The sequence below is a fragment of the Meles meles genome, chromosome 2 (genome assembly GCF_922984935.1).
Source record: "Meles meles chromosome 2, mMelMel3.1 paternal haplotype, whole genome shotgun sequence".
Classification (NCBI taxonomy): domain Eukaryota; kingdom Metazoa; phylum Chordata; class Mammalia; order Carnivora; family Mustelidae; genus Meles; species Meles meles.
In genome coordinates this window covers 75,480,586-75,552,674 of record NC_060067.1, presented here as the reverse complement: position 1 = coordinate 75,552,674, position 72,089 = coordinate 75,480,586, and positions in this window count along the sequence as shown.

Here is a 72,089-nt window from a genome sequence, read left to right as displayed (position 1 = left end):
ATTGTCTGAACTCTGAGACAAGAAAGCATTACACATGCGCACATCTGCACAAGACCAAATGCTTCGCAGATTTCCGCTATAGAAGAAACTAATTCTTTATGATTCAGGGGAACACAACAGATTCCTTAGTACAGTTGCAGAATGTGAACCACAGAGAAGAAGCTACAGGGACTACAGTCACAATGAATTGCTAAGAGCAATTGCACATTTCAAAACAGAAAACTCTTTGGAATATATTTATATTGTTTGAGACCAATCTTTCTTTCTGCCCCCCTCCCCCCACCCCCGTGTTTTTATTTCAGGTAGTATAATCCTTTCTTGGGTTTCACAATTCTGAAGCACGGTGCCAAATGCCATATGGTCTTAATAAAAATTAATCTGTCATTCAGCAGAAAAACCAAAGAAGAGTTTTTTTTTTCTTTTAGATCCCTTTCTTAATAAATTTCTCTACTAAATATTTATAGTTGTATCTGATACTTAAAATATATGTCACATAATATTACTAACATAATGTTAATATTGTGTGTGTGTGTGTGTGTGTGTGTGTGCATGTGTGTTGTGTATAATAGGACTCTTGGCCAAATTTTAAGATCCTTAAATACTGTCTTCTCTGAATAGTTCAAATCTAGCCAAAAGCATGGGTGCTCAACATTTGCCTGCCTGGTAGGAATCCTCAAAATGTCTTGCCCACAGATCCATGTGGGAACCTGAGTCTCTTCTTTCAAACCTGCCAACACCCATGTTGAATTTACACCCTCAATTTATATTCTCATAATTCAATTTTAAACTGGTAGATATTTTTGCAAATCAAAAAACTAGTTTCTCAAAAAAAGTTGCCCAGGGGATGACCCAAAAGATGGAGGGGGAAGCACAGAATCTCTTGAAGCAATTTCCTCTAGGCAACTAAAGATTTCCAGAGCAGCACTCATTTTATCTAATGCTACAGGGATCTGTTTCTTAATGAATTTTTGCAAAATTCTGAGACACACACACATACACCCCCAAAATTCCCAAATCCAAAGTTAGACAACAATAAATGAGTTGTCAAAGTCAAACAATGTGTTAGTGATGGAACCAAACTTACAACTCTGCCCCAAGGTCATGTACTCCACTCAAATGTAGGCATCGTACTGATTTTGTTTTTTCTTGAATAAACTAAGAACCCTCCTAGATATGTACAGCCTACTTTCTCCCGTACATTCAGTTAATTCTGATACATTTCGACGTAGGTTTAAAATAAAAGTTCAAAAGCCAACAAGAGGTAACCTAGTGCTTAGAGCTAGCAAATAAATACAGGAAACTCATAGAAAACAATGTATGTGTTTTAGCAATGTACACTTGAGCACCAAACTAAGAAAATAAGGTCATAAATGCCAATAAAATAATTTTTATTACTTTATATTTGTGTCAATTGCTCTCCCTTTATTTACCATTCTAAATGTCCTAAGGAAAAAGGTACAGACTTACAGAATAATATTGTAGAAATGTTCTTGTTCTTAAAATTTAAATATTTCAATATGGCAAATTTGTTCAGAGACATAATTGTCGTTTCAAATATATTTCCTTTATTTGTTTTTTTCAGCACTCTTGTCACATCTGTACATCAAGACGAAATGTCATTTCCAAACCCACCCTTTAGACGTATTTAACTAAGCCTTTAAAGCAATTGAGAAGAATGTTGTAACTGCCTAAATTGAGAAGCTTGAAGCAGGAGAACTAAAATAAAGTGACTTACAGTCTGGAATTATTTGCAGAAAGTTTTTGTGTAAGATAAACTTCTAGAAGGCTGATGTTCAATACATATTTTAAAGTTCTGAACTATGTTGTCCAACTAAAACTAAAGTACACTGGCAAACTGGGCAGTCAGTTTACTTAAGCTTGAAAATTCCATTTCATTCAAATTGGATACAGTAGTTAAGTAAAAGAATGGGGTTTCTATTTTCTGCCACATGTTATTAAAAAAAAGAAAAAAGTATACAAACGCTGTCATATGAGCAGCCTGTTTGCCTGCTCAGTGCAAGGTTTTAGGTTTCTGAAAGGCCTCCACCCCCATCTCTTAATGCTGAGAATAAATCAATTTCATCTGTTGGTTGTTTTATTTCTAGGGTTTTTTTTTCTCCCCCTGCTTCCTTTTAGGCCAGTTTCCACAAAGCCATATGGCATCTGAGAGAAGGAAAGCAATGGGCTATATTTTCAGATCTGAACAAAAGCGGCTGTGGTGTAAAAGCGGCCCATGAATGCATGGGACACAGTCATGTATAGAAGGGCCCCAACCCTGTCAGGAAGGACCAAAGGGAAGGCTGATGTGGTTGCCACTGCTTAAACAGAGAACTGGTGAGGGCTTACCTTGCTCATGTCATCCACTTTCATCTACCCCCACTTTTACCACATCCCTTTCCAGTTGGTTTGGTGCCAGAATTCCATTAGCTATATCAATGACATGTGGTTGGAGGAAGTGTGTGGCAGGACAATAAAGGCACAAATTGAGCATTCTTCCTTTTCATTTCTGATATTTGTATCACAAGATGCCAGGATCCCAACAAAGATTATGCCCATCACATTTTTTTAGAGCTCAAAATGCACTCCAGAACAGAATCCATAAAATATAATGACTTGTCCCTCACCTTCTCCAGTCGAACTCTTCTGCTCTATAGTAATACAAAATACTAGGGAGATGGCTACATATTTAAAGAATAGACCATGTTCTTAGGCCTTAATTTTTCAAATCTTAAAAATTTTTGATCTAGGGACTTGAAGTTCTGAGTCAGGACAATCAGACTTTCCTGATCGCACTGACGACACAGGTACACACATGCAAACACTAGGCATACGGGAACTTCTGCAAAGGGAACTTCTGAAACAGTTAAGCTTCAAATCTTTTTAGACATGTGAAACAATTGCATTAGCAAAAACAAAACAAAAAAACAAACAAAAAAAACATTTTAGTGATCACCATTTAAAAGGGCAAGTCAGGGGCGCCTGGGTGGCTCAGTGGGTTAAAGCCTCTGCCTTCGGCTCAGGTCATGATCCCATGATCATGATTTGAGCCCCGCTTCGGGGTCTCTGCTTGGCGGGGAGCCTGCTTCCTCCTCTCTCTGCCTGCTTCTCTGCCTACTTGTACTCTCTGTCTGTCAAAAAAATAGATAAAATCTTAAAAAAAAAAAAATAAAAAGGCAAGTCGTGACGCACACAATGCCAGTGACACAAAATTTTCAAAAGGAGTCAATAAATATACATATGCTGTTGCTGTCCACCCCAGTGCCTTACACAGAACTTGATGTTCACACTGGCATGTAGTTAATACGATGAAAAAAAGTTAGGTACGCATAATACTTATTCTTTCCAAAGAGAGAACATCGAAAGAGAGGAAAATGAGATGTGAAGAGTAGCTCCTACCCACACACGTGTGTATCCCTTGAACGCCTGTCGCTTTAAAATCACCGCCAGATGAATTGGAACGTACAACTGCAACTGCTTCTAATCCAGCCCAGTAGGATTCTTTACTGAATTCTTTACTCAGTAATTGGATATTATACTTATTATTTAAAGAAGTAATATCCATTTAAATATTTAGGTGGTAAAAGAATTAAAAGTATGGGGGGCAATATTAATGGATGATTACCTACCATTAGAAAAAATATTGACAGCCGAAGACAGGGAAAACTAACAGTCTTGGGACTTGAGCAATGATAATGGTGATCTAAATAAAATGGCTCATTTTATAAGTGCTCCAAAGTGATACATCTATATCTGTAGATCTACATCTTTAGCATCTGTTTGAATTTTGCTAACACCACACGTCTAGGTACCAAAGTACTGAAGTCTGCTCAAACAAGCCCAAAAGTGAGCGGCTTAAACAACATTAATTCTAATCTCACTCATGAATCTGCTTTTTTATCAGGGACAACTCATCCCTACTCCATTCAGGGTCCGCTGGGCAGGTTTGAAGACAGAGTGCTGGAATCATCTGAAGACTCACTCGGACAGTAGATATTGATGCTAACCGTTGGCTGAGACTTCAGCTGGACCGGAGGCTACGTCTGGAACACGTACACCTGGGCAATCCATGTGGCTCTTTGGCTTCTGCACAGCACGGTAGCTCTTTTCGAAACTCAAGAACTGTAGAGGATGATGCAGAACCTGTATTTCTTTTTAATATCTAGTCACGGAAGTCACACAGTGTCAGACTTGCCATAGCTGAGCCTCACCAAATTCAAGAGAAGAAACCATAAGATCCACCTCTCAATGGGAGAAAGATCATTTAAAATGGGATATATTGATGTGGACATCTTTGGAAGTTACTGCCACAACAGCACTTTTTTACTGTGAGGAAATAAATCAATATTTACCTAAGCGATCCTAGCCGAATTCCTTTAACATGCATACATTCTGTTGTGGGTACATATTGCATATGTTTTTGTTTGTTCCACATTTAATATGTGTCCTCTACTAGACTGTAAAGTCCAGAAGGACAGAGATTATTTCCTATTGTGCTCCCTGTCTTGTTCACATTAGCTGTTAATTTTAATAAGAATTTGTTGAATTGTACCCTGAAGCAGTGGAGAGAGGGCTGAGAGCTTTGGGAGTTAAACATCTTTTACTGTGATCTGGTACGGAGCTCCATGTAGCGGTACAGTGACTCAAAACTATCAGGATGGAGGCCTGTTCTACTCCTGAACCTTGAAGGTGGGCCTTGTTCTTAGAATTCTCAGGAAGTACAAGTAGTTGTTGGATGTGTAAGCACGGACTTTGGAAACAAACAACCGAAAAAGGAAGACAGTTTCTTGGCAATAACCTTCTAAGGACATTTTATTGGCAGGTTCAGTCTGTTTTACAATTTCCTAATTAAAGCAATTTTCGAGTAACCCTGAACTTGTACAGTAGAGTAAATTGGAAGAGGTAAGAATGATTTAAATTCAGGTAGTATGGCGTGACAGTGTTTGAGTTTTATATAAAAGACCATGAAAAACAATGTCAATGTGGGAAAACTCTCAAATAATATGCCCACAAAGAATTTTTAAAAAGCAGTAATGTCGGGGCGCCTGGGTGGCTCAGTGGGTTAAGCCGCTGCCTTCAGCTCGGGTCATGATCTCGGGGTCCTGGGATCGAGTCCCGCATCTGGCTCTCTGCTTCCCTTCCTCTCTCTCTGCCTGCCTCTCTTGTGATTTCTCTCCGTCAAATAAATAAATAAAATCTTAAAAAATAAATAAATAAAATAAAAAGCAGTAATGTCATTAGTAGTTTTACATTTGCTAGTAGGAAAACAAACTGTTACTATGATTATCAGGTGTATTGTTTGAAGTGGTTTTGTTATGATTTCATGCATTGGACTACATAATATTTCCTCTCATGTTTCTTCTAAAGTATAAATTCAATGATCAAAAAAAAAAGTATCTCATAGAAAAAAAGGAAACTTTTTCTTCTCTTATGACACGTGCAATTACCTCACCCTCTAAAGAATTTATGTTGTAAATACTGGATTTATAGCAACACCTCAGATAATTACAGTTTCAGGGGTACTGAGCAGAGAAAGAATTGCTGACTGTCCGCACAATGCCCTCTTTTATTCGGTATTGGTCTCAGAAGAATGTGACGATATAGGTTAACTATGTTTATGTTGTCCTTAAGGAGAAAAAAGTTTATATTTTTTTTAGAGGGCAGTATTCTTTTAACAAGCTAAACCAACTTGTAAGAAAGAAATAAAGCCTTATAAAAATTAGAATAAATGTTGTCAAACCAATATGTTATTTGAAACACTGTTTTACATGGTACATTCATTTTTGTCTTACCATTGCATAACTCTGCAAATAGCTATTGAATTCAAGCTGTCTCAAGGGTAAAAGCATAAAGCTGAATGTTTCTGTTGGATTTAGCTGAGCTCAAAGAACGTCTGGATTTGTTGGTCATGGCATTCCCTCTTAAACCCTCAAGTGTCTGTTTGAACCCAGTTATACCAGAACAATTCAACAATTCAGGGTTCTCTCTTACGTGTAAAAACATCTGTTTACATGGCTTATGTTTGGATGAATAAAAGCATATTACCATTTACTGGGGAAAAAAAATGACAAGATGGTATGTAGCTTTTGTACCTAGTAATCTTTATTCTGTTCTTATGCTCCAATACTTCAATAAATTATAGGATATAGTCTAATTCTTTTTGCTTTGAACTATTTCTGGCACAGACTTTAAAACGAATCTTTACACAAAATATTTTTTTAAAAAAACGCTACTTGTTATTTATGTAAACATAGAGCAAATATATTACCAGGAACTTAGCATCCTTACATCCACTTGTCTATATATCTTTATAAAACTCAAATGAAGGGAGAAACTATTGTAAGATAACAACTTATTAGATGGGCATATTTCTCTTTACTCACAGGTTGTGCTACAACCACCATACCTATATAAAGAGAAGAATGCAATACCAACCAAGACAGTAGGTTACAAACGAGGGAGATGGGATTTACTTCTTTGGTCTCCTCATCTGATATCTACGGCTCCTTCTCCTTTTTTGTAATTCCCATGGCTTGACCTTTCCAAAGTGTATAAAAGAAGGTGAGCAGGAAAGGACTGAAGAGTACTTACTTCACTTATATTGCTACAGTGTCACACCATTAGCAGTTTCCCCCACTTCAAATGTATCTTAAAAAAGTTAACCAGTCAACATTATTACAATCTTGAGGTAGAGATGTTTTGTGCAATCTGAATGCAAAAATAAGACAGAACTAATAATGCACACTGGAGATAAATTCCTCTTCACTTGAGGGTTCTGCAAACATCGTATCTGCATAAAAGTGAAGAATGTAATTCATGAGATAAGGCAGTTTTGCTCCTGGATTGTTTCATTGTATATATCTGTGTGTGTGTGTGTGTGTGTGTGTGTGTGTGTGTGTGTTTGATTTTTTTTGTTTTGTTTTGTTTTGTTTTTTAAACCCTGGGGATATCTGACCTACAATTCCCATGGCCTGCATCAAGACATTCTCTTGCTGGTCACTTGCCATTCCTTGCTTATCTCCTGAGCATCTGATGCTGTGACCCGTTTTTTTAGCACAAGGTATTTTCACCCTTTTAATTGGGTCCCTTTGATGGAGTCAAAATTGACCCTTTTCTGGTTATTTTTCATGACTGAACCCCTTGGGAGCATATATACTGAAAATTCTTTGTTGTTTTGTTTTTGCAATAAAATCTTGGAGGGTACACTGACTTCCTATGCAACCATCACTTCTTTGCTCCTATTTGTGAGGGCTCAGCTCTGATTCTTTTATATATATATGTATGAATATATATATATATATATATATGTATGAATATATATATATATATGTATGAATATATATGAATATATATATATTCATACATATATATATATATATTTAAAGATTTTCTTTATTTATTTGACAGAGAAAGACACAGCAAGAGAGGGAACACAAGCAAGGGGAATGAGAGAGGGAGAAGCAGGCTTCCTGCTGAGTGGGGAGCCCCAAGCGAAGCTTGATCCCAGGACTCTGGGATCATGACCCCAGCTGAAGGCAGATGCTTAACGACTGTCGGCTCTGATTCTTAAGTGAGTCCTAAGGATCACACATCAAGATCTCCTCTTGGTCACTTAAAAGACTTCTTCTTTCTACTTGAAGTGAGGGGCAAGAACCTGCCTGTCCCAGCCCTTTATATCAAGGATGGGAGGGGGCGGGTACTCTGCAAAAAGTTTCCCATTTAAAATACTCTTCTTGGGCGCCTGGGTGGCTCAGTGGTTTAAGCCGCTGCCTTCGGCTCAGGTCATGATCTCGGGCTCCTGGGATCGAGTCCCGCATCGGGCTCTCTGCTCGGCAGGGAGCCTGCTTCTCTCTCACTCTCTCTGCCTGCCTCTCTGCCTACTTGTGATCTCTGTCAAATAAATAAATAAAAATCTTTAAAATGAAATAAAATAAAATAAAATAAAATAAAATACTCTTCTTACATTTAACCAGCCTACTCGCTGCCTCATAATCTCTTCCACAGGCTGTTAAAGATAAAAGCTACTTTATTCTGCTCAGCATTGTCTAGACTCTCGAGCTGAGACTGAGAGTAAAATAAGCGTATTTGGAATCCTGTTCCATCCTTATATTCACCATATGTATACTCTGATGTAAGTCAGCACTTCTAGAGAATCCACTGAAGGAAAAAAACGTGTCCAGAATAATATACATGATATTCTTCTGCTGCCCTGACAACAAACAGAAGGATTTGACAAGTCTTAAATAAACAACTGTTTTTGTTGTTGTTGTTGTTGTTTTTTGTTTTTTGGTACATGGAAGGCAGATTAACATTCACTGGACAGGCAAACGAGTATCTTTTGAGCATATGGCTCTTGAGAATACGTGACAGGCAGGTCAACACAGACAATTTAATTATATTTAATTATGTTACAACAATAATAAAGGAGATAGTTAATATTTTTCACATTTTACAAAGAAGTAAATTGACACATAGCTAATTTCTCTTTCCAGAATAAGTTATTAAGTAATAGGACAAAACTGGTTTATCCAAAGTTCGCTGTTTCAGAGATACCTTGCTGCCTCTTCACATACTAGAAAGTTCTAGAAATTTATTTTCTAAATAAATTTACTATGGTTTCAGAAATTTATTTTTTTAAGATTTTATGTATTTATTTGAGAGAGAGCATGAGAGAGCAAGAGAGCTTAAGAAAGGGAGGGTCAGAGGGAGAAGCAGACTCCCCACTGAACAGGGAGCCTGATGCGGGACTCAATTCCTGGACTACAGGATCATGACCTGAGCCAAAGGCAGTCACTTAACCAACTGAGCCACCCAGGCGACCCTATGGCTTCAGAAATTTCGAATGGGTTATTTGGTCCAAAAATATGTGCCCCATTAAACATTGTATATTGTTTCTAAAGCCTGTATTACATGTCTACTTTGGCTATCATCTTGCTAACATATATATGCTTAGAATTTTCAGCAATAAGTAGTAAAGTAATTTTGGAGATCATGTAAGCCAGTAACTTAGAGAAAGTAAAGAAGACAAAGAAGGAAAAAAATAGAGTACAATATGGCTAAATTATGTATTTTGGGTTAATCCAGAATAATTGTACCAAAAATGTTCCAGTTAGGGGCTAGGGAAACAATCAGTTGCTGATATAATCACAGGGGACATGTGACCACAATGAAAGGGATAGGAGTGAGGAGACAAGTTTCCTCCATCACAGGCCTGTGATCAACTGTAAATCCTTAGCAATGTTTGGCTAGTTTGAAAAACCTTCAATTTAAGAAATTACTAATTACTTCTTGTTTATTTTGCTTAATTGACATCTTTAGTCAAATCAGCAAAGGCAGAATTGAGTGAAATGATTAGATTGAGTGCACATTTCACATACACAAAAAAAAATTATATGATTTTGTGACTCATTTGGTCCCACTGTTATTGCTGTGGTCTGAACGTGTCCCTTCAAATTCTTGTATTGAATTTCTAATGCCCAATGCAATGGTATTAGAAAATGGGACCTTTGGGAGGTGATTAGGTCATGAGGGTGGAACCTTCATAAATTGGATTAATGACCTGTATTATAATACAGAGCCCATAGAGCTTCCTTGCCCCTCCTATCATGAAGATACAATGAGAAGTCTGCAACCCAGAAGAGGGCCCTCTGTGACAATGCTGGCACCCCGATCTCAGACTCCCAGCCTCCGGGCTGTGAGAAATAAATTTCTGTTATTTATAAGCTACCCAGGCTGTAATATTTTGTTACAGCAACCTGAATGGACTAAGACAGTCATAAATATGGAAACAAACAAACAAACAAACAACAACAACAACAAAAAAAAAACCCAGAATTTTCAAATATGAAACTGTGAGCATAAACTTCCATTTCTCATTTTTCATAATGTTTTTGTTGGCTTTTATATGTAAATGACACACTTGCTCATTTATGGTCAAATGCAGCCTTTGGTTCTCAAGTCTGTTTCTTGCCTATAGCAATGTCCCCTAAATACGCTTCCTTACAATATAATTGTAGTTAGTTAAAAAATAAATTATAAGTGCACTGTAGTGACTTTTAAGTTGATGATGGATCCCAAAAGGTTAGTCTAGATTGACACCTGATCAATTTAGTGTTTTCAAAGAAACATCATTTTAAAAATTCCGTTCCTCGGGATAAGCTTTCACTAAAGAAAATAGCCTAAACGTCCATGCTCCTTTCATCATTTAGATTAGCCAGAGAAGAGGGAAGTATTACTGTGAAGTGACAGGCAAGTGAAGTTCATTGCCAGGGTGAATAATAACTATTGTCTAAGAGCTATCTGGAGAAACAATGAGATGGTGCAATTCACAGGGGGTTTAAGTTTCTGCTAAAAAAATAATAAAACTTTCTTCCAATGTATTTCCCTTCCTCTCTGTCCTAATTTCATAAACCATGATCAAAATTGCAAGTTTGGCGTCTTAAGTCTCTGTGGCCGTAACAATTTTTCCCAGCTAGTAACAGATTCATTTCTGCTAAAATTCTATTACTCTAAGCAATTTCTCTAAAGGATTGTAACAATTCTTCTGAAAACAGATCAGCAGCTTTCAGTATAATCTTACTTCATCTAACTGGAGCAAGGTCCACTTCTGGTAAATCCTGCAACTGGATGTGACAGGAATAGAAAACTCTATTTCAGTACCTTGCAGAGTATGATGAAAGGCATTTGGAAGGTGGTTTGGATTGTTTTTGTTTTGTTTTCAGTCTTTCTCTTAGAATAAAGTTTTGTTCCATTTTATTTTTAGTCATGCTTTAAAATGACTGCTCTTGTATTTTAAGCCGAAATAAAATAAAGTAATAAAGGAAAGTTCTCTTTCAAATGTTTACCAAACATATAAAACAATATAAACAAAGAACTTTTAGAAATATTATCAAATTATTTTATTAAAAGAGGTTCAAAAATAAACTTCTGAATTCCACCTTAGCTATACTCATTTGCAAGTTATAAACAAACATGTGCATACTCAAAGGCTGATACTGCAGGTAGTAACATTGAAAAGAAAAAAAAGATACTTTGAATATAAATCTGGGGAAGAAAAGAGAGGATAATAGGAAAAAAGCAATGCAAAAAGGGAGGGAAAGGGCAGCAGAGAAAAAAAGAAAGAGGTGGGTAGATGAGCTAAAATCATTTCAATTGTATTTACTTTAGCAGTCTACAATAGTTTGATGAAATTATCTAGAGCTTAATTTAGCCAAGAAAGTTAATTTAAAGAAGGTTCAATTGAAAGTTTAATTTAAATGAAAATAATCTTGTAAAGAACATCTATCCCTCAAGAGAGTTAAATTGCTGGGAGGTATTAATTATCACTTTATAAGGAATCTAAATGATCTGCCCCAGGCTACAGAGCCAAGAAGTAATACAACCAGGTCTGTGGTAAATTAAAAAAGAAAGAAAGAGAGAGAGAGAAGGAGACAAAGATGAAAAGAAGAAAAAAGTATCTAACATCTAGAGTTTGTTGATTGAAATTGATAAACAATTTTCTAAAATTCTTTAAAATCTTCAAAAATTCTTTAAAAAAATTTCAGGATGTATTCAAGATAATTCATGACAGTGCTCATAATTATCTTTGTAAGGATTACAAAGCAGTGTGTATCAAGATGCGTGGAGAGGCTTTTCATACCTTTCTCCTCTTTCTTCTCTTCCTTTCCCCTTTTGCTTCCTTTTTCCTGGGTCTCTTCCTTCGTCTTCCTCATGTTCATAACAGCTTCCATTTATTTAGTACCTTGGTAGTTTTACTAATGCTCCTATCCAGTGTTGAATGTTTACATATGGTATTTGGTCCCATCTCCAAAGCTATTCTACACTGTAATTTTTAATACCCACTTACAAATAAGGACATGGAGACTCAGTTTGGAGAACAGCTAACCCTAGTGCTGTACTCTTTATGCCATACATTGTACTACAATATGCCACAACCCCAATGAACAGATGCAAAGAAGTCAATACATATACCATGCCAATATGAATACTGATTTCTTCTTCTTCTTCTTCTTTTTTTTTTTTTTTTTTTCAGTTTTAACTCTAATTAGAGCGTGGGTTACTTAGTAGATATGGCTAGGACTTTACAAGGTAAGAAGTACAAAGTATAAGATATTCCCTATACTTGTCAACAGTCTAGGGTTTGGGGGGTTGCCTGAGTGGCTCAGTCAGTTAAGTGATAGATTGTTGATTTTGGCTCAGGTGCTGGTCTCCAGGGTCATGGGATCTAGCCCCACCCTAGGCTGGGTGCTCAGTAGTATCTGCTTGAGATTTTTCTCTCTCTCCCTCTGCTCTTCATCCTGCTTGTAATCTCTCTCTAAATAATAAAATCTTTTGGGGCACCTGGGTGGCTCAGGTAAGCGTGTGTCTTGGGCTCAGGTCATGATCCCAGAGTCTTGGGATGGAGTCCACATCTGGCTCCTTGCTCATCAGGGAACTTTCTTCTCCCTCTGCCTCCTGCTCCCCCTGCTTATGTGTGTGTAAGAGCTCTCTCTCTCGCCCTCGCTAACGCTATCCCTCTGTGTAAAATAAATAAATAAAACAGAATTGTCATTTTTTTTTAAAGATTTTATTTATTTATTTGACAGAGAGAGATCACATGCAGGCAGAGAGGCAGGCAGAGAAAGAGGGGGAAGCAGGCTCCCCACTGAGCAGAGAGCCCGATGTGGGGCTCGATCCCAGGACCCCGAGACCATGACCCAAGCCAAAGGCAGAGGCCCAACCCACTGAGCCACCCAGGCGCCCCAATTGTCATTTAACCATTTCCACTAACTTTAAAGAGGTGAGTAAAAATAAACAGTGGTTTGAAAGACGAAGAAACAGTGCCCCTCTTGATTAGAATAGTTGTGCTACATTAATAAGCCATATTTTTATACTAATTAGCTCCACACCGCATGTAGTTAAAACAAAAGTGAACAATCTAGGGATACTTAGATAATCAGTCTGAATAATTCTTGCCTGCATATTGGGAGTTTTTAAAAATGCACATTAGAACACTAAATATTTTCACATTATGTATAAAGGAGATTGTATCTATATGTCTAGTTTCTGTCCTCAAATCTTTTATACCAATTGCAAAAATGTTAACTTCCAAAAACTTTACTTTTATAAAATTAACCAATTAGCAACTTGTAGTAAAAATATTTGAAGAAGCTATATAAGGCCAATTAAACAAAATAGTCATAAAATAATAACTCAGGAATTAAAGATATCACTGGGAACTTTGGGAAATTGCTTCCTACTATTCTTCAAAGGACAGATAGCCTGGGAGTGGGAAAAATTTATCAGAGGGGACTTCAGAGAGAAAAATAACTCTGTGAGAGTGAAGTCCTATGTAATGACAGACTTAAAAAAAGCTGGAAATCTGAACTGGAACAGAAAATATAGGAACCCTCTTTAAACCATGGACCAAGTATATGGAAGATAGCCCAAAACCAAGAGGTCATAAAATAAGAGAGCAGAGAGAAACAGAAGATTCAAAATTTCCAGATACAAAACTGACACAGTATTTCAGAGAAGACAGGAAGTAAGGAATAAAAGGAGAACATTAATCCCTAATTTAGGCAAGAAAAAAAGTATAGTAGCCAGCACGCAAAACTCAGGGAATATATAGACAGTTTTCAATTAATCAGAAGAGTGAAAATGCTTCAAGAACCAGGCAAATATAGGGACACCTGGGGAGCTCAGTCAGTTAAATGTCTGCCTTTGGCTTGGGTCATGATCCTGGGCTTGAGTCCTGCATGGGTCTCCCTGCATGGGTCTCCTTGCTTGACAGCGAGCCTGCTTTTCTGCCTGCCACTCTCCCTACTGATGGGTGCTCTTCTCTCTCTCTCTCTCTCTCTCTCTCTCTTTGACAAATAAGTAAACAAAATCTTAAAAAACAAAAAAAGAACCAGGCAAATACATTGGATTCAGAAATACATAAATACCAGATGTTGAAGTAGAGTAGTAGGAAAAAAAAAAAAAACCCAAAAAACTAATAAACAATCAGGATAGAAGACCAAAGCATGGGAGAAAATTAGAAAACTTCTTTTTGAAGATATATTTATTTATTTGAGAGAGACAGAAAAAGCAAATGTGGGGAGGGGCAGAGGGAGAGAGGAGATTCAGTGCTTGGTGTGGAGTCCAACATGGGGCTTGACCCCAGAACCCTGGGATCGTGACCTGAGCCAAAAATCAAGAGTCCACGGCTTAATAGACTCAGCCACCTAGTCACACTTAGAATTTTAAATAATTTCCATCACAAAGATATGATTCTTCATGTGGCAAAAGACAATCTCTGGGTGAAGAGAAGTCAGTGCTTATAACATCAGAAACAAACAAACACACACACATACACACAAAACATAGGGATTAGTAAGTGGGCAACATTGGGAGCAGTGAAAATATGGGTCAGAGCTTGTCAGATGTCAGCAAAAGCACATAGACAAAAGAGAAATGCAGGTACCTTCTATTATGAATAGACTACAAAATGTTTACTACTTATATACTCTAGAAGTTTCTTTTTCACATAATAATAATGGGTAGCATTATCCTCCATGTACTCATTCAGGAAGGTAAGCTGACAGTGTTCCCGCCATTTTCAACATGTGGCTTCCCAGAGTTTCCCCTTCATTCCAAAGAGGAGAAAAGCATTCTGAACTCTAGCAGGCAAGAAAATGCTTCTCCTGAACTTTCGAATACAGGGAGCAAAACTAACTGCTGGTCCCAGCTGCTGCATTCTGAAATCTTGTGCCCAAGTCAATGACTAGCAATGGCAGAAATACTGAGGCAGGCCTGAGCTAGGAGACGCGCACCTCTCTGATGTGCAAATTTGGCTGCCTGCCTTACTGAAACTCTCTCTTGCTGAAACTTATCACAGGCTTACACGTCTAAGACGTTCCCTACACAAATGTATTACCTTCCTCCCTCTCTTCCATGAGGATCAGACCTGTTACAAGATCTAAGCGCACTCCCAACATTTTCTGACTCCCCATTTTCTCTCAGATGATTTTCTTCAGTAAATGACTTGCATGTCTATACCTACCTGATCTCTGCTTCTCAGAGGACCCAACCTAATGCAGGTAGTGCCAGAAAGCAGCCAGTAAAATGGGGTCTGGGATGAAGTCACTCACAGATGAAGAGGTGCTGTTCAGAAGAATACAGGTCACAGAGAGCTGCTCACACATGGTACGCTTCAAGCACTGATGATTTCACAGAGGTGAAATCTTTACTCCCTGTAAAGAGAAATTCTTTATAGATTTAATAAATCAGGGGTATTCGAAAAATATTGGAGCAACAATGTTTAGAAGGCTTTGGAGCTTATTACTGCGAAGTTGAATTATTTCCTCGTAGAAAGGAAATTAGGACTTGAAGCGTGAGAGCCATAGGGCTCTATGGTAGCTCTCTGAGAGCCTCTTACTCTTCAATGAAAGAAAAGACAGAGCTAAGTGTCCAACAGAAGATGTCATATTTGACGTTTCAGAGTTCCAGACGTGCTTCACGGTCCAGCAAGGGTAGGGGGAGGGCACCATGCTAAAATCAGGGCTCTGACTGGAGCTCTGGAACATGGGATGAGGATTTCTGAATGGACTCCTCCCAAACCATTACCTCTGCACATATTCCTGCTCCAAATCCTTCGATCGTGCTTTGCCTTCTTTTCCTTGGTAAGAGCAAGCTCCTTGCTGGAAGGCGCTGAAGAGGTTCATCTCCTATGAGGAATCAGGGACTCCTCTCAGGACCCCTCCATGAAATCCTCTCTCAGTTACCAAGACAATTACAGGGATTCAATCACAGGATTGCTGAGCTGGAGAAATGCCAGGCCAAGAAGGGAGGAAAAGAATTATTCATTGAAGGAAACATAACAATCACTTGCATACCAGTAACATGAGCCAAGGACTATCATTAGGATTGGATTTTAAGGGAACTTGACCAAGGGGACTAGTATATACCACTGGATAGGCAATATTTTACTGACTTGAACTATTTGTAATATTTCAATATTGGCATGCATTCTAAAAGATACGGGGATTTGTCACCCTAGCAAGGACCCCAGGGAATGGGACATACTACTGATCACTACAGTGACTCAGATAGGCCTAAAAGGAAGCTATGATCAATGCAGAGGAAAGTGGAAATGCTCAAGGTGTCTAGACTGATAGTAGATGAAGTAAAAATGGCAAGCTGGAATGGATATATTATGTGACGCCAAAGAATCATCAAGTTATGCTCAGGAATATGCTGGTGAGAGGTTCAGAGAAAGTTCAGGAGGAGCCCTTGTCTGCAGTCACAGAGCTGGCGCTTTAACATCCCTGACGACAACACACCACTAAGTAATAGAGGTCAGATGGTAGAACTTAACTATTATCAAGAGGCCAAATTATTATATAATTTCAAGGTTGGAGGAGCAGCCAAAAAGGATTAGCCAGCAGGGTGTTTAGAGATAGCTCATCAACAATAATATCCCAAGAGGCAATTAGGCCAGCGGTCAGTAAGATTGTTTAACTTTCACAACCAGAAAAAGGTAAGAATGAAGAAATAGGAGAATGAAGGCAGTTGTCCCAACAGGAAGTCATCATTGCTTGCTCAGTTCTCAAACTTGAACCAATTTTCAGATCCAGAACTTACTAATTGAAGAAGTGGCCAGGTGTTAAGAGGGAAGGGTTCTCTCTACCCTTGGCAGGTACACACTGTAATGATTATCCTGGTCCTTCCCCAGGAGGACCTGTGGCCATTTATTCTGATGAGTACACTGGGAAAAGCAGAATACCCAAACATTTCCAGCATCATTGAGCACAGGGTCTGAGTTGACACTGATACACACAGAGACCTAAATTGCTATCAAGGCTCCCTGTTACAGTAGGCAATTACAGGTGTCAGGTAATAAATGGAGCCCAGGATAAAGTTTGCTTTAAAATGGGACTGCTGGCCCCATAGACCCCTATCTAGTGGTAATTTCATTGGATCCCAAGTGTATAATTGGAACTGATATAGTTAGCAGTTGAAATAATCCCCATATAGGTTTAGTCTGTGGAGTGAAGGCTTTCATAGCAGGCAAAGCCAGGTGGAAACCTCTGTCACCTCTTCCTCAATAGCCAAAATTTTAAATCACAAGAGTTTTTTTTATTAAGGGATGGGGGATAACAGAGATGATGATGATTAAAGAACCAAAGGATGCAGGGGTGGTAGCACTATCATACCTGTTTAGTTCACCAATCTGACCCCTGCAGTAACTGGGTAGACTCTGAAAAATATTTGTAGACTATCACAGGCTTACACAGTTCCCAATCACAACCACTATATTGTAGGTATCATTGTTAGAGTAGATTAATAAGACCTCATACATGCTCTTGAGCCAATAATCAAATAAGTATATTTTTTCAAATCCAATCAGTTTGGAAGATCATAACAGTTTGCATTCACTGGAAAGGACAAGAACACTCAATTTAAAATTTCTTCTCAGGACTGTTAATTTTCTTGCCCTGTGTCATAATATACTCCAAGGAAATTGGACTGAGATATCCAGTTCAATTTGACAATCAATGAACTAAGATATCCCTAAGAACACTACCTTGATTCATAACATTTAGGACTTCATGCTTGTTGGGCAGAATAAGCAAAAGGTGGCTAGTATTCTGGAGGCATTCATAAGGCTTCCTAAAGGTAGGAGATAAATCCTACAAATATCAAGGGAACTTTTTTCCATGAAGATTTTATACTCAAAAGCTAATGATGTGTTGGCTAATTGAACTTAATAATAATAATAAAAAAAAGATTTTACAATCAGGGATATGCCAAGATCTTTCCTTAAAATAAAAGAAAAAAAAAAGATTGCTTCTTTTCTCTTCTACTACAAATAAGGAAGCATGTCTGGTAGGTCATTTGGGGTCCTGGAGGCAACACATTCAACACCTAAGACCATGGCTCTGTTTCGTAATCCTGGTGTCACAGAAGTTAGCTAGCTTCGGATCAAGCCAGACTGCAAGTTACCCTGTCACTTGGCCTCTATAATAAGGTAGACTATATGATAGCAGGTGGGAAAAGCTGGAAGATGGCTCTTAGGGCAGACTCCAGTGGAAGGATTACAGGGTGAGACCTCAGGATTCAGGAGCAAGACTGCCATCTAAAGCAGAGACATATGTGGCTTTTATTAAAGAGCTTCTGAGGAGCACCTGGGTGGCTCAGTGGGTTAAGCCTCTGCCTTTGGCTCAGGTCATGACCCTAGAGTCCTGGGATTGAGCCCTGAATTGAGCTGTCTGCTCAGCAGGGAGCCTGTTTCCCTTCTTCTCTCTCTGCCTGCCTCTCTGCCTACTCATCATCTCTCTCTGTCAAATAAATAAATAAAATCTTAAAAAAAAATGCTTCTGACATGTCACTAAGCACTAAAGAGAGAAAATACTAAAGAGAGAGAGACCATGGGGCACCACATGCCCATGTATCTGGAAGTGCCCAGTGCAAGTTAGGGTCTGTTGGACAGGTAAAGTCATAATGCCAGATGAAGCCCAGTGCATGGTATGCTTGAGATCAAGCTTGAGCAGGGAAAGATAACACAAATAGGTTGCATAAATAGGTAGCCCAGACTCCATGTAATTCAGAGCAGTTGCAACAACCCTCCCATATCTCATGTTTATGATTACATGGGATTGAGGAATTCTACACAATTCACTGAAAGAGAACGAACTAAGAGAAGGACAGAGCTTAATTTACTGATGGGTTAGCTCAGTGTGTGGACTCAAGCTGAAAATGGAGAATGGCTACATTCTCACCACATTAGGGACTACCTTGAAAAAGAGTGGGTAGGAGAAATATAATGGGTCAATTCTATGATTGGTACACTCGGTCATCTATTTAATGTGCAGAAAAATGACCCAAGGTGAGATTATTGGTCAGTCAGCGACAAATGGCCTGGGTATCTGGTTGAGACCTAAAAGGAAAACCAAAGAAGGAGCTAAGACAAGTAGGACTGGGGTAGAGACATGTGAATTCATTTGTGGAATGGACATGAAAAAGTGAAAATTTTACATCACATGATAATGCCCTCCAGAATAAATCCACCATGGAATAGGCACTGACCAAATAACTAGGCCAGCAGACTTTTGCCAGCCTTCATCGTTGGCCACTCTAGAACTAGCATGATGAACACATGAAGGGCATGACCCTAGAGACTAAAGGGTCTATATGGGTCCAACAGCTTGATCTCCCACTTTCCAGTCTCTGTCCACTATGGTCTTTGATAGCCTAATGTGTCAGCAACAAAGACCAAAGCTAATTATTCAATATGGCATTAATTCTCATGGAAACCATCCACACAATAAAAGGCTGATTATACTGAGCTACATCTACCCTGGAAATGTTAGTGATATTCCTGATGAGGACCAATATCTACTCTGGGTATAAATTTGTCTCTTCTTCCTACAGATGCTCAGCCAGTGACACAATCTGAAGATTTATGGAATGCATGAAATTCCATACACCGTAACTTCCAACCAGAACCTTCACTTCACAGCATGGAAGCGTGGTAATGGGTATGATCCACTGGTTATATCACATACTGCATTATCTCTGCATGTGATATATGATATGTATGTATGTATGTATATGTGTGTGTGTGTATATATATAAAATGTATGTATGTTTATAATTTATGTATTATATCTCCAATAGGAAGAATACCTGGGTCCAAGAACTCAGAAAGAAGAGAAGTCTAATTGTTGTTCTTGGTCATTAATTTTATGTGTCACCTTGGCTGGATTGTGGTACCAGATTTTTTGTCAAACACTATTGTGGATGTGTCTCTAGAGGTGCTTTTTTAGATGATATTAAATTTAAATCCACAGACTTTGAGTAAAGTGGATTACCATCCATAATGTGGGTGAGTCTCATCTAATCAGTTGAAGGCCTTAAGAGCAAGAATGACCTCCAACCCCCCCCAACCCAAAAAAAAAGGGAATTCTGCAGCAGACTGCCTTTGGACTCAAACAGCAACTGTTCTCTGGGTCTCCAGCCTGTCAGCCTACCTCATCACATTTTGTACTCACCTACTCTCCACAGTGGCATGAGGTAATTCCTTAAAATAAGTCTCTTTCTGTATGGTTTTGTTTTTCTGAGAGTTCTGACTAATGCATCATGATTCCCAAAGACCCATGGTGGGGTAAGAGGGTGATTCTGTGCTTCTAGTTTCCCATCTTCAGATTCTGCAGGGTTATAGAATTTGGTCTTTAAAGGGAGTGCACTTGAATCAAGGAAAACAATAGGATTCTGTTTAAATACATAGTCCAGAGCATTTTAGGCTCCTTACATCAAGAGACCAGCAGATGAGAAAGGTATCACCATACTGGCAGCAGTAATTGACTCCAATTAGAAATAGGTACACTTTAGTACTTTATAGGAGCAAGCAGGAATTTGGAACCTAGGTGATCCATTTTGGTGTCTATGTCATACACCACTATAACTGTGAATGAACAGCTGCCACAACTCCAGCCTGAGGAAGGTTTGACTATCAAGAATGCAGACTCTGCAGGAATAAAGGTTTGAGTCACGTTACCAGCTAAGCCACAAAGAACTGCCAAGGTGAAAGTTGAGCGTAGTGGGTAACTTAGTATGGATACCTGGAATAGGGAGGGAATGAATTCCAATTATGACCCTGAGACACCTGCAGCTTGGGGGCTATAGTTTGTCCCTCTAGTTTATATATATATATATATATATATATATATATATATATATATATATAGTTTGACCTCCTTTAGAGTTTCTCTATAGGAAGAGTGACCCATAGAAACAGAGAAGAGCTGCTTCCTAACCCTACGTGGAGAAGTTGATCTGTGCAGTGAAAGGAATAGAATATGGCAGCCAAGTTAAGTCACCTCTCCAATCTCTTACTGTGAGGAATATACGTGACAGCAGTCCCAGCTGCTGTCCCTCTGGGTCTACTACCACTTGCTAAGAGCACACTTCCTCCAGGCTGTCCCCAGCAAATGACTGAAGGCATCAGGGAGAGGAAAGCAGACACATTCCCGGGAGATGCAGAACTCCTCTGGCAGGCATTTTCAGCTTAAGGATTTGCCCTCGCCTTGTAGAAACTTTGCTAGGATTAAACTGCAGCTAAAGATGTTTTCTGACCCAAATTTCATCCCTTTTTCTCTCTGCAACATGGCTCAGACCTGGGAAGGTTTTCCACACACATACATCTCCTTCCCCATTTTCCCTTGCAAGCATTTTCCCCAATAAGTTTCTTGAATATTCAATCCCCTGTTGGCACCTACTTTTTGGAGGAGCACGTGGAGGGCTTAGATAGGGGATATCTGAAAAGGAACCATCCTCTCCACTCACAGAGCAATGCCTATAGCTTGGTCATATACATGCACCAACCCACAATGGAGTTAAGGAACATGGCCTAACTTGCTCAGACAGAAGGGGAAAGCATGGATTTAGCAGGCAGAAAGAAAATACTGCAGAGCTGTCTGTAGAAGACTAACACTATAGAGAAACTGAGGGAAAAAAATTAAAATAGTGTCTTCATAAATACTTAATTCCCCCAAGATAAAAGGTGTTTTTTGTTGTTATTATTGTTGGTTGGTTTTTAGCGTGCTTGTTTGTTTCACATAGACACAAGTATGTATTTACATAAAGTTATATTTATATGTATAATTTGAATAATTTTTGACTCAAAAGATTATTTTAATAACTTCAGAATATTTCATTGACTCTTTGTATCATAACTTACTTAATCATTCAACCATTATTGGGCCATTAGAGTTTTTTGTTTGTTTGTTTGTTTCCTTCTCTATAATTGTGGACAAGACTGGATGATATATATACATAGAGAGAGATACAGTTATATAGATATATAGATATATACCTATCTATCTTTTGTTTTGTTAGTAATTTGCTATGGGCCCCTATTTGCCTAAATTACTCCTCATAGTTCAGGTTTGAATTTAAATATCATGTCATTAGGATGCTTCCCCAGGCCATCTAGACTGTAGTTTATTCCCTGCTTTATGCTATCCCAGCATGTTATATCCCACAGCTTGTATTTTATAGTTTGTTGTTATAAAATTCTGGAAGTATTTAATTTTAAAAAATTCACTCTTTTGTACTAAATATATTATGCATAAAGACAAGCATATTATATTGTTGGCTTGCTTAATATTTTATCCATGGTATAGTAATCATCATATAACATATATTATATTCAATAATATCAGTTTAATCAATGACTGAATTTACTTTTCACAAATTTAATGAAAATGAGATTTTCTTTATGAATGCCTTCTTTAATTTTTAATCTGTTTAATAAATGTTATTTCATACATGGAAACAACATGAGTATTTTAATTAATTTGTGTGAACTCTTTTTTTTTAAATTTTATTTATTTGACAGAGAGAAATCACAACTAGGCAGAGAGGCAGGCAGAGAGAGAGGAGGAAGCAGGCTCCCCGAGAAGCAGAGAGCCTGATGTGGGGCTCGATCCCAGGACCCTGGGATCATGACCTGAGCCGAAGGCAGAGGCTTTAACTCACTAAGCCACCCAGGTGCCCCGTGAACTCTTTAGGGTAGTAGGAAAACTGACTTGTTGAGATGCTCAGTATAAAATATTTCCTTACAACATTTATTTCATGTAAAAGTTTGAGTAAGGAGATTAATCAGCTAAATATGTGTAGAAATCTATGTGAAGAAATTAATAGTTAAGGGGCACCTGGGTGGTTTAGTCGGTTAAGGGTCTGTCTTCCAAACAAGTCATGATCCCAGAGTCCCAGGTTCAAGCCCTGAATCAGTCTCCCTGCTCAGCGGGGAGTTTGCTTCTCCCTCTGCCCTTCACCCTGTTCTTGTGCTCTCTCTCTCTCTTACAAATAAATAAATAAAACCTTTTGTAAATAAATAAACAAATTAAATTAGTAGCTAATACAGTTGACATCACCATGTAGGGATGTGGTAGTCTATGTGAATGTAAATTTCTGTCTTCTTCCAACCCTGTAAATGGTCAAACTGAGAGGCACAGTAGTAGTAATTGCCAGTAGGAATGGAGGTTTTCTCCTAAACAAACAGATTGGCCTCAGTGAATAATCATGAAAAGGGGGTAACCTAAGGGCAAAGCCAAACAGATACATTGTAAATAAAACTATAGAAAAGAATAAACAAGGCTAGTGAAGTGTTAAATGATAGCAGAAAAATTTAGCTGCCTGCCTTACTGCCTCTCAAGAAACAAATAAATCAGTCAACCCTAGGTTGGCAACATCTTATCCTCATCTCCTTTATCTGTTCAAGGCTTTTGCTATTTGAGGGATGGGGAATCCCTTAGGCTGTAAAATCTCATTGTGCTTCTGCTAAAAGGAGCTTTGGGTCTCTACACAGTTTTGTGTGGAAGCAATGTTTTAAAATCTACAACAAAACAAGGAATATTACCTTCTCATTTTACCCACAGATTAAAATTTTTCAGTTGCCACAAGTAGAATAGGTATTTCCTGGGTTAGTTTTATCTATTTATTTTTTGAAAGCTTGGAAAAATATGATTGGTTGAAGGAAAAGAAAAATCAAATCAAATTAACTTGATAGGAATTGGCTATTTACATATCTATTTTCATCAGTCAACTGGACATCACATGGAGTATTCTTGGCATTGTGTGTATGTGTTTGCGTGGCATGTGACATCTAACAGGATGTATAAGTCAGTCCTTGCTCTCAAGAGCTGTGATTTCATGATGCGGGAGAAAACACATTGTTTTTTTTAACTTTGCTAAAAATGTACACTAAACCTTATATGTAGTTAGTGTCATTAGCAAGACAGGAGCAAGTGCTGGAGGATCTAGCAAAGCAAGGCTCACCTCTAGAATTTAGGAGTATCACAGACAGCCTCAGGTGGTGTGGTATTTGCAGCCTTTAGAGATGAATGGAATGTCAAGGTCTATAGAGAAGAAAATAGATACTTTCCAAAAGGAGGACTAACACAATCAAATGTTCAGATGTGAAAAACAGAAGACACATACACTGAACAGAGAAAGTCATTTTTGCCGGAGTTTCATGGAGATGGAGGAGATATGTGGGAGGGCAGAGCTTGCCCCTATTCCTTTAAAAGGCATTTGAGAACTCTTGTTCATTTGTGTGTTGGGGATTATTTTGATAGGAACTATCCTATATCTAATCTCACATAATGTAAGATGTGTCTGAGTGGAGAAAAGAATGAGGGAAGAAGAGGATTTATTAAAATAGGCTTGATTTAGTCTGAAATATGGAGGAGGAGATACAGAAATACATAGCTACGAGTGCTTCCAAGTTCAATTTATAAAATTAATAAAATATTGCTCAAGTGGACTTTATATAGAAAGAGAAGCACAAAAAGACAAAGATAACCCCAAAGTTTCTAAGTGAGAGACTCAGTGATATTTAAAGATGTGGAGGAGTTAAGGAACTGTTTGACCCTTAATTTTGTCCGTTTTTAAAATAAATAGTAGCTGAATCTACTTAATGGTCAGTTACTGATCATGGATCCTAGAATGATGTAAGGTAAAAATGCAAATGAAAAAAACCCCACAATATTTGGTTTACATTGCATTGAGTTTTAATTGTCCATCAAGTCCCGGTAGAGATGTCTGGATGGCAGGTAGAAATGAAACCTTCAAACTGGCTGTTCTGGGCTGAGTGTTTTTGTCCCCAACCTCATCCCTGCCAAATTCCTATGTTGAAGACATAGCCCCGATATGATGGTATCAGGAAAGGGGTCTTTGGGAATTAATTAGGTTTAGATGAGAGTGGAGACCCCATAAGGGGATTACTACCACTATAATACTGAGCCTAGGGCCTCCTCTCTTTGCCATGTGAGGATATAGCAAGAAGGCAGCCATCTGCAAACCAGGAAGAAGACCCTCACCAAGAATAAAATCTTGTGGCACTGAGGACATGGAATTTCCCAACCTCTTGAACTGTGAGAGATAAATGATTGTTGTTTAAGTCACCCAATCTGTGGTATTTTGTCACAGTTACCCACAGAGTCTAAGACACTGGGTCTGAGAAGACTGGGCATCATCAGTAGCTAAAATCCATGGATTCATCAAAAAAATAAAATTTCCGGACATATCCACATTTACGGGATCACAAAATTAAAAATTGAGGGAATAACAATCTTAAAGTTACTGGATAAGTAGCAGAACTAAGAAGTATGAACTCAAAGAAGAAAAGAGGATAATTCTAAGAAGTTTTCAAAAGTGACATAACATATTACATTGACAAAGTACAAAGAAGCCTAAGCCAAGTAAATAAGCTTAGAAAATGGTTGTCTTAGAAGAGAGTGGGAGAAGCAGAGGGATTCCAGCAGACATCAAAAGTTTTTACTTAATTCAACACATGTTAACACTACTATCTTCAAGATGTTCTAAAGATTGTTTAATGGCATATTCAGAAACAATGCAAAAAGATAGATAAATCTTTCCTTGTACAAAAGAAAGTAAAAATAAATAGTCAAATACTTTTAAAATATGAATTGTGAAAGAAACATACAAGCTTTGTGGTTGAGGACAACAGAGCACCTACATTTTGTTTAAGAAAGAATACTTCCACTGAAATTTGAAGGATAAGGAGGAACTAGCCATGAGAAGAAAAACACCATACGCAACAACCTTCTATGGGATTTATTGTATTCCAGGAGCTGAAAGAAAGTCATTAAAGTCAGAACATAAAATGTAAGGAAGAGAGTAGATGGATGTGAGACTGGAGTTGTAGGAAGGAGAAAGATCATGCAGTGCTTCTTTAGCAACCAAAAGGATTTGGAATTTCTTTTTCTTTGTGCAATGGACCACTTAGGGCATTTAGTAGGAGAGTGAAAGGATATGATTTCTATAAACATGGTAAACATCTGACAGTATTATAGACTATAATGTAGACTAGATTAGATGGAAAAAGAGTGATAAACAATACAAGTCAGGAAGCTATTAAGATATTCTGGAAGGATAGAATGATTGTCTGGATTAGGAGTCTGGAAGGAAAAACAAATGTTTAAAAAACCAGGAGTCTCATAGTTAAAAATGCATGGGTCTAAAAATGTCTCTGCAATGTGCTATATTGTGACATTAATCTCTACTTATTTTCCGAAAAACTCAAATTTACCATATAAAAAATAAAAGTGTTGTAAGGTAAGGTGCCTGGGAAAGAGATTCTGAGTCTTTGAGCTTATGTGAGAGCAGTCAGGATCAACCCTTGTGGCAGAGGAAGGAAGCGGGATTGAACATTTGTATAAGAAGGAAAGTAACTTAGAAAAACAAAAGTAATTTTAAAAATAAGAACAAATTTGGAGAACTTACACCACCCAATTTCAAGGTTTATAAAGTGACAGTAATCAATAGAATGGTATTTTTAAAAATTTTTATTTATTTTTTAAATTTCTTTTCAGTGTTCCAGAATTCATTGTTTATGCACCACACCCAGTGCTCCATGCAATATGTGCCCTCCATAATACCCACCACCAGGCTCACCCAACCTCCCCCTCACCCATCCAAAATCCTCAGATTGTTTTTGAGTCCACAGTCTCTCATGATTCGTCTCCCCCTCCAATTTCCCCCAACTCCCTTCTCCTCTCCATCTCCCCATATCCTCCATGTTATTTCTTATGCTCCACAAATAAGTGAAACCATATGATAATTCACTCTCTGCTTGACTTATTTCACTCAGTGTAATCTCTTCCAGTCCCATCCATGCTGATACAAAGTTGGGTATTCACCCTTTCTGATGGAGGCATAATACTCCATAGTGTATATGGACCACATCTTCCTTATCCATTCATCTGTTGAAGAGCATCTTGGTTCTTTCTACAGTTTGACAACTGTGGCCATTGCTGCTATAAACATTGGGGTACAGATGGCCCTTCTTTTCACTACATCTGTATCTTTGGTGTAAATATCCAGTAGTGCAATTGCAGGGTCATAGGGTAGCTCTATTTTTAATTTCTTAAGGAATCTCTACACTGTTTTCCAAAGTTGCTGCACCAACTTGCATTCCCACCAATAATGTAAGAGGGTTCTCCTTTCTCCACATCCTCTCCAACACACGTTGTTTACTGTCTTGTTAATTTTGGCCATTCTAACTGGTGTAAGGTAGTATCTCAATGTGGTTTTGATTTGAATCTCCCTGATGGCTAGTGATGATGAACATTTTTTTCATGTGCCTGTTAGCCATTTGCATGTCTTCATTGGAGAAGGCTCTGTTCATGTCTTCTGCCCATTTTTTGACATGATTATCTGTTTTGTGTGTGTTGAGTTTGAGGAGTTCTTTATAGATCCTGGATATCAGCCCTTCGTCTATATTGTCATTTGTGAATATCTTCTCCAATTCTGTGGGTTGCCTCTTTGTTGATGGTATTAATAGAAGTAAGCATATAGAGCATGGATGAGAATAGAGAGTAAGCCAATAGACCTACACATATATTATCAGTTGCTTTTAAATAAAACTTCAGAGCTGTTCAATGGGCAAAATAAGTCTTCCAATATGTATGGTGATGAAACAACTACTACCTATATTTGTATGAGAGAAAAGTAAACATCAACAACACGTCTCACAGAAATGCATAAATCAAAATAAAATAGATCATAGATCTAAAAGTAAAAGTTAATAATATAAACTTCTAAGAGAATACATAATAGAAAATGTTTAATATTTTGGAGTAGGGAAAGATTTCTAAAATAGGACACCAAAAGCATGAGCCTTTAGCAGATGAACAGAATTTTCTCAAAATTCAGAGCATTACCTCATTAAAAGTCACCATTAAGAAAACTAAAAAAAATCAAGGCAAAAAATGAGGCATAAAATTTGCAAAATATATATCTGATAAAAGTGGTGTATGCAAATAATATAAAAAGCATTCATACCTCAAAAATAAAAATCACACCTCAATGAGAAGTCAAGGATGCAACAGACAAAGATGTTAAAAGTCAATTCACTAAAGAGGTACACTAATGGTCATTAAGCGCATAAGAAGATGTACTATATCACTACTTACCAGGGAAATCCAAAGCTAAAACACAATAACATACCACTTCACATAAACTATAATGGGAGAAATAAAAAAGATTTACATTACCAAGTATTAGCAAGGATATAAAATAATTAAAATGCAAAATGATGTTTCTATGTTTTTGGATAACATAGGGAAAAGCTCAATAAACAGAAGCACCTCTAGGTTCTTCTCCAGCTATACCAAAGAAATATGTTTACCACCAGCCCGTCCTCTGAAATCTGAGAACCCCAAAGACTATGCCCTGGCATTAAGGGTTTACAAGAAATAAAATTCTTCGCAGTACTGAATCACAGCTTTGAATGATCTCAATCACTGATTAGACTTACTTTTTCTTCCCTTAATTAAACTGTCAGAAATTAAACCAAAAGCTCAAAGGGAGTACAAATTGTAGGGCTCTTCAAATGAAGTCTAAAATTTTTCTTTTATAATATCTGGCATTTGAGCAAAATTAATCTAGCATAAAATGTGCGATAGCTGACAAAAATCAAGATAAAATACAGAAAATAGAAAGAAAAACACAAGAAAGCCATATATTGGAGTTGTCTAAAGGAGGCTTTAATATGATTGTGATTTAATGTTCAAGCTGTTAAAAGGAAAAAAAAGAACAGAAAACTTTATCAGAGAACTAGAATCTATAAACATTTCACACCAAAATTCTGGAGCTGAAGAATAACGGAACTGAAGTCAATAACTGAACAGATTGCACAGAGATTAAAGAACAAGATGAAAGAAAAAGGTTGCATATCCAAAATACAAAAATAAAAGAGTGTAGTAGGGGGCCTATGGCATTTGGCACAAAGTTTAACTTTAATTTGGAGTCCTAGAAGGGTATGATGTGAAACCCATAATATTTGAAGTGTTAAGACAATTCTTTTTTTTTTTTTTTAAGATTTTATTTATTTATTTGACAGATAGAGATCACAAGTAGGGAGAGAGGCAGGCAGAGAGAGAGAGAGAAGAGGAAGCAGGCTCCCTGCCAAGCAGACAGCCCGATGCGGGGCTGGATCCCAGGACCCTGGGATCATGACCTGAGCTGAAGGCAGAGGCTTTAACCCATTGAGCCACCCAGGCGCTCTAAGACAATTCTTTAAAATCAATGCTGTCTAAGTTACAGATGGATGAAGCACTGTGAACCCCAAGTTTTAAGAGTGACATTTCATAATGACAGAGACAACTTGCCAAAAATTATAATGATTCTAAATTTATGTGTACCTAGTAAACAACCTCAAAATACCTAAAGCAAAAATTTACAAAACCAAAAAGAGAAATAGACATATCTAAAAATCAGAGTGGGAAATTTCAACATACCTTATCATTTATTGATGGGATATGTAGACAAAAAAATCAATTAGAATATATAACATTATTATTATACAGAACATGTTTGATCTAATTTAGATCTATAACCTTGCACCCAACAATTGTAGAATGTGGGGAATGGCCAGCAATCCCTGTACCAATGGATGAAAATTACTCCAAACTTTGCTGTGAGAGAGAGGGGAAGGCAAGAGGGGTCAATGCTCAGAGTCAAGACCCTCTGCTCTTTTTTGTGTCCTCCTTTATTGGTCCTTCAGCATAATCTTAAATCTTTATCACTGTTTCTTAAGCACAGGGTGTGTGATAAGATGTCTTATTGGAACTAGGAGATCTGTTTACAGGAAAGATATGATATGCTAATCTGCATGCTCTTTGTTTGGCAGAACATAGCCTAGGGGACAATGCATACATCTCTTAGATCACAGGGCAGCTATTTGGGCTAAGAAAGCTTGGAGAAGGCAACTCCTGTGGCATTCCAAAGGCCTAAAGCCCTCTCCAAAACCTTCCATAGCCCCCAGTGGCCTCCGTGTTACATTACAGCAAGCCAGGTATTATGGATGATTTCATGCTCTACATTAACTCCAACAGTAGAAATGAATATTTAGCAGAGTAGTCTCCTCTCCCAATTTGTACAAAGCCAGAAATATTTGAGATTCGAATATTCTGAACTTGTGGTTATTTTCTTGATCCTTTATTTTTACTTTCTAAGGCCATATCAAACAAGTATATAGTAAATAAAATATATTATTTCAATTAATCATAGACTTAAAATTGGAAGATTTTTATCAATTCTTTACTTGAGGGTACATGGACACAAACTTTCATTGTTTAAATATTGCCTTTTTATTATTTTTAGTTGAGATCAGAATCATGTCTCAACTTACCTCCCACTCTTTCATACATCTATTAAAACTTTTTTTTACCCTTCAGGAAGAATGCTAAGGTCAATAATCATATTAATTTCTATGTACTCAATAATACTGAACAATTACCTACATCAAGGGTCTGCAAACTACTGTGGACAACTTGTTTTTATAAATAAAGTTTTATTGGGCCACAGCTGATTAAGTTTTAGTATATAGGTGAGGTTCAGCGGGGTGGAGTCCAGAACCGATGACCAAGAAAGAATTCTTGAGGTATCTTTGGTGCAAAATGGTGGTTTGTTAAAGCATGGGGTCAGGACCCATGGGCAGGAAGAGCTGTTACACTGGAGTTGTGAGGGGTGGCAGATTATATATGATGGGGTTGGGGGAGGTAAGGAAAAAGGGAGGTTTCTTTTTTTTTTTTTTTTTAAGATTTTATTTATTTGACAGAAAGAGACAATGAGAGAGGGAACACAAGGAGGGGGAGTAGGAGAGGGAGAAGCAGGCTTCCTGCTGAGCAGGGAACCCCATGCACCTTGATCCCAGGACCCTTGGGTCATGACCTGAGTTGAAGGCAGATGCTTAATGCTTACTGACTGAGCCACCCAGGCATCCTGAAAGGGAGGTTTCAATAGAACTTTCATATGCTAAAGAGGACGTCAGGTTAAGGTTGTTTTTCACCTCTAGCAAGATATTTAACATAGGATGGGAGACTCCTGTAAGAATGTCAGACAAGTCCCATTTGCAGCTGAGGGGTCCGGGGAGGTTGCTGGGTGTCAGCTTCTGCTTTGTCCTCAGCTTGCCTTCTGATCCCTCACCACAGCCACACCTCTTTATTTACATATTGTCAGTAATGGCTTTCACATTACAATGTAATATGTGAGTAGCTGTGACCAAGACCATAAGGCCAACAATCCTGAAACATTTACTCTCCAGCCCTTTAAGAAAAAAAGTTCGCCAATCCTTATTTCCTGATCTACATGTTTGAACAGAGACTAATCTAAAGAAATTTAAACCATATGGCTATCTTAAGTTTATTACTCATTTATGTTTAAAGATTTGCAAAAAGCTCAATTTTTGCATTGCTCATTTCATTTGAGTAGGAACCATTCATATTAGAAATTGCTAAATGTAAAGTCCTACTGTACTAGGAACTCAATAAATAAAAACAAATACTACAAATATTTTAATATGCATGAACAAAAATTATTAAATGTATGGAGCTATCACGTTCCTCTATGCAAATTGGAGGTAATATTGCCATAAAGGCATTTTTTGGAATCTGATCCAAATATCCAAATCACTCTTGAGAACATTACACAATGAAACTAAATAACATTTTTAAAGAAGATAGAAAATGACACCTCATCATCTATAACTCTCTTCTGTATTTCTTAGTATGTCCTTTCATTGTTGTTTTTTTTTTCAGTTTCATTATAGAGAATACCAAATGCATCCCAAACACACTCACCATAAAGTTGTTATAATGAAAGAAAGAAAAAAAAAAGAAAGAAAGAAAAGAAAGACAGGGGAAATGAAGTCACATCTCTCTACTTCTGGAAACAATCAAGCTCTATGAGTCAGACAGCAGGTCAGTGCTGTTTTGCCGGAATACCATAGTATGACTCTATTGAAAAACTAAACCAACACAAAAAGTAGTTAAAAAAAAAAAAAAGGAGGGGAGATAAACATTCAGAATATTACAGACTGTATGTACAGTTTGACACTGTGCGGATGGTCTTCGTTTATGGAAAAGTACTGGAAGAAGAGTTGCGAAGAGTGGCAATTAACCTTGAAAATAAAAGACTAGCGGCAATTTCAGGATAGACGTTATTACAATTGCGTGATTTAAAAGGAATCTTTCAATATTTAAGGCCATCTAGGGCCTGTCCTTGGAGATGTGAAACTAAACATTGTTTTCCAGTTATCACACCTATCTATTCATTTTGTATCCCATGTATCTTGTAATAATTAGAAATAATACGGTCTTAGAGATGCAGATTGCTAAATTTTAATTCCAATATACCTATTTCAATACTGCTACACATTTCGTTACTTTGTTTGCTTAACAGTTAGAGAGACATTTAAACCAGGGAAGACTAGATCTGGAAAATATGATTTTGAATTCACACTTGAAGGTATGGGTACATTTCTGGATCTAAGCAATTCCTTTTATTTTACTTCTTCTTATTTTTGTCTAATGGTAATACTATATCCTTATTGTATAGGTACATGTGTTTATACATATTTATTTATAAATATAATATATATCAAAAATTAACCAAAATTTCAAGTATTGTTGGAATAATATGATTTTTTTCATAAATTGTATGAAAAAAAAACAGGAACAAGTTAAGAAAAATATTGATAATTTGATATCCCATGTGGGGTATTAAGTTTCATGGTGTTTAAGTTTCTATGAAGACCAGTATATATTTATGGCTGCCAGTAGTATTAAAAGGTGAATAGATAGATGACAGGATAGCTCAACAGATAAATAGATACTAAGACACACACACACACACAAACATACTATTACACAACTCAAGACTGATTGGAATTTATGATCATGGTCCACAGTAAATGTTTGTACAAGGCCTCTGAAGATTCTATTTGGAAATACGGAAATGACTAAAGTCTTAGTAAAGACATTAACATTTTTCCTTCTAATAATGAAACAATTTCTATTCTCTCTCAAGTATTCACTTAAATATTGTGCACAAAATAAGACTAAAATAGAACTAAAATAAGTTTTAGCAACATGTCATTTTATCTTTGTAAAGTTGGCAATAAGGTTGTTAATTATATGGTCCCATATTTCTTCTTTACCCAAAAGACTATTAATTATATCATAGTATTCGCACATAGATTCATGACACCACTAAAAATTATTGCAAAGTTCAGGGTCCTGGGATCAAGTCCCACATCGGGCTCTCTGCTCAGTGGAGAGCCTGCTTCCCTTCCTCTCTCTCTGCCTGCGTCTTTTGTGATTTCTCTCTGTCAAATAAATAAATAAAATCTTAAAAAAAAAATATTAACATGTGTATAAATAACAATATCAAAGATTTGTGGGAGAAACCGATTTCCTTGTAGTTTTGCTTATAAATGAGACTAAAATATTTACTAATAATTCTTTAGCATTTTCAGACTAGATTAGGTAAAACAAACAGCAACTACATATATATTTGACAAATAATTATTTATTTCTATTATTTAAAATTTATTCCTTTATTTTCAATAATAAGACATGAGTAATATGGACAGGTGTTTATTGACAGAAATGATTAAAGGAATTCATTTATCCATTTATTTATCAAATTCGCATTGTTTCCACACTGAGTTTCAAGCCTTCTTCTAACTTCTCAGGGTACAGAAATGAATGAAGCATTATTTCTGCATTGGTAGACTTTAGACTAATGGAAATGTGACTTAAAAACATGAGGCATTCAGTACTAAAATAAAAACCTAGTCCAGAAAAGCCCCAGAACCCATAAATAAATATTTTTTTCAAACATTTTCTCCACTTGCAACTCCACTTGCAAATCTAAGGAATTTTTAAATAAGTTCCTTCTTTTCTTTACAATTACAAAGTTTTTGTTTGTTTTCTATTGTTGTTTATTTTACAATGTTTTCAGTAAATGTGTTCCTGTATCAGCTGTCCATTTTCTTTGACATGCCTAAAACAAGACAAACAAAATGAAATACTAAATGTGTTAGACAAATTATTTGTACTAAAAGTTATTTTACCAAATGAACTGACCTGATATTGTGAATTTTGCCTTTTTTGTACTATAAAATTTACATGATTTTAGATATCCTAGGGAACAACTTTCAAAGCTTTGCATCTGTTAAATGAATTGATCAATATTTAATATTTGAGTTAATATTTACTTTATCGTTATGTCATTTGCCTGCTAGAGTTATAATAAAACAGAAGTAACACGGGGCGCCTGGGTGGCTCAGTGGGTTAAAGTCTCTGCCTTCAGCTCAGATCATGATCCCGGGATCCTGGGGTGGAGCCCCACATCAGGCTCTCTGCTCAGCAGGGAGCTTGCTATCCCTTCTCTCTCTCTGCCTGCCTCTGCCTACTTATGATCTCTGTCTGTCAAACAAATAAATAAAATTGTAAGGACCTATTTAGGAACTGTCCCTGCCCCCAGGGGATTTACTTGGAAACAAGTCCCGGAACCAGCTCCAGGTAGTAAAGCCCAGATACAAGGGTGGGTCAGGCCAGGTGGAGACATCCGATCAGTGGGGGGTTGCATACTGTCTCCTTAGCTACCAAGGAGTAGGGACCCCTGCCCTCTGGGAGCCATTTTGGCGCCAATCCTAATCAAGGTGTAATAGGCTGGTTCAAATGTCTACTAGGGTAAATTGTAATTCAATTGGTCACCTAGCATCACTGTGGAGTTTCCTGTGCATGTTACATTTTCATTGGCCACCTGTGCGTGGCCAGGCCCAACCACATGGCCTTTGCCCTTAAAAGCTAGTCTGTGAAACAGAGAAGGGTCGCCCTCTCTTGTAACAGGTGTGGCCCTGAACGTTCGGTTAGATTCTTGATGCTTAGCGCGAAATAAAGCTTTGCTTGACTTTCGCCTTATATCAATCTCGCTCCTTTAATCACGGACCCATTATTGGGGTACCCAGATTTTGGGGGGACCCGACAAAAATCTTTAAAAAAAACCCCCAAAACAGAAGTAACAAAGCTAGGTTTGTAGTAGAAGCCCCAGTAGTTTATTATCACATTAGTATGGAAGTTTTCTAACATTCTATGGGTATGATTTTTAAAAGAAAATATAAATTCTTCCAAGAACAAGACAAAATCAGTTGAACAAGCTGTTAATGTGGAAATCATTTTGTTCTAGGAACAAATGTGGAAAATGGTATAATCTGAAGATTATAAAACTGTGGTTGTTTTGAGGTCAAAATGATCAGTATTATTTTCTCTTGAGCAACACAGGAAGTAAGAGGGACTTTTTTGTTAATTCCATCTGGCTCACAGATGTCATTTATTGTGAAAATTGGAAATATATGAAAACCTTATGGGTAATCTGTTTGGAAACACATTCATTTTTATGGCAAGATAAAAGTAGATACTATAGACATGTTTAAAGAGGACATACATATTTATCAAATCGAAAAAATTTGTAAGTTATTAAATGATAATTTTTTTCAACTAATGATCCTCAAAAAATAATATTAATGAAATTTTCACCAGTCCAAAGAATGATTTTTGAATAAGTTTTTTTAAAGATTTTATTTATTTATTTGACAGAGAGAGATCACAAGTAGATAGAGAGGCAGGCAGAGAGAGAGAGAGGGAAGCATGCTCGCTGCTGAGCAGAGAGCACGATGCAGGATTCCATCCCAGGACCCTGAGATCATGACCTGAGCCAAAGGCAGTGGCTTAACCCACTGAGCCACCCAGGCACCCTCCTTGAATAAGATTTTTTTTAAAAGAAACTTACTTTTCAGGGCACTTGGGTGCCCCGCATCGGGCTCTCTGCTCAGCAGGAGCCTGCTTCCCCCTCTCTCTCTGCCTGACTCTCTGCCTACTTTGATCTCTCTCTCTGTCAAATAAATAAATAAAATCTTAAAAAAAAGTAAAAAACTTATTTTTGTCACTAGAAGATATATAAAAACATGTAGTGATTATGTCAGGGGAAAACTCTTAATCATTTAATAGTGTTCTTGGTAAGTTCTGGTTTATGGATCATTTCTTTGGAAATTGTGCTACATTTTTTGTTTCCATTTAAATTTGGCTTCTAAAAAACATTAAGTAGACATTTATATTTACCTTTAGAATTTATATACTGCATAACATTTTGAAGGTTTGGTTTAAATATACAGAAATAGACCTTTAGAATAAAATCCATATAGCCAGCATAAGAATAAATCTGTGAAATGTAAAACAAAAAATAACAACAACAAAAAGCCCAAACATGCATTTAGTTTTCATTCTGTACCTGGCTTTCTCACCACAACTGTTTTATGCATTAAAAACAATCTGGCTGATAATATGGTGTGTAAGTAAACCTTAATGTGGTGCCTGACTTTCTTCTGATAGAGTCAGTTATTGTCCAGAGCCTGAATTACTGAACCTCACTTTCCTACTGTTCTTCCTATTGGGCATAAATTCTCAAATGTATCTAGAGTCTCTGCAAATACAACATCATACTCCCTCCTGCAGGTCAGCTAAGAGGGAAAGGTTGTAAGTTCAGAAAATACTGCTGAACTAAGCAGCTTATGATTTCACCTATAAACTAATAGGTATACAAATATATTTGCTCAGTATCATACAGAAAGACATGAGCTGTTGCTTGTAGTTTTGGGTCAGGCATCTGTACTGAGATGATAACGCTAAGGTCCAGTGAACACAGCAAACACAACATTACTGTGATATACAAGTTTCTCTTTAAACCAACAACAAGATTACACTTAATTATGGCCTCATTGAAGCTGAGTTACATGTGCAATAGGCAAAAATAGAAGTGAGAAGGGAGAGTTAGAGGTGAACGCATGATTTAAAAAAAAAAAAAAAAAGCTTATCTGTTCCTTTCCTATGCCTTTGCAACATGTGAAAGCGATTTGAAATTTTGATCCACAGATACATCCTGCATTTTTAAAATTTCTTTGACCAATATATACTATAGTTTCTAGACAAAGTGCATATTGCTAAAATGGCATCAGGCATTTCATTATTAGGTTTAAACTGGAAGAATTTAAATATGATATCATAAAACTAAATGTTAATTCAATTTAACCAGGACAATGTAACAACTTCTCTGAGAATTTTGGTGCACACTTTAGGCAATGGTGTCTCTTTTCACAAATATGGACATGTCTTTTGGGGAAAATGAATGGAAAGTAAGTAAACAGAGTAATAGCCCAGATATATCCAAATTGTCTACCAAACCCACTCAGCTGAGACTGAGAAAATCTTAGAAGGCTCATACTTTAAAGCTATTTACAATACTGCTTGCCTTATGAAGCATTTCAACAGCTAACAGTGCAAAATAACCACACTATTCAGTGCGATTCGCTGACACGATTGCTGGGGACTACAGGCCTATGACGATTTTTGAGCTTCTGAGACTAACAGCTTTACAATCACCTTAAAATCAATAGCAGCATTTAATATTAATCATATCTGTTTCCTTCTAGAATTTTGATAGGTATCATAATTTTGTAGTACTGATCAATATGCTATGCGCTGTGTCAATATAAAAAACACCAACATCAACTTCAGTTACTTGGAAAAGTTGATGAGAACTCCAGAAAGCAGGTCATTCATCTTAACATTCTTGACTACGGGACTTGGCGAAGTTATCCTTTCATTATGAGCATGTATCTTTGCCTAGGAAAATCAAGTGTTTATGTACTATTCAAGTGAAATCACCCATGTTAGAAAAATGTCTGTTTCAGGGTTTTGTTTTTTTTTTTTAATTTATTTATTTATTTATTTGAGAGAGAGAGAGATCACAAGTAGACTGAGAGGCAGGCAGAGAGAGAGGGGGAAGCAGGCTCCCTGCTGAGCAGAGATCCCGATGCGGGGCTCGATCCCAGGACCCCGAGATCATGACCTGGGCCGAAGGCAGAGGCTTAACCCACTGAGCCACCCAGGTGCCCCTGTTTCAGGGTTTTTTGTTTGTTTGTTTTCCAGTTTCTTGTCTGATCAGGGTGTATTTATAATAAAACATCTTTTGAATAAGACATGATTTTATTATTCAAATGTGGATCTGGAGCAGATTTATCAGCTGTTTTTCAGAGTGTACACCTGCATAGTGTTATGGAATGATAGGTTTTAAAAAGAAGTGCTTTAAAACACATTAATTTCCTTTTTTGCAGCTCCAAGCCTCACTCTTCCTGGTGTGTGTGTTCAGCTGGTTCTCCAAACCTTGGTCACAGTCTCTCTGACCTTGGTTGCCTAGTTACAAAATCCTCTTTGTGATTTGTGAGATGCTTGTCTTGATGGAGAGCAATGGAGTTTTTTTTCCTAAAGTAAACTTAAGAGAGTTTCTATTTCAGACTAGAACATATTAAAACCAGTGTATTTTGCCAAATTTAGAACTTGTACTTCTTTGGGATTAAAATTATGAACTGGAATTTTATTCTGTCCAAATTCTATTTAATATTGCCAACATTTACTTTCTGGTTCTAGAGAATAGCATCTCAGTTAGGATTGCAATCTAAGCTCCTTAAAGAATGAGGCAACTTCATAAAACATAAGGTATACAATTAAGAATAGGTATGAAATGTCGTATGCTTTCTGAAGACAGATTTTTTTAAATGAATCAATAATGTTTAATACTTATTAATTTTCCATCCTTTCTATAAAGGAACTTAGAGGAATTGTATTTTTAATAATTTTTGATGCTAGAAAAATAATCCTTGATGCTAGAAAAATAATTGTGATGCACATTTCACTGTATTCATTATCATAGTCTTTTTATCATTCTAAAGGTCCATATCTGTATGTTAGTGTCGAAATAGAGTATTACTTTTCAGATTAAGTGTTTGTTCAAACTTTTAAATCCAGCTTTCTCGGATTTTTTGTCCCTAGAAAATAAGATTCTCTGGTATACACAATTAAGCAGTAATTCAGTGAACTTAAAAAAACACACAAAAATATTAACACTTGCTTGTGGGTATATAATTCTGGAGATTACTTTAAATAGGAGCCCATGAACAAACTGAGCATAAGCACCATGGTCAAGTTAGGACTAACAAGTCCATTATACCATAGATTCAGCTTGCAACATGGACACTTGAGCATGTAGTCCCACTGAAGTTAGTATAATTGGTACCAGCTGTTTAACTGTTGCTTTTTTTCATTTTGGACAAGAGCCAACTTGAGTTGAAAGCGATGCCTCTGAAAAAAGAAGAGATTGAAGAACGATGCCAATGTATATGTATGTATTTCATTCAAGCCATCTTCCTCAAGCAGTTCATCTCAAGGCCATGATGATTCAAATACAACAATAGTGATAATGGGCTGTTTGGCTGCTAAAAGGCAGCTGGACTGATTGAAGCCAAGATGAGTGGGAAAAAACATTTCCCTTTTAAACTTTTTCTTTATGAAAGAATAATTTACTCTCAACAATGTGGTAAATGATTTATTTTCATCTTCCTAATATTTTCTGTAACACAACCTCTGTAAGACTGATTTGTAGCTAAAGTAACAAATGGGTCCCGAGTCTCCAAATTTTAGCTTCTTTATATTTTTTTCTTTAGTGAAGGTCTTGACCAAAGACTTTTTTTTTTTTTTTTGCTGATATCCAAACATCAGACATTGTTCCTCTAGAGACATAAAGCTTTGTAAAACTGAGATATAGCTCAAATATCATCAAAGAGGATTACTGAAATTCATACAACTATTTTTAATGTTAAATCCTGGATCAACAATTAAAGTCTCTTAATTCTTTGTTAGTGACAGTTCTCTGAAGACATACTAAATCACTGTTTTCCAAATAGTGATTTAAAAAAAAAAATATAGTAGGTTAAATAAACTGTAAAATTCCAAGTTAATAAGTGAAATTAAAGTAATAAACCAAAATTTGTAAAACTAAAACAATAAAAGTTTCATTTTAGCCAACAGGGAACTTTTAACTGTGCTATAAGTAGTGGAGAGTATGCACAAAGATCTTTTAAAAGGAGTAATTTGGCAGCAAGTTAGTTAAAAGGCTGTTAATATTGAAGTCATGAGAAACAATCAAGAAACCATGGCCAGAATGAAAGTGCTGCCCAGGGTGTCACATTCAGAACAGAAAAGAAGAAAAGTATGTTAGAAAAGGCATGAAAATAGAAAAATATGGGCTTGAAAAAAAAGACAAAAGAAAGGAGGGGTATTGGGGCGCCTGGGTGGCTCAGTGGATTAAGCCACTGCCTTCGGCTCAGGTCATGATCTCAGGGTCCTGGGATCGAGCCCCGCATCGGGCTCTCTGCTCCGCGGGGAGCCTGCTTCCTCCTCTCTCTCTCTGCCTGCCTCTCTGCCTGCTTGTGATCTCTCTCTGTCAAATAAATAAATAAAATCTTTAAAAAAAAAAAAAAAAAAGAAAGGAGGGGTATTAATGCATTAAGGGAGAGTTGATATTTTGGATAACAAACCACTTATTCAACAAAGCTCTATTAAGCACTTACTACCTGCTAAGCACTCTTCTATTTAGTGTGATTGTGAAAAGAGTAGTATGTCACAGAAAGAAACGGACAAGATTGCAGTTAGCATCATTATCAATGCCCAATATCTTTTTAAACACATTTGTTTGAAAGATTTTTTTCATACTTCCTATGTCTCTGAAAGACCACAGAAAAGTGTAAGGCTCTAGTTTGTAGAATAAATAGAAGGGACCCATATTCTAACACAGGATACTTTGTGAAGGAGTAATTTGACCCCCCTAGAGATAAAAATGAATGACCCTACACGGTTTGTTTCATGACTTACTTTCTCCTATAAGTACCTTCTACTTTCTGCACTATCGAGGATCCTTCCTCTTCTGTACTGATTCCAAAGGAAACCCGAGTCAACATGTGATTTATGGGCAGGGGAAAACAGATTTACTCGGTCTTCCCTAACCTGCTCAGAGAGTAGGTTAGCTAATCAATTAAATACTCTGACCAAAAAGTTCTTAAACTTGAGAATGAAATAGATACATAGAGAAAGCAATACTGACATTCACCCATGCATCCCGCTTCAAATTTCTCTCCCATGATACTAAAGCAGGATATTTTTATGGCCAGGTAGGATTGGCCGGTACTCTATACACTGGGGTCTTTCTTGGACTGTAGTTTACCAGTAGGTGGAACTCCAATTCAGCCATTTTTCAACAGGGAGAAAACAATGCCTCTGCTCAGAATTCTGCAATCTCAGTACTACTGACATTTTGGGCCAGATCATTTTTGTTGTGAGGGAATGTCTTGTGCATAGCAGTATCTCTGACCTCTACCTATTAGATGCCAATAGCACGCTGCTCGCTGCCATTTCCCAAAACTGTGACAATCAGTTGTCTCCAAACATTTCCAGCATTCCCTGGAGGAAGTAAAATCACCTCCAGTTGAGAGATGCTGGTTTGGCCGGACCTCAGTCTGTTATACAATAAATGCAGGTCCTCTCATGGGAGCCCATTACCAGTGGATCTGTGCTCTCAAAACTCATATGGGTGCCTTCCTGCATCTGTGGATCAAAAGCATACCTTAAGTTTTTATATCAGAATTAAGTTCTTCCTTCTATGGCTAAAATACTTTTTAAGTCTATACATTGGAAGCAGGGGCTGGATTCTTATTAGTTCAGGGGCTGTATCTACTTAGTAAGATGAAACTTACTAACACTAGAAACTAAAATACTTTCACAGTGTTTTTCTGCCAGTAAAGAAATTTTACTCTTTCTTCGAGATCCCATTGTATAAATTTTATAAAACAAACATAGGCTTGTTCTTTCTTCCCATCCTCCAAATCCAAATAATCACAAATAGAACTTCATATCAATCAATCAAATTTACTTTGAATTCTCAGTCATCAGTATGCTGACCCACACTTTCCACATATATCTATAACAATTTGAGCGCTGAACACTGATGTTAATAATTCGACAACTGCTATATGTGTGTTTTGTTTAATTGCTCATACATTTCACACACTAGGTAAATATATTAAATGTTAATTCTTTGGCCAGACAATAAAAAATTTATGTCTTTCAATAAAAAAATAAAATACAAGTTTAATGAAAAAAAAAATCCCATAGATCATTTTGGCTTCATCCTCAACTAACATTTAACAGAAACATGCATTCCTATCAGATCTTTATATTTGTAGACTTAATCGGGAAGAGAACAAATGAAACCGAGTACTTAGGATAATTGGGACTACAAATAAAAGCCAAACAATTTGTCTGTTTTTTCCTTTAAGCACCAAATAAAAAGATATAAATCTTTTCTATTCTTTAATATGTTTTAAAGCTATAATGCTTGTCAAAGTCATTTTAATGCCGTAACAGTTGTGAAATTATCCTTTTGTAATAACGATTGGGTTTTAGCTATAAAATAACATGTGCCTACTTTATCAAGGGCCAAATTTGAGTCATTTGGTACCACCCATTTTTTTCTTCTGCTTTAACCTTTCTTCACTCAATTAGTCAATAATACCCGCTGAATTTGCAAAATGAAGCCTACAACTTACCAGTTTCTGATTAGAATTCATCCTTAGGAAATTATGTCATAATAGCTAATGTTTAGAATAGAAAAGTAAAATTTCTAGAAGCTTTTCAGTATTTTACTCTTCTTTCATTTATTTGATATCCTTATAAATGCTCTACCAATCCTGTTTTGAAACAGATTTTTATATATCATTTCAGAGGACTGTACTACAATAAAAAAAAAAAACTAATACATCTCTTGTATAGGTCTTTTTTCATCAACTACACATATTATAATCCTCAAGGTCATGAACTATTTCTCTGTATCTTATCCTGTATGAGGGCTTGTGCATAGTAGGTGCTCAATTAATATTTGTTGATAGATTACATGATTCGTGTATGTGATGATTTTAAGAGTCTAGCATTTGATTTTATGCTTTTCTAAGACAGAGTGGCAGAGAAGTAGAGAATTTACAGTAACAAGATTGAGGTCTTCTACTGTGGGGAAATTAATTCCACTCATTGATTCCAGGTTCAAGGTATCTGTGTATATTAATGCTAACTTTTAAGCATAATATATGACATCCTGCAGGTAAACTGAAATCTCAGATGTGTTTAAGATCCAGCTTGCATATATTGAGCTTCTTTATCTGGTTTTATTTAGAGTTTACTTTCAGGAAATATAATCATTCCAAAATCTGGAGAATGCACAAGTAGGAAATAGTTTTGCCTATATTTTTGGCAATTGAAAATGAAATACAAATCAATAACTTCCTCTAATTAATAGATTTTAAAGTGTGAAGAAAATCGTCTGGAATATTTCATGCTTCCTCAAGATAGTTTGACTTCCAATTTAAAGCTATATTTGAAGAAGAAAAAGTTATTTTATTTTCTCTGAAGACAGACTTCAATTTTTCATTGCAAAAAATCCTTCTTTGTATCACTCCGTGCCCATTTTACATACAAACCATTTCTCTTTTGTTTCCTTGGTGGGATTTCGGTCTTTTGTCTAAAATATTAGTAGCAGATTTATTCTACTACTTTGTAATCATTCCACTGCTCTGCTTCTGATTAATCATGTGGGCACAATGAAGAGCCAGACATTTGTTTATTGAATCCTATTCAAAACTATAAGCATTTTATAAAAGATGCATAGAAATTAACAAATTAAAATTATTTCTTAGGGTGACACATTATTATTTATGTATTATATATTTTAAAACTCAAGAAAAATGTAAGGGATTCTTACATTGACTGTGTACCCATCATTTATGCAGTATGATTTAAGAATATATGTTGGCTGACTTTTTAAGCTTGTACCCAAGTAGTCACTTGGGAGTGTATGGTCCCAATTCAGTGACAGGCCCATCCCTTTAGGCATTTTGGAAAAGCTCTTTTGGAAGTAGCTCTGCAGTCTGTGGTATATTTTATTGACTCACCCAGTAGCGCTGGACTTTTATACTTTAAATTTGGATTTCATTTGACAAAAAAGATGGAGCTTATTTGGAACCAAGACTCATGAAAAATGTAAGTGATGGAATTGGGCAGTGCCATTTTTAGCCCCCCAAAGAGTCTGTGTTTTTAATAGTTTTAAGATTGATTTTTGCTTCTGCATGACTCACATATTTGCAAGAATACACAAGAAGTTTTCCAAATTCTTAGTGTAATGGAATAAATAGAACCTCTCCTAAGATGTCCACTTTGAAGGACACACTCCTTTGATGAAGTAAATTTAGGCATGTTTATAAAAAGCAATTATTTATAGTCACACACTGCACTTTCACTTAGGAAGAATACAGGGCTATCAGATTGTTCAGAGCAGGACCTGGCTTGCAGGATATTTTATGGCTTGTCAGAGATCTCAAGACATCCAACCTGAGGTGGTACCACAAAACTGTTGCTATCAATAACTTTCAAAAAAATTTTGGAAGACAAAATACCTTTCCCTGTGATCTTCTAACTTGGTTCTTGCCCTGATTTAAATTAACTTTTCCAGTGTTACTTGAATTTTTTAGCCTGGGAATTACTTAGGCTTAAACAATCAACATAAGCTAATAATTCTGTTTCCCTTGCTATTCTAGAAGGCAAGAACTGGGCATTTGTCCAAGAGAGAATATGTTGATTATAAATCCAAAACCTGAAGAAATACATCTTGGTTTTTCAGTTGCTGACTTAACTGAGGAGGTGGGGAGAGCAAGTGACATTTTAAAATGGAGTCTAAACATTTGTAGAAAACTCAACAAAAAGTGAGTTCCTTGTAGAGTGCCTGTGAAACCAGATATAACTGGACAGCTGTCATTTTGTGGAATTTATTTTCATGGAAAATTAGAGCTTCCCTCTAAACCCTTTTTAATTATATGTCTTCAGAAAGGGCTCCTTTGTCTTTCAAGGCTAGGTCCATATTGACAAAGTTTTGAGTCACAGTTCCTTTAGAGTCTTTTTTAAGGTAGTTATTGATCTTAGTGTTTTTAAATTTATGCCTTAGCAATAATAATTGGGACTTCATATAATGCATATGGTGTTAATATCCTTTATCAATAAAATCAGAGTAAATGAAGCATCAGTTCCAAATTCAACCATACATTCATTTAATGTATATTTATCACGTGTCTGTTTTGGTTTGGACACAATGCTAAAAGTTAAACTACAACTGTAAAACAAAAATGAACAGACTTCATGCCCTTATGGATCTCATACTTTATCAAAATCAAGAAACTGCTTCAGAAAATTATTATCCTATTATAAACCATATATCTCAGGTTTATCTAAATTGTCACATACAGATAAAGCCAATGGTATATTATTGACATTAACACCTTTGAAGTAGACATTTATAATAATAAAGCATATATGTAAATATTAAATTTAAGGACTTATTTTTCATTATAAAATATTATGATTGGATAACACTGTAAATAGTTTTTATAAATCCAGGTCTCTGACTTAATTACAATTTCAGACATTTAATTTATACCTATGATTTTTGCTCCTTTACACAAAACAAATAACACCTGGTATATTAGCCATTTGTTTTTCATTTTTCCGAACAGAAGCAGAGGAAACTATTTTTACAAAATGGAAGCCAGTATTTTTGTACTTATTAATTGACTTCTTTGATAAATAAGACGAATTATTTTTAATATTGCTTAGCATAGATACTGTATTCTCTACTGGTATGTCTATACTTCCAACATATATATTTTTCTTAATCATATCTATTACAAAATAAGTATCCAAAAATCTCTGAAGCAGATCCAATTTTTAAGCATAGTAAGCATTAAGGATTAGGAAACGTATCTGGTGAAACAGACTTGACCATTTCAAACAATAAATTATTGTGAGATTATTGTATTTAATAAAAGTAGCTAAAAGCTCATATTCATTTGTGTTTGATTTAACCAATGAAAAAAGTTTAACTGAGTAAGAATATTTTTCTCATTACACTTCCAATTTCATGCAGTCCATGAAGAAAATTATAGGTTTGAGTTTTAATCTAAAAATGGTAGGACTTATTTCTAGAAAAGAATCAAGGGCTCTTTTAAGATTAAAATTTTCATTGTTTTTGCCTTCTACATTAATTAGAATTAATGTCAGAATATGATGCGTGATACCTTAAAGATTAGAAAATTAGCAGCACATGTATTTATTAAATGAGAATTTTTAAGCTTATTAAAGTAGTTCAGTAAACTAAAAAAACTATAGTTCCTAAAACCCCACTTAATCACATTTTATTTTTTATTATTTATTTTTTAATTAATTTTTATTATTTATTTTTAATCACATTTTAAATAAGATTTTTCAATTTAGAATAACTCCACACTCAATAATGTCATCTATGTCCATAGTTCCTTTCTTCAGTGTATTTGAAATAACTTTATTAATAATATCTTCATGCCAGAAAATTATCTAAAATGAAATAGAGATTAGAAAATATTAGAATGACTCTTCAGTGGAATATAAACTTAAGGATCATCAAGTCACATCCAAATTTGTTTGGCTTTCTATGTGTAGTTGGAAGTAGCATGACACTAATTATCAATATAAGAAGTTTTGTGAGTTATTAGACTCTTTAAGAAAAAAAATGCAATTTCTTTAGTCATTATAAATGACAATGTAAGGGGCTTATAAATATGGAATGTACTGATAATGATTCAAACTTATGAAGAAGGATTATATATTATAAACAGAGAATAAATATGCTGTTCTAGGAAATAATTGGTATTGTTATGGCATTGTAGAAATAACATAAAGAAGAGATTATTTCCCTGAAAAATTTTAGTGATAAAAAAATAGATAATCTCAATCTCAAAATTATGTGGTTATATGAAAGTGGCGACTGTTTTACATTAAAAGAAACAAACAAAACAAACCTATGTAAATAATGTACCACAGTTAAAAATGTACATCATTTTCCCCTTGAACTGGACTATTCAAAGGTATTTTCAAATCTGATGTTCAAATCTACATTTTAGTTTTCACTGGTACTTATAATTAATAAATATATTTGCTGGGTTTTATGTAACTTTTTTCTGTTAAGATATATCTTATTTGCCAATCTGGTATGTATGATAGGGCATTGGACTGATTACTATGCCTGATTAAAAATGATTTGGGTATGAATTCTTACTTACAAAGTCTATAACTATAAAGAGAAATTAGGGTAAAAATGAAAAATCTCAATGAGAAAAATAAGATTTTATGTATTTATTTGAGAGAGAGAGAGGGCACAAGCAGCGGTGGGGGGAGGAGCAGAGAGAGAGAGGGAAAAGCAGACTCCCCACTGAGCGGGAACCCAGACACAGGGCTGGATCCCAGGACTCCAAGATCATGACCTGAGCTGAAGACAGATGCTTAACTGACTGAACCACCCAGGTCCTCCCCAAATTCTAAACTTTATTAAGTGTAGGTCAAAATTAAATCTTGTTGGGACTGACCCTAAAGTCCATACTCTTAGAAATAAGAAGACACATATATGTAGAAGATATAATATTCAAGCAGGGCACAAGCAGGGCCAGAAATAATGTGGAATGTACTACATACTTGCTATATTCTGGTCTTGACACTTTAATTGATATTTCCTTTTCATGAGAAAATCTCAATTGCCACCAACCGTGTACTTATTAGAGGTACTGTCATTAAATATGACAGCCTACAATTGAATCATTTTCTTTGAGAGTCAAATAGTTGCCCTATGTGTATGTGGCATGAATTATTCCTGTGGTATTGCTGAGTAAGAGTGCAGCATCTCCCTGGATAACTACAATTAACAATATTCTCAGTGAATCATTCCTAGCAGGTATTTGCTCCTGTTCTCTTTCCCTTCAAACACCTCAGGTGAAATATTGTATCAGCAGTATCTGAAGGGTTGCCATGTCTGTGTTTATAGGTACAAGAAAACATGCTCCCTTTTAAGAATAAGATAAATGTGGTATGTAGGGTGCACTTCATCCTGAAGGACAGAGTAGATGGTAATTAAGTCACTGGGCTTTGCACTGGTCAGGACTTACCAGGGAAATCACTTTGGGTAAGTTGTTTATTACATAGTGAGAGCTACCACTTACTAAGTTCCTGTTACATCCCAAATATATATGCATATTTTGTCCTGATTTCTTCAAATAGGATAATAAAACTTCAAAATAGTTATTACATTTTACATTACATATTACAGTGAAGGAAATTGTTAATCAATGTTTAAATTAGGTGTTTCAACTCTAAATAATTGTTACTAATAATTGTTACTCACTTCCTAATTGTTACAAACTTCCTTTCTTTCTTTCTTCCGAACTATGCTAAATCTCTTCATTTAGTCTTGTCATTCACCTCCATTCCTTCCATCTTCATGAGATCCTGGCTCATGGGACTATCCCTCTCACCACTCTTTGACCCTCAGAATACACCTCAGACAACACCTAGGACTCAAGGCTTTCCTATCTCAGACATTTCCTTTCATTCTTACACAAATTTTGTCTCCGCATGGATTCCCTCAAAATTCATTTACTTCTCAATCCTCAGTTGAACGCATTTTGGTGTCTGCCCTTATCATTTCAGGGAAATAAATAGCTTTTGCAAATTTCAATGGCTTTTTTACTAAACCATATAAACCCTAGTTAGCATTTAATTCACTCAACTACTCTTCTTGGCAATATCTCACATTCTCAACTACATCCTTCTTAACACATACAAAGTACTGATTTATACATGAGCAATGGATATAGTATGGATATACTATATCCATATAGTATATATACTATATATATATACACTATATCCATATAATATACATATACATATACACATGTGTATATATACGTATATGTATATATATACACACATGTATATATAAATATATGTGTGTTTATATATGTTTATATGTATATATGTAATATATATGTGTGTATATATATTTGAATGCCAGTTTCATCTCTTAATTGCGAAATTCTGGACAATGTTTAATTAAATTCTTCTCTTGAGAACTCAAAGCATCTATGTGGGGGAGACAAGCCCCACACACATAAAAACAAGTTGGCATGCAGGGTGTTAAAAATAAAAAGCAATAAAAGTGACTAGTGTCTACCTCTGATTGGATAAATAGGAATTTTCTGAGGAGGATGTTTAGGCTGATACATGAAAAGGAGCCCTGGGAAATAATCTCAGGCAAGCAAGAAGGAATAAGCTTGCTGTTTTGAAGAATCAAAACAAGTCGTGTATCTAGAGAAGACTGAACAAAAAAGAGAGTGAAATGACATGGGTGGGAGAAATAAGCTGGTGTGAGAAGATGCAGGGCTTTGTAAACAAAACTAAAGAGTCCGTATGTTATTCTAAATACAAAGGAAGACATTGAAGAAGAGTTTCAAAGAGGAAATGATGAATTTTAAATGCTTAGGTACACTTTTATACTTACACTTGCCATACATGTAACTAACTGTGAGCAGTTGATCAAAAATAGGAAGCTAGATCTCATTTCTAAATTTCTAAATCTGAAACACCTGGAGAAGACAGAGACTGGATATAGAGATCTCTTTGTTATATCAAGAAAAACTCAAACAAACGAAAAACAGCTCGCCTATGGGTGAGCAACTAAAGCATTCTGTTCTAGTGAGTTACATTTTATTTCCTATCTGCATGTATAGATTAACTATGGAAAATTAGCCAGTCTCCTTTACCCAATGTAGGTGGGAATCCTCACCCCATTCACTGGTGAAATGCTTTGGATTTCAAGTAACCCTTTAAGTAATTTTGATGAGTAGTTCAAGGGACTTCCCTCATAATGCTTTATGGTTGTTATAAACATTATGTGAAAACACCTACTGCAGGACTGGGAACATAGTACGTGCTTCTGCTATAGACAAATATGGATATAGATCTAGATATAGATAGAAATAAGCATGGCCATAAATATGGACATGGTTTGTCTTATTGTCAATCTAAAATCCTGGAATAAGAAGTATAAGAAGGGATATTACAAAGTGACTCTGAAATTTCCCCAAACCACACAGCTACTCAGCTCTAAGCCTAGACCACACAAATTCTTTTATAAATTCAATTGCCTCATATTTATAATGTTACAAGAATTTATTAACTTCAAAATACTAGAAATGAGTGGATCATCCTAAGCAATATAGAAATTTCAGCTGCCATAAGCAAAATAGAAGGTATAAGGCACTACACATCATTTGTATTGGCAAGAAATGCCAAAAACAAGTACATAAAAAAATGTTAACTTGGAAAATATTGCAGTGCAAACGATAAACAAGGAATTATAACGCTTATCGTAAAAATAACAAATATGGATTTATGCTTCCCATAAAAATAACAAATGCAAATGAATTAAAAGACAAATAATCAGTAATAGATAACATTGGCCAAAAGAGACCAATGGCCAACAGCATATGAGAAGGCATTTAATCATAGTAGTTAAACAGAGAAATGCATATTAATTAAGTAATGTAGCATATTAATTTGACAAAAATAATTTCTTTAAAGGAAGAGCATCTAGTGATTAGGAGAATTCTCATGGAGATGAATGAAGTAGAAATTTGGGGGAACTTTTGAAGTAACTGGAAACTGGCATAAAAAAATCTGTCAATAGAAATTTAAAATACCATAATTATTGACCCAGAAATCCTATATTTAAAATAACTTTATAGAAATAAAATAGCCCAAGACATAAGCATAAGAATTTTTACTAAACGTATTTTATATTCACAGCAGCAAAAAAGAAAAAGAAATCAGCAGTGTTGTTTAATAATTGTATCAAATCTGAATTTACTGAGAAAAATAGCTGTTATATGTTTAAATTCAAGTTATATAAATTATAAAAATATATGCATAAATGTGTATAACAGCCTTTACTGCAAACACTATAATAATAAACCATGTCTGTAAGTTTACATATTTTTATTTATGTCCATATAAGAATTCATGAAGGAATGGAAAAATACAAGTCATGTTGTTATCATTAGTTAATTCAGTATGGTAGAGAGAGGAATAAGAACATTTGCTTTACACTTTGAATTGATTTACTAGATTAAATAAACACGTACTACATTTATAATTTATACAGATAATACATTTTTATTTTTTATTATTATTTTTAAATATTTTATTTATATGACAGAGAGAAATCACAACTAGGCAGAGAGGCAGGCAGAGAGAGAGGAGGAAGCAGGCTCCCCGAGAAGCAGAGAGCCCGATGTGGGGCTCGATCCCAGGATCCTGGGATCATGACCCGAGCCGAAGGCAGAGGCTTTAACCCACTGAGCCACCCAGGTGCCCCCAGATAATACATTTTTAAAAGACATATAAGTTGTCTTTAATGGAATAAATACACTAGTGTTGTCCAATTTTCAGGAAAAAAATGTTATTTTTTTCTGTCTTCTCCAGCTGCAGTTTCATTTCCAATTTTGCTTTTTCAAGCTCACTTTCATCATGAGTTGTTTATGTGGCTATTTCTCTACCATGGTGTCTCAATACCAATTAAAGGTTAAAATATCTGAAATGTATTGTTTATTCCCCACAGAGCCCTAATATGGCTTAGAATATATAGCCCTTCGGCAGATAAGACAGACACAAAACCACTTCTTTTAAAGAAATGAGAACTATATCCTCTCAATAGAAGACTTTTTTTTTCAAGACTTTCTTCTTTCTCTGAATATTACAAAACACAGCAACATAATCAAATAATGAAATAATGCTTGTTTATCATCTTAATACACCAATGCTCCACTAGCCAATGTACCAAAGAAATTAAGCAGCCATTATCACTTCATCCCTGCTGTTCTGAAACTAATAAAAACACATTAATAATAAAGTAAAGTTAAACATAAAAGGCCATGTAACAAGATGAAGCAATAGAAAAAGTAAACATCATACAACTAAATACACACCTCCACAAATTTCTCATCACTGGGACTGGTCTGGCTGCAGAAAAAGTGAGACTTAGATTAGAGAAAAGAGAATGAATAAGGTTAAAACATATTTTGTGTGTGTGTGTGTGCATATATATACACACACACATAAAATGTTCCTAAATATATATGAACATGTTATATATAAATAAACTACATAAATATAAAATAAATATATAAAATAAATATTTTGTAAGTATGTATATATGTGTGTATATATATATATACACACACACACACACACATAATAAAGATATCAAATCATATTGATACGTGTAAGGAATTCATATTGACTGATCCGTTCTTAGCTAAAGGAATAGGTTGAATATGTCAACTCTTCAGCAAAAGCAGAAAAAAGTAACTTAAAAAAAAAAAATCCCAGAAAGCAAACATGCAAGCATCACCTACATTCTCTGCAGGACAGAGTCAAGAGTATTGACAATTGTCGAAACGTATCAGAGGTGCCTGAGATTTTATAGATGGATATGTCCACTGACAGCATAAAAGATACATGATAGTAAGTAAGACTCATTCACTTGCAGGTGGAAGTACAAAAACATTATGTTATGGTAGAGAAATAAGGCAGATGACAATAATCCTAATCACCTAGAAATTATTTTTCAAAATCTGAAACAAAACCTGCTGTTGGTAGCCAATTCTCCATAGAGCTCACCTTTCTTTACATTTTATGAGCAGAAGCATCCATTGCTTTTATTCCAGGCTGTCTTTTTAAGAATGTTTGCATAGCAAAAAGCCTTGGAAGTTAAAGATAGTGTCTCCCTCTAGAGCAAAAAGTAAGCATGATTTTTGTCTGGTATAATAAAGTTAATACCTCCCACGAGAGAGAAAGGATGGGCAGGCTTATCCCCATTATAAAAGATCTGGGTTCTCTAAATTTAGGGTTCATCTCTGTAATGTAGCCCATCTGGGCCCATTTGTGCTTCCCAGTGAGACTTGGGATAAAGGAAAATGATGCAAGTTTGAGGTTCTGCTATTTACTGTGCTATGAATAATTAGTCCTTTGTCTTTGCCTGGGGAGTCTCAAGCTTCCCCAGCATCAGTGAAATTTGTCAGACTAGTTTTGTTAGCTATGAAATAGAGAGGCAGAGGGAAAGGGGGAAAAAGGGAGGGACTAAAGGAAGGGAGGGAGGGAGGAAAGGCTGGAGGTTCCTTTACCACTATGATTTTTGAAGAAATACTTTAGGCAATTTCTTCTAAATCTGAAAATGTTTTAATAAGAAGATTCTTTTGGTTTGATAAAGTCAACACTACTGTAATCCTGCTGGTTAATAAATGTTTTGATATGTTTAAGATATGTGGTTTTAAGATTGCATTGCTTAAAATATTTTGGCTATACAATGTGATAGATCTGTAAAGTTCAGCTCTAAGCTTTTCATTATTTCCTTTTTTTTTATTACTTCTGATTAACAAGACTGACCTAGATACACTTCCCAACAAAAGCTGATGTTTTATTTCAAAATCTGTTAACACAGCTATACAATTTTCTTTACATATCATTCCAATGTATACGATTTGCAGGAAAGCCATTTTGTGTGTGTGTTGGAATAATCTTCATTCTTCTTCTCAATAGGAGGTACCCAAATGAAGAGATTTATTATAAGTTTGGAATGATAAAATAAATGATGAAGAAATTTTGATTTACTTAATTAAAAAATACACATGAAAAACTTGTTAAGATAAGCAATAGCATTATAATTTCATAGACCTTCTTTGGCTTTATTGATCAAAGAGTAGGAAGTATTTTAAAAGAGATATTTTGGTTCTTACAGTGTCAAAGGCTGCATTTTAAAGAGGTCTCAGCAGATTCTGCAAAAAACATATAAAGAAGATGATTGAAAAGAATAATGAACATATTCATGTGCCAGGTTTCATACTGAGTTTTCAAATCCTGTGGCTTATTTGAGCTTTCTTTAAAAAAAAAAGTATTCTTTGGTTAACATTCATTAACCATATCCTGCTGATAACAAGAAATAAATTTAGTAGGCAGCTGGATGAGTGAATGTAGCAGAGTTGAAACTGTCCTGGACTAGTGATCCAAAGACCTACTTTTCTCCAAATCCATTGTTTAAACATGTTACCAAATACAACGTATATTAAAATTCTCTTTAAATTATTTTTGCATGTATTGTTATCAATGATGCAGTCAAATAAGTATCAATTGGCTAATTAAATAATTGAAGGCAGTGTGTGTGTGCTGTGGAGGCTAAGAACAGGCTGCCCCTAGATGGGCCACATGGCTTTAGATTATTTTAAGCTCAAAACAACTGAGGTAGTAAAGACTTAGGAAGAAACTGTGATCTCCTCCCCAATTGCCTAAAAAAGATAGAGGACTGTACCAGGAAGAGATTTATTAATAAAGATTCCTTTTCACCTAAGATATTTATCTGCATAACCAGGTGCCTTTGTTTTCCAAACATCTCCTCTCCTCCCTGTTAATGACTTCCTCTCCTTTACATCCTCAGATACCTACCCTCTCCTTAGCTCAGGATGTAATATAAGCCTCATATTGCCTGACTATCTTTGGAAATTTCATGTCTGCATCTATATATTTTCCTCTTCTGATATCTTATTGTTGAAAGCTGTTACACATACTCATTCAATTTCCAGTTCAAGAAATGTATTCTACCAATTGTGTCCTCTTTTTCCTGTGTTGGAATCACCACCTCTCCACCAGCTTCTTCGTATTATACTATAATCTATTCAAGTTTCTGTCCCATAAAATGGCACTCCTTGCCCTCCTGCTATCCCTTTTCTTTCTATTACAGGCACATATCTTGTATAGTTTTCACATTCCCATTGCAATTCATAAAGCATGGCAATCTAACATCTACACAGTGACCTGATTCCTAGTGGGAATTTTTCTTTATCTTACTTGACCTTCCAGGTGAGTTTAACATGCTTTCTTTTTCAATTTTCTGAACCCACAGAAATGTGTTCTCCTGATTCTTCTCCTACCTCTATTTTCATTCTTTAAAAAGCTGATCCTCTTTCATTGTCTTTCTCTTAAATGTCAACGTCTTTCCAACTGACCCTTTAAAATCTCTTTTTTAAAACATTAACAACCCTCTTATGACTTTGCCCAACTTTTTCAACAAAGCTACTAAATCTTTTTTCCAGCCTAGACCACTCATATTAATGTTTATGAAACTTGGTTGATTAAATTACTTACTAATTATTGACTGAGGTATCCCAGAAACATTTCAAGTGCATCATTTCTGATTTCAACTAATCATAGTTTCTCTGAATGTATTCTTTTTTCTTGAATTCTCTTTTTGTTGGTTTTGTATGTAATTCCCAAAGAGAAACTCAAGTCACATTAGATCCTTCCCCCTCCACTTCCCCCACATCAAATTGGTCAAGACTTGAAAAGGTTTTTCCTTGCTATTTATTAAATCTATTCATTAATCTTTTCTTTTACTTGTTAACTCAATCTCTTAACTTCTTGAAAAAATTTCAAAACCTTTTCCTTCTAGTCTTGCTCTCTCCTTCTTGTTTACTCTTTCCATTGCCACCAAATTGACTTTTTAAAAACAAAAACCTTAGCTTGATTCTCCTGTTTATAATGCTTATGACTCATAATTGTTTTTAATAAAGCCCATACCCTGTAGTTAGCTTATAAAACCCTTTTTTGATATGGTCCCTATTTAAATCTTTTGCTTCATTTCCTTTAAGCTTATTTCATGTTTTAATAGAATAGATATTTTATACCTCCATTCTTTTATATGTAATATTTCTTCAGCTGGGATTATACACATACACGTTATCTACTCAAACACTTTATCTCCTTAGAGTACTCCTAATCAGCTTGGCATGGATAATTAGAAAAGTTTCTTTATATACATACACAGAGTTAATTACTACATTTGTGACAGTGCTATATGTTTATCATGCTTATTTTGGATTTACTATGGGGTGCCTAGGTGGCTCAGTCTGTTAAGCGTCCAACTCTTAATTTCGACTTGGTCATGATCTGGGCTCAGGTCATGATCTCGGGGTCCTGGGATCCAAGACCCTGTTGGGCTCCGTGCTAAGCATGGGGTCTACTTATCCCTTCCCCTCTTCCCCCAACTCAAGTTCTCTCTTTCTCAAGTAAATAAATAAAATCTTAAGAAAAAAAGAATTTATTGTATCACACGGCAATGTATGTGTGTCCATATTTATTAGCTTACCTTAATGCTCCAGAGGCTGTTCCATGCAGAGAGCATCTTATTCTTTCTTGCATCTTCTGTGACTGGTATGTAGAGATTCAAAATATGTATTGTGAATAAATAAATGGATAAGCATTTATCTTTGTGATGAATGACATGATACATTACTAGTATGGAAAGGAGATGAATCATCATCAAAACGTATGCTAATAAGATTTCATGAAGAGTAGTGAGAATACTGTAAAGAACCTGAGTGCTCACTGCTTTGCAATTAATGCATAGATATGCTTCCCAGTTGGCTCTGTCATACTGTTAATGACAAACATCACTTAAGGCTATCTCCATAAATCAAAATATAATCCTCTGAGTGTAGGTTACTGAAAACATAGACAATCCTCATCTTATAAAAAGGTTGTATTAAAACAATTTCTTTTATTTCAAACATTTGGAACTAAGGTGCTTTTTTACTATGCAAGTAGTATTGTGGACTATTGTTCACTTTTTCAAGAAGGTCACAAAAGTCTGTATACTTATAAAATGCCTAATCATAATGGTGAGTTCTTTTTCAGTTGTACTTAATTATTACTTTGAAATGGATGTGATCAAGACCAGATACTTTCTCCTTCTGAAGGACTGAGATTCTCCATCTCCACCGAAGTGTTCTTTAATCAGAATGCTGAATCTTTAGAGAAACAAAAGCAAAAATAAACTACTAGGACTCCATCAAGATAAAAACTCTTGCACAGGAAAGAAAACAATCAGCAAAACTAAAAGGCAACCCATGGAATGGGAGAATATATTTGCAAATGACATACCTGATAAAGGGTTGGTATCTAAAATATATAAAGGGAGCGCCTGGGTGGCTCAATGCTTAAAGCCTCTGCCTTCGGCTCAGGCTGTGGTCCCAGAGTCCTGGGATCGAGACCCGCATTGGGCTCTCTGCTCAGCAGGGAGCCTGCCTCCTCCTCCTCTCTCTCTCTGCCTGCCTCTCTGCTGACTTGTGATCTCTGTCAAATAAATAAATAAAAATCTTTAAAAATAAAATAAAATATATAAAGAACTGATACAACTCAACACCCCCAAACCAAATAATTCAGTTAAGATATGAATAGAAGCTTTTCCAAAGAAGACAAGCAAATGGCTAACAGACACATGAAAAGAAGCTCAACATCACTCATAATCAGGGAAATACAAATCAAAACTACAATGAGATACCACCTCACACCTGTCAGAATGGCTAAAATTAACAACACAGGAAACAAAAGATGTTGGCAAGGATTCAGAGAAGGGGGAGCCCTCTTACACTGTTGGTGAGAATGTAAACTGGTACAGCCCTTCAGAAAACAATATGGAGTTTGCTCAAAAAGTTAAATGTAGAACTACTGTATGGCCCAGCAATTGCACTACCAGGTATTTACCCAAAGGATACAAAAATGTAGATTCTTTTTTCTTTTTTAAGATTTTATTTATTTATTTGACAGACAGAAATCACAAGTAGGCAGAGAGGCAGACAGAGAGAGAGAGAGAGAGGAGGAAGCAGGCTCCCCGCAGAGCAGAGAGCCCGATGTGGGGCTCGATCCCAGGACCCTGGGATCATGACCTGAGCCGAAGGCAGAGGCTTTAACCCACTGAGCCACCCAGGCGCCCCCAAAATGTAGATTCTAAGAAGTACTTGCACCCTAGTGTTTATAGCAGCATTGTCAACAATAGCTAAATTATGAAAGAGCCCACATATCCACTGACTGATGAATAGATAAAGAAGAGGTCATATGTATTTACACACACACACAAACACACACGTGTGGAATATTACTCAGCCATCAAAAAAGAATGAAGTCTTTCCATCTGCAACAACATGGATGAGCTAGAGAGTATTACGCTAAGTGATATAAGTCAGTCAGAGAAAGACAAATACATATAATTTCACTCATATGTGGAATTTAAGAAACAAAACTGATGGACATAGGCAAAGGGGAAAAAAGGGGAGGGAGGCAAACCACAAGGCTAAACTATAGAGAAGAAACTGAGGACTGCTAGAGAGGGAGGTAGGCAGGGGATGGGCTAATGGGTGATGGGGATTAAGTAGGGCACTTTTGATGAGTACTGGGTATTATATGTAAGTGATAAATCACTAAGTTCTACTCCTGAAACAAATATTACACTACATGTTAATGAACTAGAATTTAAATAAAAACTTGCAACAGATGAAAAAGACCAAAAAAATTTTTTGCTTAAAATTAAAAAATAAAGACCCTTGTAAATGTCTGTTTGTCCAAATCTTACAAAAGAAAAAGAAAAAAAAAAAGAAATAGAATGCTGAATCATTGGCAAGGAGTAGATTGGATTCAAGGACTTGGATTCAGGTTTTTGTTTTTGTTTTTTAAGATTTTATTTATTTATTTGACAGAGAGATCACAAGTAGGCAGAGAGGCAGGCAGAGAGAGAGGGGGAAGCAGGCTCCCAGCTGAGCAGAGAGCCTGATGCGGGGCTCGATCCCAGGACCCTGAGACCATGACCTGAGCTGAAGGCAGAGGCTTAACCCACTGAGCCACCCAGGAGCCCCTTGGATTCAGGTTTTTACATTCCAATAGGTTACCTACATTTTTGCAATAACTTTTTCATGCAACTGAAAATCTAACATCTAGTTATAAACCCATGACATTTAGATTTCCATTATATTTTACATAGTGTGGTGGGTACTATAGAAGAAACACAGAGATCTAAGGTTAGGTTTTAGGGTGTGGAAAAAAATGGGGCAAGGAATTCCCCCACATTTTATCACATAAAGTACTCAATAATACTAGATGTGACTAGAAAATGTGAGCTGAGGATATTTCATATGGTTCTTGAATGTTGTGCTAAAATTTTTACCAGGATGGATTAAGATGTCATTAAAAACATTGGACATACATTTTAGAAAGTTTAAATAGGAAGTGGTAGATATAAAAGCATGGAAGGGACAAATACTGCCAGAGGATTATTTAGGCTATTGCAATAGTCTAATCTCTTTGCTTAAAATTGAAAAATAATAATCAAATGTCTCCAGTACAGGAACAAAAGCTTAAATAGGGACAAAACTATTCTGAAACTTCACATACAAATGGTTTTATAAGACAATGAGGATTACTAATCCTTAAAACATCCATAGTTATAGGAATTATGACAATTATGGTATGCATGAAAGCTCAAGTATTTATTTCATGTCAGGTACCTTTATATTAGGAACCCAACAACAAATAACTATCATTTGAGAAACTACCTCCTTTTTGTGTCCACCACAATGAAGTACAATCAGGTTGTATGGAAATATTCAAAAAGAAGATGAAAATGCTTTGAGAAATATGTGATTTCCCCATCTGTTGCACAGAAAACATGGGTGGTTATACAACATATGTAAGTATGTCAACTCTGAAAGTCTGAAAATAATGCTAACAAAAAATTAACCTAACAAGAAAATTAAAGTGAAAAAAATAAAACTTTAACAGATGCTTGAAGAAACTGTGATATTAAGCATATTGAGGCAAGCCTAATTTTTTGGATCACTGACATCCCACTCTGTGGTGCCTGCTTAAAAGAAAATATTAAGTTCCATGAAGAAATGTGATAATTAAAGTATCTGGCGACAACATAAATGTCATCACTCTCTGGTATCTTCCTTTTCAAAATTTCACAGTGGAAGAAATACAAGCATGTAATGGTTTATGGCAACTGTCTTACTCCCTGTCCACTCTTCCCTCAGTATAGTCATCATGGATGAGAACTAGGGAAATGGTGGTGCAACTGGAGTGGAGGGCCTAAGGGCTGGGATCTCTGCTCACTCAGCTTGTCCTTGTCTACTCTCCCTGTTAAATTTCCATTTGAGAATGAACTGCTATTTGAACCTATCCAACTTTATGAGTTAGAGGGAGTCTTAGCCAGTTTGGACTGCTGTAACAAAATGCCATTAACCAGCTAGTTTATAAACAATAGAAATTTATTTCTCACAGTTCCAGAGATGAGAAGTCTAACATCTAGGTGTCAGCATGGTTAGGTGAAGGCCCTCTTTCAGGTTACAGACTTTCATTGTATTCTTATATGGAATACTAGGCTAAGGATCTCTCTGGAGCTTCTTTCATAAGAGCATTCCCATTCATGAAGGTTTCACTCTCCTGTGTTCTAATCACCCCCAATGACCTCCCTCCCCTTATAATACCATCACCTTCAAGAGTTAGGATTTTCACATATGAATTCTGGGGACACACAGACTTTCAGACCATAACAGAACATCTGATAGAACCGAGATCGTAAAGCATGGTCATTTGGTAGCCTGTCATCTAGGATTCCTTATCTCCAGAATCCCAGCAACATGCCAGAGCTACTTCTGAAAAGGCATTCAAACAGAAACCCAAGGGACTTTGTTGTCATTTTTCCACAGGGGCTTGACAAATACCACTTACTATATATTTTTCCAATCACTGACATTTCTAACACCATAGGACTTCAGGTGTCCTATGGAGCTAGTGACAGAACAGCTTTCCCTACTGCCTAGAGCTGCAGCTGAGCCCTTTGTGCTCTAAATGCCACTCAAAATTTGGTAACCTCTGACATTCAAATCAGTATCACCCAGTATGTCAAGAGCAGTGTTCCCAGGTTTGGAATATGTTGCCTCAAGAACTTAAAGATGTCTATCAGGAGCTGTGTTTCACTCCTTGTGACTAGAGATTGACATGCCCCTGAATAAAAACTGACTGAAGTGACAGGTCACTGAATCTTAATTCTACCCTGTGGAGCATATGTGTGATAGAACAAGGCTCTAATAAGTTAGCTACCCTTTGTTCACCCTGATCAACTTGATGCTTTAGTTTTAATGCATCAGTGTGATATCCTATGGGATTCCAGGCAGTATATACCTCTTCAGAATATGACAGAAGGTAGAAGAGCTAACATATCACTTAGGCAACACTGTCAGTGAATCTGTGGTCCGTCATAGGCAAATGTAAACTTTTTCTGATCTTCTTGGCTAACAAGAACAGCTACATATCATATACCCAAGGCCTTATAAAACTACTCCAGTAATAATTCCACATCTATCATAGCATCTGTGAGTGGGACTATCACTTGGTTGAGTTTGTAATGGTCTACAGTCATTTCCTATGACCCATCCAATTTCAGGTACTAGATTAGTGAAAGAAATGATAAGATAAGGAACATTATTCCTGACATTTTAGGTTTTTACTGGTAGAACTAATATTTGCCATGTCCCCCCTCCCAGGATATAATACTACTACTGATTTACTTCTTTGAAGTCATTTTTAAAGTTTTCCACTTGGTGTTCCCCAAAGGCCAAGTACCCAATGTGAGTTTTATTCCAACTGCCAAGTATATCAATCCCAATATTACACTTGGGAAGTTGGAAAATGACCACTGGGAGAGGATGTAGACAAAAGAGGCACAATGTGAGCTGTGCTTCAGCCAAGACTCCATTTACTGCCTTGTCCTGATAGATCTCCATTATGAGTGAGACCATGATGATACTTAGGTCTCCAAGCATCAATGCCAACTCAGAATTTCTGTCCAATAATCTTCAAAATGTGTAAGAGCCACTTTCTCCAGTGGACCTGAGTAAATGACCATAGTTTTCTTTGGGCAAGACCTGGAGGAATTACTATCATATATATTAATTGTAGTGTTGCAAGTTCTTCCATTTTAGGAACTGAGAGACCAGTTCAGTCAATAGATTTCAGATTTTAAAATTGACTCAGGACTGAGACCTAAATAAAAAATCATATTTTCAGTTTTTGGCTCCTCTAATTCTTGCCTCTTTCTAGTTGTGGATGTTAAATAACATCTTTTTCAGCTGCCTTTCTATTTTGTGCCTCAGAACACCACGTTCTGTGAACCATCTCCACAGTTTTTTGTGGGTCAGTCCTCTTTCTAACCCTTCAACCTTGCTGCTGCTTATCTAATTTCAGTTTCCTGGCCATTTTGTGGGTAAGTGGTGCTATCTGGTCCCTGCTATCTGGTTACTTCAGGGTCTAATCATCCCTATGTGGAACTCAGCTCTGTGATCCAACTCCTCCCCTACATTTAGTCCTAGTCTGCAGAAAAAATAAACTTTACAGTGATGCTTGTGCTCTTCTCACAATGTGATCCTCATGTATCTTCCAGACCCTGATCCCCAACAAAATCTTGTAGTGTTTTGTTTGTTGTTTTTTTTTTTTTTTTTTTTACTTTACAAAATATATCCACTGCAACATGTCCACTTAGCTTCAGCCTCTTTATTTCTTGCTCTATTCTCTGCTAGGGCAACTTAATCATTTTCACATCCCAAGCACCGACCAGTGCTTTTTCCAGGCTTCTTAAAGTCACCCCAGCAGTGAGTTCACTTTATTCTTCAGTGTCTTCACCAGGATTTTGAATACTCTGTCCCCAGGAAGTGCTCCAAAGTCAATTAATTCTTTGTCCTGTCTTATATTCTGAATCCGTTCATCAAATTCCAATCTCAGAGGTAGTCTTCTGACTCTTGTATGTGGTAGCTCTTTTTTACAGCCTTTGGATGTATAATCTTCTTTGTCCCCTGTCACCTAGTTATTGTCCCACTCTCCAGAAGAGGAGTTGAGCAGAGCTTCTTAGGAAATTCCTCTACCTGTTCTTCTGAGAAGTTTCTTCAGCATCTTTAGCACAGATGATATGCTAGCTCTTACTATGGAAGGGGGAGAACCTCCTCAAGCCCTGAAGATTCAGAATGGTCTGTAGAGATAATATCCTTGGAGCAAAAATAGTTTTTTCTGTCTCATCTGTCATGGTCCAGTCCAGAGCTTCTCCATCCAGATGCCCAACTTTAGCATATAAGATCATTTTTGCCTAAGGATCTAAATGTCTTTGAAGTTCTGCAACCTCCAGTTTGCTACTCAGCTGTGCCTATTCCTCCTCTGCAACAGAAAAGGCTACCTTTAAATTACCAAAAGGCCATTTTGACTCCTACCTCTAGACTTTAATTGCTGGTCTTCAGCTTCTTACTACCCCTCTGTAGGCCATCAAGGCGACTTGCCAGTAATCAACCAGTTACACTGTCTTTGTAGTCTTTGTTCCCTCCTCTATCTTTAAATTCCTCAATCACCTCACTTTTAAGACCTTTCCCCTCCACTGGAACATTTCCCAAGATTATGATTAGTGAAATATTTGGTAACTGTTGCCAATTCGTTGCAGGTACTGTGCTCACATACCACTCAGATTTCTTCCAAACTATCATAGGATACAGCATTCCCATTTCTTTTTTTTTTTTTTTTTGTTTGAAAGAATGTACACACACATGTGTGTGTGTGTATGTGTGAACATGGTTCCAAATGAGCAGAGAGAGGGGCAGATGGAAAGGGAGAGAGAATCTTAAGCAGGCTCCACACCCAGGGCAGTGCCTGACTTGGGGCTTGATTTCAGGATCCTAAGATCAGGACCTGAGTCAAAATCAAGAGTCAGACATTTAACCAACTGAGCCACACAGGTGCCCTCCTAGCAATCCATTTCTGGGTATGTGTTCAAAGGGAATCAAATCATTACCTTGAAGAGATATTTATACTCCAATTTTCATAGCAGCATTATTCACAACAGCCAAGGTATGAAAACAACCTAAATGTCCACTGACAGATGAATGGATAAAGAAGGTAGCATATATAAACATATATACAATGGAGTATGATTCAGTCTTAAAAAAGAGAGAAATTCTGCCATTTGTGACAATATCAATGAAATTGGAAGGCATTATGCTACGTGAAATAAGCCAGGAAGAAAAAGACAAATACTGCATACTTCAAGGAATCACTTATATGTGGAATCTAGAAAGAAAAAAAAAAGTATCAGGGGGCACCTGGGTGGCTCAGTGGGTTAAGCCTCTGCCTTCAGCTCAGGTCATGATCTCAGGGTCCTGGGATCGAGCCCCGCATCAGGCTCTCTGTTCGGCGGGGAGCCTACTTCCCCCTCTCTCTCTGTCTGCCTCTCTCTGCCTACTTGTGATCTCTCTTTCTGTGTCAAATAAATAAATAAAATCTTAAAAAAAAGAAAAAAAGTATCACACTGAAAGAAACAGAAAACAAACAAAAACCCAGCCAGGGCTGGGGGAGAAAGGAGAGGTTGATGAAAGAGTACACACTTTGACTTCTAAGATGATTAAGGTTTGAAATCTAATGTCTAATATATAACGTGGTGACTATAGTTGATAACACTGTGTTATATTATTGAAATTTGCTGAGAATAAAACTTACATATTCACACCAAAAGAACAAAAATAAATAACTGAGATGATGGATGTGCTAGTTAATTAACTCAATGTGAGGGAATCCTTTCACAATATATACATGTATTAAATCATCAAATTATCATATTGTATACTTTAAGCATCTTACAATTTTGTCAGTTAAATCTCAATTACCAGTTAAACTGGTAATTAAAGTACCAGAAAATGCTTCCTAAACCCCCCACATTCCAGACTTTCCAGACATTATTGTTAATAGTGCCCTTTCTCATTCTCAAGAGTCTACTTTGCATGATCAGTTTTAGGGTTATCCAGATTAGAACATAACTCCCCTGTATTTTATGCACAGTACGATGTATACTCTTTATTGGTGATAAAGTTATACCTTATTGAGCGTCCTTTGCCAGAGATACATCTTATATATATCATCTCACTTAATCTAATAAACTATCACCTCTCATCTCTAAGAGAGATTAAATAATTTGTCAGAAATCATCTTGATGATTAGAGGTAGGAACAGAGTATGAAACCACATCAGTCTGATTCTATAACTTCTGTATTGTGAACCTTTCTGTTTATCTCTGTTGACATACTCTTTTAATACTTAACTGAAAACAGTTCCATTTCTGTCACTAATTTTTCTGGACCTTAGTTTCCTCATGTCTAAAAGGAGGAGTTTGGCTATGTAATTTCAAATGTTTCCTTTAAACCTAAAATTCTTTGACCTAAATTAATAGGCTGGCTTTATTACCATTGCTATCAAAGTGGTTACTGTAGCCTGGATTTTGTCAAACCCAGGAGGAACATACCCAATTAAAAACTTTAGTTGTACATGAATTCTTTTGAAAGAACATTTTTTGGATAGTTCAGTTATTCTCTGAAAATCAGAAACATTTCTGCAAGGCCAACGCCTCAGAGATAACTTAATATTGTTCAATAATACCAAATACTGAGGCATAGCCATTCTTTTTCTTTAATTTTTATTTTTAGCATTGTTTCAACAATCAAATGGATCTATAAAGCCTATTAGAACAATAGCAGTCACATGTTCTCATCCCATTCTTTTAGCTCTTTCTTTAGAAATTTATCTTCATATCTATAAATAATATGCTTACAGTGCTATTCTGCGATTTTTTTTAAAGCCAACATCTATTGGCTTCCTACTCTAAAAATTAAGACTGAATTCTCTTGCTCTCCATGTTTCAAACCACTGTTTCTGGGTGCACTTACACACACTTCACACTTCTCACCCTCTTCTCAGAATATGTTTATAATGTAATGTCATTACTTTAATATTCAGGGTTGATATTAGGGTAAATAAGGGTTTGAAGATCAGTGGCAGTTTAGCCTTAATATGTATCAGGATAGTGTTTCCCTTCTGGCAGAACTTTGGTTTCTGGAAAATTATTTTAATTATAATTTGCTCAGCTATCTAAGAACTTATCACTAATTTACTCTAAAATTTCTTCTGTTAGCATCAACCTCCCCTTAATACAATTGAACACATCAGATATTTCATCTGCTTAATTTCTTAAGGGAAATCTTTCCTCAGGGTTGCCAAGAGTCTTTAATCTTGGCTGACTTCTTAAGGCTTGTGACTGAGGATCTTCCTCTCTCATCCTTGAGATGTCTTTCTCCTCATTTTACGTTGGATTTTCTTCCTAGGTTACATAGGTTTCTTTTTATTCCTTCCCGGTTTACTTCTTTATTTTGGTAAACTATAAAACCAGTTACATCCTAAGAGGCAAAGAAGATAATTTTGAGACTAAATGTCTTAAAAAACTTTTTCAGTCACCATATTTAATTGATTTTTTTTTAAAGATTTTATTTATTTATTTGACAGACAGAGATCACAGGTAGGCAGAGAGGCAGACAGAGAGAGAGGAAGGGAAGCAGTCTCCCTGCTGAGCAGAGAGCCCCATGCGGGGCTCGATCCCAGGACCTTGGGATCATGACCTGAGCTGAAGGCAGAGGCTTTAACCCACTGAGCCACCCAGGCGCCCTTAATTGATTTTTATTTAATTATATTTTACAAACAATTTCCCTCAAGATTTTGAAGGTACTGCTTTTTATTTTCTCCTGGTAGCCTGTGATATCAAGATATCTTAGGCCATTCTCATTCCCGATCCTTTTCATGTGACCTATATCTTCTCCCTTTCTGGAAACTTTTCAAACCCTCTCTTTGTCAAACTTCAGTTTTCCAGAATTTCAATTTGAGATGATTTCTTTGATAATTCACACTGCCCAATTTTTGCTTGTTTTCTTTTGTTTGGTTGTTTGTTTTGTGTTTTGCAATTTAGAGGTACTGTTTTCGGGAAATGGAACACTGGTTGTCTAATTTTCCTAACTTCTGTCAAGTATTTCTCACCATTTTTTAAATTTTCCAACTTTTAATTTTATCTTCCAACCTTTCAAATGAGTATTTTAAAATAATTACTGAACACAGACATGCATTTATGTCTTTTTCAGCTCTCTGAACACTCCTTTTGTTTCATGGCTTATATTACCTGCTCTTATTTCTCTGAGTACATTAATAAATTATTTGATTTTTTTAAATCCCTGAATTGTTTCTGTGTTATCAATATTCCTTTTTACTTACTCCTGTTGTGCATTTTGGCCTACCTTTCCTATTAGAGGCTTCCTCCAATTAGTGATCTCTAACTGTTTGCTAATATTCATGATTAGTGCACTAAAAAGAGAATTGGAAATTCTCTGTGCTGGGTGAAACTTATGGGATGGTAAAGCCTCAGGGTAGATACTTCTCTTTCCTGTTTGGGAAGATTAAACTTATCTGCAAACATTCTGATGGCCAAAAGAAGAAAGGAGCAGGAAGTCAGAACTCTTAGTATGTGAACTTTCATGTAATCCTCTATTTTTAATGGCAAATGTCCTTTTAAGTTAAAGATACTAGGTGTTATACACAACTAATGAATCATTGAACACTACATGTAACTATTTATGTACTATATGTTGGCTAATTGAACATAATAGTAATTTTAAAAAGATAGAAAGAAAGGGAATGTCTCTTATTTACTGTTATCTTTATTCAAATTATTCCTAAATCGTTAGGTATTTATGTAAAAGTTAAAGATGAATGTCTTCCAGATAAGTGTATTCAACATACAAATAAAAATATAAAGAAAATACTCTAGAATTTGCAGATAAAGATGTAAAGGCATGACAAAATACATACTATGGTATCATACATTTGGTATATTCATATAGAATACCAAGTCACACTTGACGAAAGTATTCCAGTAAAGATCATGTTGGAGCTCAAGATAATAATAAGTCTCCTAGGTATACTACCCATTTTTCCATTCTGTAGCAAAGAGGCTATTCAACATCTTCACCCTGATTCTGGAGAATTAAAAATCCTTTCCACTATATGAATTCATATAGAGACTCTACTGTATTTGGGGAACTATTGTTGATTCCTCCATGATAATAACCTGCAAAGTCTTTACTAGGAATCGGACATTCTATTCTCTGCTACTTTATTTTGCATCAAGAATATGATATCAAAACATCTGTCTATTATTTCTTTTCTCATTATTTTTCAGTATTGAGAACAAAGATAAATCCTCCCATGAGAAGATTCAAATCAGTATAATCATTTCAAAATCTTTAGTGAAGATTAGGCTTTCACATTTGACTCTCTCATCTCTTTACATAAAGTTCACAGGTTCTATCCTAGTATATATGATCATGTTGGGAAGGAGTTGCTCAATTTAAAAACTTTCTCAATATGAGGGAGGGTGATTTATAACGTATATAACTCTTTATAAAGTGTTCTTCCTTGAGTCAGATGTGGATTATGGCAAGGCCTACTTCCATGCACGTATCAGACCTCATAAAATAAAATCTCATAAAATTCAACAAACCGGAAGTATTTCTATCTTCTCTAAACTACATGGAAATTTCAAACAATGGAGGGGTTGGGGTGCTCCATGTAGCTTTACCAACTGGTTGTGAATCTGGTACTGTAATATATCTTTTCTGATTCTAACTAGTTAATAGAATATACCTGGAGCTGTAAAAGGTTCTATTTTCACCATAGCACAGTGAGCTTTTAGGAACCTTTGGCAAGTGAAATAGCCCCTCCTCAATGCATGTGGCTCTCTGTCTCTACTCATTCCCTACAGAGAAAGATTGTGTTCAGTTACTCAGAGAAGTTATCACTATTCATCCATGGACTTGCTCCCTCTCTTTCTTTAAACTGGCAGAGAGATTTTACTACATATAAAAAGTAACCCAGCTTGTGTACCATGTCAGCCAATGCAACATCGCAAGGGAAAATCCAGGGGGCAGGTGGACAAGGACAACACTCTGTGTTCACTTCCCAAGTGCACAGTTTAAATTGAAGCTCTCCTTTTGAAACCTTCAAACTGATATCGACTACTACATTTTTGACTATCTTTTGATACATCTTTCCTATTAATATAGGAAATTAAATTTTCGGTGTTAACACTATATACATCTCATATTCATGTATTTACCAGGAATTAAAACCTATTACGGACCAGACAGAAGAACAGCCGAAGTATGACTACATATAAAACAACAACAATAACAATAACGAAAATGGTCAATTGCTCGTGAATGTCATCATCCAGAAAACTCATCAGCAGTATTCTTAAGAAAATAAGTTAAAACCCACTTTATATTGACTCATATTGCCATACTTCAGGCAATGCTATTAACTGAACTGAACAATGTTAACACTGGGTTTATTAATACTGATTTTGATACTTTAAGACAGGCTATAAAAATATTATGCACACGGACAACATCCTCTCCTGATAGAGGAGTAGAGTGAGAAGGAATAAGTCAGCAAACAAATAAAAGAGTGCATAAATCAGCGAATGCAGTCTACTGTAATACAAATCCTCCAGACAAGTTAAGCTTGGGGGAAAAAAATCTTTGTTCAGTTTCCACAATCCTTTGCTTCATATTTTTGCTACAAATTTTTGCTCTAAGTTTATAAAGGACTATTTTGGCAGTGGTATGGGGTAGATAGAATCCTTCCTCACAAAGTGTTTATTTTATGTTTATTTTAATATTTAAAGTCTCTTAGAGAAATGCACATTTTCCTTTAATTTTTTTTTTTACATACAGCACATTTTCAGAAGTAAATAGAAGGATCCATTTATCATAGGTCAAGTGCATCCAAGATTCTATAATAGGATGTATTTAGAAATTCTCTAATTAGTTATTTTCACATAAACTAATTTGGATTTGCTCAAATATAAATAAGGCTAACAGTTACTTTTTTCATCACTTCCCAATTATTATCATCAAGAAATACTGATTAAAAATATATTTCTGCTAAACCTAGTTATGGTTGCTATACGTAGAATTTGACTAAAAATTAAATGTAGTTATTGGCTATTAATGACAAACTCTATGACAGGAATGTACAGTAAATCAGAAATCTGTATTGCAGTTTTCTAATGGCTTACAAACACAGGCAGGTTGTTTAGACCAAAGCACTTCTCCTCCCATATGTAAACCAAATTTAAATAAATTATTGAATATCTGAGTTTATATTCTTCACATCTAATGCAAATAATTCAGCCTCTAATTTACAAAGAATTAGAGTGTCAGGATTCATTTATCCCTCACTTATATATTTTCATAGGTAGCAACGCTCTTATAAAAAAGAAGTTTAAAATTAGAATATGATCTCGTGGAGTAGAGACATTTTTAATGTAGTTCCTTTATTCTGAGATGTCTCTACAGATCCTGCCACCAATATCACCTATAGAATTTTAGGACAGAGATTTTCATAACTAGCACACCAACAGTATAAAGAGAAATTATTTTCCTGGAAAATAATTGAGTTTGTGAAAAATAATACAGAATGAGAAGTACAAATAAAGCTCAAGGTAGGGAAAGATTTTTAAATGAACATGAACTCAGAGAGAAGTTGTAATTTGATACATATGCTGTGAACCCCCAGAGAGAAACAGCAATGTGGAATTGCCATTAGGTTTCTGGGAATGTGGAAACTTTATTTCGCATGCCAGGATATGTGAAGCAAAGCCGAGTTCCCAAATGTGAAACTGTCTGGCAGGCAGAGTTTTATTTTTAAAAATTTTACAACTGTTGGTGAAAACTTCAGCCATTTCAAAACACTAGATTTTTTTTTTTAGTCCTATAGCAAAAGAATTGATTTGTATTCACTCAAGTTTGATACTATCCAGAAAAGTTAAAGAGAAACAAATAGCTAGATAACTCAGGAAAGTATGTTTGCTTCTGACAGAAAAACAACAATAAAAACCATTTGGGTTTTATATTTAAGTATATTGCAGTACTCTTACTGACTAAGTAATGGAATGACATTCTTTGAATCAGAATGGGGTAGAAATAGGGGACAAATGCCTTAACAAAACAATAAAATATCAGTGAACAATTTTGGCTCTAAGTGTACCATCTTTTTTCATGAATGTGCTAGTTTCCTTTTTCACCCATAACAATTAGTTTTTCCCGTTACAAAAATGGGAATACTTGCAAATGACTGAATCTTTACTCTCACAGAAATTTAATCTTTGTATTTCTCCATCATATAGAATAATCAAATGTGGGACAATGTTTTAAAATAATATCCTGTTCATGTGATTGTTTCATTTTTTATGTTTTAAAAGGTATTATATAATTACAATGCTATTTTGGGGATTTTTAATTCATTCTTATTTTTCCATATTTTTATTCAGTTTGCATTCATTTCTATTATACAGCAAGAGAGGGAACACTAAGCAGGGGGAGTGGGAGAGGGAGAAGCAGGCTCCCCACTGAGCAGGGAGCCCAATGAGGGGCTCCATCCCAGGACCCTGGGATCAAAACCTGAGCCAAAGGCAGACGATTAAGGAGTGAGCCACTCAGGCGCTCCTAAAATTTTATATTTTAAATACATTAATTATAAGCAATGTACCTAATATCTTTAAAAACAATTATCAGTATGGAAACCTGAGCTTTGCTAATGAATAATAGAAGATTGTATTGAAAATCAATGAACAAAATAAGATGCACAGAATGTTTAGAAAATAGAGAATTTTTGTCTTGAATCTCTGTCTTGCATTTATCATTTCATTTCAATTTCTATATTGGTCTATTGAATTAAATGAATCAGAGCAGATATAGCTAGTATGATTAAGCATTTATGCAATTAATAGTTCTATGATCAGTAGTCACACATCACATCTTAAAAAAACAGAAAGTTGGATTTTTTTCCCCCCAAAATGGAATTTTTATGAAATATACTGAAACACATCTTGGTATTTAGATACCTGGAATTCTCTTATCTTTGGAATTTTATCTGGGTCTTTTTGCATTTATATCTTTGATTCATTCAAGCACTAATACTACTTTTAATTTCTTGTATGATCTGCTTCTATTTATTTTTTCCTCTTTATGTTCTCCTTTATCTCTGGCTTTGAATTTCTCTCTTGAGACTTTTTTTTTTTTTAATTAAATTCTCATTTAGGAAAGTCACCATTTTAAAATTAACACCCTGCTCTGTAGATCTTGTCCTTGTGGTTCACCTGGGTAGTAGATAGATACTCTTGGATTTTACATATTTATTAGTGAACTGGCATTTGAACATATTCTTGACTGAGATCACCATCCTAGGGTGCTTGTTTTGCTTACTAGTATCCTTGAATTCCTGCCTCCAGGCTTCCCTAGGGTCATCCTTTGTCAGGTATCTTTTGGGGGGGGGGGGCAGGTAAGATTTATTTATTTATTTGACAGACAGCAAACACAAGTAGGCAGAGCGGCAGGCAGAGGGAGAGGGAGAAGCGGGTTCTCTGCTGAGTGGGGAGCCCGATGCGGGACTCCATCCCAGGACCCTGGGACCATGACCTGAGCTGAAGGCAGCTGCTTAATTGACAGAGCCACCCGGGTGCCCCTTTTGTCAGGTATTTTAAGAAGAGACTTAATATACGACAGAGATTAAGAAAATACTTCTGCAGTCTTCTTTAAACCTAGGAAACATGAAAGA